Consider the following 72,089-nt stretch of genomic DNA (forward strand, 5'->3'; position numbering starts at 1 on the left):
GGGTGTTGGGGACAGAGAATTCTGAAGTGCCTACAGAGACCAGGAAAAAATTAAAAGTGTGCAAATGACAGTGATTCCTTATTCTGAATTACTGCACTTAGACCTCAGTGGGGAAGAGAGATAGAACTCCCTCACAAAACTCATGAGTCTGTTTCAGGAAAAGGGAATAACTACAATGACTGAAGCTCTCGCAAACTCATCATCAGAAGAGTGAGTGTTAAGTTGTACCTCCCAGTAAAAACTTAGTACTTAGTAACCGAAATATGCTTTGGAGAACCGTAAAGCTCTTATGGATCTGGAATGCATTTCAAAAATGTTCTCTCAGCTTTACCTATCAAAAAAAAGAATAAACACAAGTTTTATTAATCTTTCCTCATCCTGAGTACATGTAGGTCTGAAGCATCTTTGCCTGAGTGTGGTTTTATTGCCATTCCTGAACACCGTCAAAAATAAGGATGAAAAAACAACTCCTCAGACTGTGTTATCTTTCTCCATTGAGCCTCACTTAACTCATTAGGATCATGGTGGAGCTTGCTATTTCAATGTTGAAGCTCTTTTGTGAATCAAACTATCACAAACAATATTTTAGTTACATGGAGTAAAATGCATGGATCACAGTCTCTAGATCACCCTTTGCCTGTTCACAGTCTCCTTCAGCTGTGGAAAATGAGTACTTTTCAATACTTATATGGCACTTTTATGTTCAACCATGTCTGTAGAAATGTTAACTAAAACTCACTGCTTTCTAATGTTTTTCCCTTAGCAAAACAAAAAAAAAAACCAATAAGATAATATTTTTATCTCCGCAGAGCGGTTTAATTTAATACAATGGTAGATGTAGTTGAAGCACTTCAGTATACTCTCATAAATACAGCTTATTCCATTTCTGAGCCACTTCAGTCTGATATCAATGTTCTTTGCTTGCACATAAAATGTAGCCTAAAGCTTTCCAATGGGCAAGAGTTAAAAGTGAAGGAGCCCTATATGTTATTGTCAAATGTTATGTACTTTTTTCAGCTCCACAATTTCTCCCTCTGCTCCTGAACCCACTGTAAAAAGGTATTTCTAAGCAGCCATGCAAAAGGGTGTCAGGGAAGAGGCCAGCTGCTCCCCAAAAGCAGGTGAGCTGGGAGCTGTGTTTCAGCTGGTGCGAGCAGCGAGCTCACCAGCAAGGCATCAGGGTGAAGAACAGCAATCCCAGGTCAGAGTCAACGCCAGAGAGAGTATAGTCCGGAGTCCAGTCACAAGGCAGTCAGATGTCAGGCCATCCAGCCAGCACGTCTGGGTGAAGGTGAGGACTGGGTGCCCAGACATTTACTTACACAGCACAGGCAGGGACCTGCCCCAGGTTAAGAACAGCTTCCAGGGGAGAGGTGGTCTAGCATTCTGAAGAGCATAAAAACAAAATCAGAAAAGAAAGTTCAGTTTTCTTTCCACAGATCAAATTAGGTTCTTACTTAAAATCTTAATAATAAAGTTACTTTTGTGTCCATTTTCTAAAATAAAAAAATAATTTTAGAAAAATAGGCAAATTTTAAGAGAAGATAAGCTTTGCAGCGTTGGCTTAAGCTACTGCAACAAGACAGAAGTTATAGTCATCTTCTTGGATGCTGAATAATGACAGTACTGTTGCAGAGATCCAGCTAACCCAGTCTCTTCAACCAGCCAATAGCAGATGCCTATGGAAGACTGTAATAATGGGAAAGAAATGGAAGTGATGTTTCAAGTTGAAGAGTTGGAACCCTAAAGAACTTGGATAACCAAATCCCTACATATTTATTTCCAGAACTCGTATGCCTCATCCTTATTGGGTCATCACTATAATTCCTACTAACTCAGAGGTACTAACAATTTATGCGATTGTGGAGAAGAACAATGGCATAGCACCACTTGTAAACTCTGCAAACTATATTACTTCCACTCTCATTTCTGAAAGCACTAATAAAAAACAGGCTCTGATTTAGAAGCACTGCAATGCTTCATATTTTGCACATATGTCTAAAGGAGAAGGGAAATACGCAAAGTATTTCTATCTTTATCTCTACAGTTGAAATTAAGTTTTTCAATTAGTAGAAGTTGCCAACTAAGGACCCTACTCATTACCATAAAATGCCTAAAATGTGATCTTGACTATGCTGAAATATCCTTTAAATTTAGCTTTGCATATGTTATGAAGAATGAGTTACTGAATTAATAACAACTAAGATCTGGCTGATTGCTTGCAATTGATTTTTAGCCTGATAGATGCTTTTATACTTTAGTGGTTCGTAGTAAAAATAATTTCTGCCATTCACTTTTCCTCTTGTGGTCTGTGTAAGAATCTGTGGTTGTACTTTCATAAGTATTTTCAAACAGATACGTTTTGCGCTGAGTTATCAAAAAGAAAGTGTCTTTACTGATGCAAGCACATCTCCATCTGATGGCAATTAGTACTGTTAAGCAGCCTTCTCAAAGCAACCAAAAGCAAAGACTCTTACCCTGAGGACTAAACAGCAAGTAAAGCCTTTTAAATCTTCCTTCTCTATTTTCAGAAAATCGGTTTTAAAGGTAACATGAGAATTGTAAGACTGTAAGGAAAATAAACATTTAATTTCTTTAAAATTAAAATAATGGGAAATAATTTGGCAAACATAAACTGCTATGAGAAAAAAAAAAAAAACAGTTAATTCTCCCTCTTGTCTTCACCGGGAGCCATTTGCTATTTGTGCAGTGCAATGTAGGAAAGCAGGTTATTGCTAAGCTCTGGAAAGAAGAAGACCAGGCACACATCACCAGGATGTGCCAAGAGCAGTCCTGGCTTAATCACAACCAGCATGGACACAAGCCCCAGGTGGACATGGGGATTATTCAATTGTCTAGCTCTTCTGTGGAAAGGATCCTGAGGAGCTGAAGGAAACAGAGGCCAGTCATCAGCTCCATGTGTAGCTGCTTTCTCCTCTTCAGTTGAATACACGCCAATGACAATTTTTCCATTCACACTGCAGCGTTTCCAAGTTGCTCACTTTGATTCACTGGGCTGTAAATCAACGCTACTGTAATTTCAGACCCTGTTTTTAGCTCTCCATGCAATTATAGTGTCTCATTATAATAGAGATCAGGTACTGTAGCAAGATTTAGCAGTATGAAAGCAGGGAAGTCCCAACACTACACTGACATCAGCCTTCAATCTCTGAGTAATAACATAAGAAATCATTACTGTGTGGAATAGGTACACTTAATTTTGATTCCTTATCTTGTTCAATTTTAAGGGTGTTCACACTCCAAAAATGTTAATGTTTTAGTTTTATGAGCTTGATATATCATCTCTTTACTCCTTTCTCATCTGCATTTCCTATCCGTCAAGAAATCTGAATGTATAGTAGATAGTCTTATGAATGATAATCCTAAATGCCACTTGCCTTGCATTTCAATTTCTTTTCTGTCTCTCCATGCCAAACTTACATAACCCCTGAAATCAAGATGAGCTTTATCTTTCACATTTTTATGGCTTCCAAATTGTGTGGCTAATTGCCACCTCTGCTTTTATGTGAGCGGTATACTTTACGCAAGTAATAGTAGTGCTAACAGCCAAATCATTCATTACCCAAACATGCTCTAGTTTCATTTTACACTATTCCATCTTACCGTAGCAAATTAGGCAAGCAAAAAAAATAAAATAATAAAATCATTATTAAGAGTCAGTTCCTGCTTCTTTTGAAGAAGTAAAGTCTTGTCAATAACTTGTGCCCTTACACTTACTCTTTGCTTTTGCATGCTCATAAATCTAGTATATTATTTTCCTCACCCCTGAAGAGGAGCAATAGTCTCATATTCTTTCTATACAAGTCCCAATCTATTGCTGTCAGTAAACCTTCATTTTTGCATTCTCCCCTCTCCCTTCCAATATTTTATCTATAGTTTCACTCACCACAGCATTAAAAAAGTAAAAAATCAGGAATCCATAATGTATTTTCTTGTAAATGTCCACATTAAACATAGACTGTTTCTGTCAATTTATTTCTTCACTCCACAGCTCTCCTTTCTTTCATCAGCATACAGTTATCTCGCTGATGAAAATAGCCTACAAAATATAGACCATCACCTCTGCTTTCTCTTGCCACATCCTTTGAAGCATTCACTGCAAACATGAAAGAGTTTGGGGTGGGTGGGGAAAGCAGTTCTTCACAGAATTTAGCTGTGTTATTTTGAGTTTCTGTAGGAATTATTTCAGAATCTTCTACTTTGCAACAAAACTCCATTGATAGTAGAATAAAAGGCTATCCAGTTTTTATTAATACCTATATTTCATTATGACTAATACATGCAGGCATGCAAAGATGTTTTAACTGCATTATTATAACTTTTCAGTGAATGTCACCTGAGCTTCCCAGATCAAGTGGTCCTAGGCAAGAAAGCAGACAGCACCTAGCACAACAGATTTGATGAACTCCACTGGCAGATAGCTCGGTACGGACAACAAACATGACTCTTTTATCTCTGTTTCAGGTTGAAGCAGTTTGACAGTGCCTGGCCACTAGAGGTCCTCAAATTAATGTGCAGAACTCAATGTGGGCGTGGAGGCGGGCCGGTAGGAAATAGGCATTCAACAGTCAATACAAACAGGCAAAGGGAGCCTGAAAAAAACAGGAATTTGGTCTTGTGCCTCTCTGTGTAGTTTGTGTCTGGGAAAATCTGTTTGTAGTAACAGATATTTCTTCTGTTTTACATGGCAACAAGAAGTAACAGAGACCCAAAGTTTCCACTTGGAAGAAAATGCTCAAAATGCAATATATATATATCTACATGAAGAGGAACATATTTTTCTAGTGCTGCAATGACCTCAGGGAAGTGACGACAGAGGCTTTCTTGTGTTGGATGGTGCATTGCTTATATAGAAGGAGAATTACTGCAGTACTGTTGAAACTTCACCATTTTAAAAACACTTGAAAAGCTGTCCAATATTTAGTTTTGGGGGGGAGGGTGTTTTTTTTCCTCCCCCCTCATAAAACCTCAGGTCCCAAAGACATAAAATTATTACCTTACCTGTCATTGGAGAAAGAACAGATAAAACACCTTCCCAGCACTTGTAGTTCTAGAGAAGAGCTGGTGATCATGATCCATCTAGATTCCAGAGCCACAAGACAAATTAAGTTGTTTGACTTACATATCAGCCTCATTATTTTTATTTTTATTTTTAATCAGCCTGAGTTGGAAAAAGTGCTGATGGAAGCCAGAATCTGCAAGTTCCACCTCTGTTAGTCACTCCTTAGCACACAAGATAAATGAAGCATAAACTGGAAACTGCCCAACACTGTCTTAACTGTGTGTGAAGTCCTTTGATAGGATCATAAATGTGTCCAAATCAGCTACAGGTCTTGTGAAGGCAAGGGTGCTGGTGGTTGAATATCTTTTGGCTCTCTGCCCTAAGGATATATTTTCTGCTGTAGTTGTCAATTGCATGAGAAATAGGTATGGGTAGCAGGTAAACAGCTTCTAGATGATCGCTGGTTTGAGGCAAACCCCAAGCACAGTTGTATTTGGCAACAGAGGAACTGAGTGAATTCAGAGTGGAAGTTTTGATGATGCGCCATAAATTACTGTTCAAGAATTTGCAGAAAAGGATACGCAGTCTGTAAGAACTTTCTACAAACAATATGATGAGTTATAGTAATGGGGTTCTTTGAAAGGTACTATAACAACAAAAGCAACAGAGACTGATCTATTGACCAAATGTTTCTAAATTGTACTATACAACTTACACAACTTTCATCATTGCTGCCGAGTTGTAAAGAGGCAGTTACCAAATACCTAAAACAGAAACTGATGCAGAAGATACTCGTGTCAAAGCTGAGTCCTGCATATGCAAAACAATAAAGAAAAAAGACTTGGAGTAAGACACCGTTGCATCCACTTGGCCATTGGCTCATTCTGTTTAGTCAAGCATATATTACACATAAATTGAGATAGGTTTTGGTTTGGGTTTTGTTTTTTTTTTTTTTGTTGACATCTTCAGTCAGGTGGTCAGATTGTTTGACAACATTAAACAGAAATGTAAGGATGATATTTATTATATCCTCTTATGACTTTCACAGCCTTTGTACAGAAAAGTATGTGGACTTGAGCTTTTGCAATTGCTCATTCCTGTAACTGACAGCTTATTAAATATACAAATCTTGACTAGTTATGTCAATATAAAAATAGCCCTGTCAACTGCACAATACAGAATGTGAAGCATGTCATAATATATTAATTTACCATTTACAGTATTAACCACTTATTTCCTCTTTTGGAGCTCTTCGCATGTGAGCAGAGCACTTCTGAATGGATGTCATTTATTCTTACTTGCTCAGCTTTTCCTTTGGTTTCTGTCTTCTAACCCCACATTGACTTACATCACACACAACCTCCATGCTTACCTACCATTTCACTGTGACTGTAACTGTACCAGGCAGTACCTTCTTCCTTCCCAATAATAAACTCAGATTAGAACTACCAGCACCAGGCTGCAAATTTAAGTCCCTGCTCAAAAAATAGTGCTTATATGTCATCTTAAATCATCTGATGCAATATACGTATCAATATATTAGAAATTTATGTGCCTAAAAGGTAGAAATTGATCTAGCTATGTTGTTAAAGCCTAGGCCTTCAAATGGAAAGAATCAGCCTCCAGGGATCTGCATGCTGGAAGATGACCCCTATTTTTTCACAAAATAATTGACTTGGTTTGCTCCGCACCCTTCACTGTCTTCAGGTTAAAAAAAAAAGGAAAAAAAATCTGATGCTAGTTTGTGGCAGTTTTTTATAGAATTCCCTCCGTGTCTAATAGCCACAATATTATTTTTCAAATCCAGTCTAGTATTCCTAAAATGTATGCAGCTGATATCTGAAAAACTGGATTTGATTAATAAACATGAAGAAAAAAAATAATTATGACCTTGAAGGCATTAATAAGAATAACAGCTCTGGGACCATGATATTTTTTCTACCATTTAAGGACAAATTGAAGTAATTAACTGGGTCCAGTGGGTTTCTGCACAGCGTCTTATTTATCTAGGTCAATGGTGCTTGTCCGACTTCCACATTTGTGAGCCATTTACTACTGCATTCATTAGGGCATATGACCCAACTGAGAACGGTTAACGATTTGTTATTCAGGAATAAGACATAATTGAAACTACTGATTATGACAAAATAGCCATTATTTCCATTAGTGCTTCAGTTCTAGCATGTCTCAGTTGGAAACATATTTTAGAGCCGCAAAGATGATGGAAAGATGGGAGCACCTGGCACAGAAGGAGATACTGAGAGAGAGGAAAATGTTCAGCCTGGAGAAGAGATGGCTCAGGGGGGAACTTATCCAAGTGTACAAATACCTGATTGAGGCTGCTAAAGAAGATGGAGCAAGATGCTTCCCAGTGCCACCCAGTGACAGGGCCAGGGACAATGGGCACAAATTAAAATACAAGAAATTCCATTTAAACATACAAAAAAATCTTTTCTTACTGAGACCATCAGCGAATATTGAAACAGGATGCCAAGAGAGGTTGTGAAGTCTCTGTCCTCAAAGACATTAGAAACTTGACTAGACATGGTCCTGGGCAACCCACTCTAGCGAACAGTGTTTGAGCAGGTGGGTCAGTGCCTGCAAGCCTCAACCATGCTGTGACTCCATGAAAATGACTTAATTTCCAGTTATTGCCAAGGAGACAGAAGGAGAAGAAAAGGAAGGAAGGAGAGAAAGGGAGAAAGGAAAAAAAAGAGAGGAAGAATAAATGAATGAATCAAGGAAGGAAAGAAGTAAAGAAAGTTTAAAAAAAAAAAAAGGAAAAATCAAAACACAGAACAGCAGCCACTTGAATTAGAAAACACATTTGTATGAGCATCCCATAACATAAGGGTGGACTCATTTCTTACTTTATGTACCCCTTTAGCAGCTCTATATTGAATCCTACAATCCATGTGTGCAGCCAAAACATTAAAAAGTGGGAGAGGGAATCATTATGTGACTGTTGTCCTTTAAGCCCTTCCCACAGAATCATAAATGATCTATAAGAGTAGTACAACCAGAGACACCTCCTCTCCATTGGATATTGGAATGTTTGTACTTCTAGATTCTTCAAGAGGTGAGCAGTTTTAGTTAGAAGCTTGTGGTTATGCTTGCTCTCTACAGATGGGATTATTAAATGCATAAGAAGACATTGCTGGATTAAAAGCCCTTTCCTAGGTTTATTCCCAAATTTTGGTAATATGTAGTCAATACCTGGCACTTTAGGTGTTGCCTGTCACACTCCTGAGTTTTCTCAGGAGGCAAAGCAAAAGTTTTCCCATCTGGAATATTTGGGCCAGAAATTTCTGCAACAATAGCAACATTAGTGAAAATTAATTGATCTCACAGAACTGTCCATTTCATCTCTTGGCATCCTATAAATGTCACCCTTATAGTATGTTTAGAACAGAGGGATTCATAATCCTAACTGTTGTTATGAGCACTGAACAGGGAATTCTGTATATCTGGTCTTACTCTCAGCTTATAGTTATTAAACAGAACAAATAGATTTCATTTCTCTGAAGGCTTTTTATCAGCCTAATTACTAAAGCAATCTGTTTAGCTTTTCCGGCTGCAGTGAAAACAGAGCTCTCAAATAGCTCGGGGTTGGTGTTCTCCAGTTCCCCTCAGGTTAAAATACAACCCACTTACTCTCTAAAGAAGTGCTTATGCTAGCCTGAAGACACCATTTCAGTTTATACATCTGGATCAAAAAATGGGCTGGATTTAGTAGAACATGGGTCTATATACCAAACCAGGCACACAGAGTTTGCTTCCAATCCAGGCAAACAGTTGAGCCTGTCACGGTGTCAAGCCAGCACTATGAACTGGTACCAATACCCAAGTTAAATAGATGATTATGAAAAGCAAGCTCATTTGTGCCTAAATGTAACACAATCTCACCATATTAATCTGCTGTGCAGTGATATTTACAGGATTGAGACTGCAGATGTCAGGGCTTAAAGCTACAGAGGCATTTTTTTCTTTCTGCTGGCAGATTAATAAATTAACTGAAATTTTAACATGCATTTCAAGTTTTCTGCCTTCCCTGAAGTTCCTGGTCCCAGAGCTCTTGTGCAAATTTCTAGTTTGCTGTGATTTTTCTCACAGGATTTTTCTCAAGGATTTTGACAAATTCTTTCCACCCACTTTCTTATTTATGTCTATGCTCCCCCCTATAATCACAGAACAATCTCGTCAAACTTTACTTAATCTTTGTAAATGGAGATATAATCATTGGATTAATACAAAAGACAGTCCATTTGTTGATCACAAAGGCTTTTCAGCCCAACATAAAAGCAAGCATCCAGATTCCTGCAAGCCTTTAAAGCCTTCCTAAGCATATTAAAGTTTAACACATTAGATGAGAAGCATACCAATATTAGTATAGTTTAGATTGAAAGTCAATAAAAGGGAAATCCAATGGATTTTTCTTTGAAACTATGAATCACTTCTACACTGATATATTCTTCCAGACTTATCCAGTGGAGCTTATGTCTGCTCCTTTATAAAATTGATAGGCACTGTTATATTGTGCATTCCCAACAAACCAGTTTACATACTGCACCATCAGTTTTGCAGAAGCTTCCCACAGTTTTCCGTGTGAGATATGCAGCTTTGTCAAGCCACCTAGACGTAGCCTTGTCTTTACTGTAAACTTTGCAAACCAGTGTCAGTCAGGTTTTAGGCAGAGTTTCCCTGTGTCGAGCAGACCAATGGAGCCCCTGTATTGAATATCCCAATGTAGAGGGAAAAGGTTTGGCTTCCATTATTTCTTTTCGTGGAACTGCAGACACTGTTGCAAACACAGTGATTGTCTTAATCTCAAATTGCAAGTGTGCTGGTGAAAAATCAAATACGACCTTAAGCACATTAATAGAAGAAACAATTATATGACAACTTGTTACAGCAATTACCTCCCCAAAATGGACCAGAGTTGTAATAGAAAGGTCTTGGGGAAAACGTTAAGTATGATCTAAACCGAGCTGTATGGCTGTAAGAAGAACAATCTATTTTTTTCTTTATCTTCTTCTTCTTTTCTTGGAAAGAAACTGAAAAATCTGATCTCACCAAAAAGCAATTTCTCTTTTGCCTCCAGAGAAAGCACAAACTCAGGAACAGAAAGGTGTCATTTATATATGCAAATCCTGAGCAAATAAGGATTTCCTCGAGGATGTGGTTTTCAAAAACATCAGAATAATTATTTTCATTTTACTATCGTGAATGTGGGGAAAACTCACAGCCCTCACAAGATGTTGAAGTATATGAATGTTGCCTTTTCTGATGGAAAAATGCTTAGAAACTTTGCAACTTTGCTCTGTAATGGTCAAAATCAGGCTATGGATGCTATATTTTGCTTAAAGGATGGAATAACTAGGAAACAACATTGTTGCTTTAGGACTGCCTTGCCTAAGCCAGGTACGATCATGTCCTGGAGAAATTTGTTTCATCACAACTGGTTACAGCCCTGATGGTACTAGTAAGCTGTTACAGCCCTGACCAGCCTCTTCTGGGGCCTCCCCCAACTCTCCTTCATGCCCATGAGCATCCCCCGTGGTCCCAACACTGGTACAGCCAGGCTGCAGAAGTACACCTTCTCTACTTCTTCAAGTTTCTGCCTTGAAGCCTTAAGAAGTCTGCTCTTCTCTGCTTGTCTGTCTCTTCTATAATAATGCATTAAGCTAATGGCTGATTTCAGGAGAAATTTGAAAAAGAAAATAGGTTTTCTACAAGCACGGGGAAGATGAGCAGCTGTTCTGGAGAAAGGGGCAGAGAGACCGTCTGACACCCTCACGGAGGCAGAGTGATTCAGCTGGTGAAGTGTTCAACTTGGCAGCAGCCAGTTGTGCTGGCACACGTGCAGCTGATACAGTCTGTGTTGTCTCCTGCCTAGTGAACAGGCCATCCAGGAAAATCTAGATTTGTCTTGGGGGAATCACATCACACGGGTAGCGGAAAAGAAAGACATTTTGTTTTGTTTTTTTGTTTTGTTTTGTTTTGTTTTATGAGCAGTGCAACCAAACTGCTTGAATAATCAGCCAGCTTACTTAATGTACTGTATGCTTGTAATTGTCTTGAGGCACATTATAGAATGTATGTGGGAAGCCTAGAAGCTGTCTGTCAGACTTCAGTGTTTTCTCTCTCAACCTCACCTCTCCTTGCTCAAAATGCTTCAAGACCTAGCAAACTTTGCACATTGTTAGAGGCTGAAAAGAGTCAAAACTGGGTTTGGGTTTAGGCCTTCAAAAGAGTCGAATTGACTCCAAATACCACACAAGAATGAAGTCTGAGGATTGTTTCCTTACTGCCTATAGGATCTCCCCCGAAAAAGGATTTCACAGCTCCTGGGGGAAAGAATGTAACAGTGGAAGAGACCAAGAAGACAGAGCCACATATAGCTGTGGAAAGGGTGGAAAGGGTATTATACAGCAGGAAAGGGTATTACACAGCAACCTGAAAGCATCAGAAAACAGTAAATATCTCCCAAGTACATGAATAGTACAGATAATTATGGAGGAGGAGCATTCTTGCATAGACTTGAGCTTACCTATAACAAGATCGTAAAAAGTAACATGCAAAGCAGCCACTGCAATCCAACCACCTCTCAGAGAAAAACGAGGTCCAATTAGCAGCACTCATAAAGAGGACAACTATCACCGCTAAGCAGGGAGAACTGCAGTTGGGTATTTTACCCAAAGTCTGAAAGCTGGAAAATCATATTGCTTCCTCCCAGTTTTTGTTGTGCTAACGCTGTTTTATAACCCCACATCCTAGTTCCTGTGGTTTCATTGTAACAGCTCTTAGAGTATTACAGCCCCCAATACCAACTTGTTTCCTCACCTGAGCTCTTTCTCAGAACTGACTCACTGGAAACTACATTTTATATAGCTTCCTATACTGCTTGGGTAGCTAAAACTATAATTAACTTTGGTAATAAGAGTTAGAATATTGCAATAACTCTTCTCCCAGAACTACATTTACCATGAAGTTATTCATCTTTGGAGTCTATTCCTGCATGAGCCAATTAATACATTGACAACATTGTGATTCTCCATAAATAGTCTTGAAAAATTAAGCTCTCGAGCACTGCAGTTCCAAGGATTCATGAACAACATCCTGGACATCAGGTTTTAATAATGGCAGACACTGCTTTTGAAATTTTTGTATGAATATTAATGAGTTAGGGGCCAGGTTCAGTCCCCAATGGAGCAATGGAGGGAAGAATTTGGCAGTAAAATTTTTAGCTTTATTACTTGCAGTCAGGTAATAGTGAGGCTCTGCAGGTTTACAAAAGAGAAGATATGTTTTCAAAGCATCATTTCACTACCTCATGGGTTTCCACATGAACATTTCCCAGCACTAACTGCCATCTATTCAAGGCCAGGTTGGATGGGGCTTTGAGCAACCTGGTTTAGTGGGAGGTGTCCCTGCCCATGGCAGGGGGCTGGGACTAGGTGATCTTTAGGGTCCCTTCCAACCCGAACCATTCTATGATTCCAAGAGCAGCCCTACACTGCAGCTGCAAAGAAAGCCTGTTCAGAAAGTCCTCAGCAGAAGCCAAGCTCCGCTGACACTCTGGTGCCAACTGGATTGTCATCCTGAACTTCAGGAGGAGGAAAAAAAACAAAGCCAGTGCTGAGGGGTTTCAGAAGTTTCTATGAGGAACATCACAAATATGTTTGGCTGAGTTGTTTCAAAATTTAAACTAGGCTGGAATTTTGAGCCAAAATGCATTTACAGCTTTAAGAAACTCATCTTTAGAAGATAAATCCTTCCTTTGCAGAATGTTTTCATAAAAACTTTAGGCTTTGACAGGGTTTCCAAGATTCAGGACAACTAGCTTTAAACATCCAGACAGAAGACTTTCCAGCATGGTACAGAGCCATCATAATCCAGAGCACTTCCTATCTCTGACATCTTTTTTTAGTGTTTGTTTTTTTTTTTTTCTTTCTCCAGGAACACTTTTTCCCCCTACAATCAAGCTCACACAGTCAACAGGGAACAGAAAAATACCCTCTTTTTGTTTTGCTACTTACTCAAGCTTGGCATTTTCTACAGCAGATTAATTAAATTAAAGCAATTTAATAACAGAAACAAGAAGCAAGGATGATGAAAATATCAAGCAGTTAAGGAGTGGTCCGGGTAGCATGGCTCACACATTATCAAATTACATGCCAGGAATCCTCTGCTGCTTTCCTCTTCTTACCCATACTTTGTATTTTTTAGAGTCATGTGAAACTGTAAGCAAAAAGTGATACTTTTGAGCATCTAAGCAGAAACCTTCAAACTTCTGTTCAGGCTCCAGGTGGAAATGACATCCAGACTTTGGGTAGGAAGTTCGAGAAGTAGGAAAATAAAACCAATTTAAAGGTACCTTTAGCAGGAGCAGTAGAGATTTTACCTGCATAATTAAATCAGCCTTAATTCTTCAGAAAAATTCTCAGAAAATAGTTTTATTACTTTAAGAAAGTCTGTTTAAATAAAAAATAGTTGTTAAAATTAGTGGTCCACCTTTGTTCAGACAGCCCGGTCTTCATACTAAACCCATTCTTTAAAGAGTATGACCTTAGGGGTTCAAGGCTTCCTATAAGATTAGGAAGAAATACATTTGTTCTGAGGATGAACCCAAAGAAACCATGCCTGCCTGAGAGGAGAAAGCAGAGGAGAGGGTACGAGCCTGGAGAGTCCATCCTGCTCCTGGTGCCAAAGCTGCCAGGGGCATTGGAGGGGCCAGGGCAGCATCGCGGGCTGCCAGATGAACCACTGCAGTTTCAGCTCAGCACACTCCATTAGCCCCTCTCGCAGCCAGGAGGAAGCCTGACTTTGTAAGGCTTTGGCATAACAAACACAATTAGAGAACCATGGCTGTTTTGTTACCTACCTAGGAACATATGACTGCCCGTTTTACTTGTGCCTGGAGCCATCTCTGGTCTTCTGCTTCCCATGAGACAGGGAATGAAAGGAGTAAAACTTCAGAGGACAAGTGCAGCTAGCTAACAATGCCCTGGCAGCACACCATTTGTCTGGATAGTGCACATATTTGGAAAGAAAACAACCTGAAGATTCTGCATTTCACTTCTATATTTAAAAAAGGAAGCAGCACTGTTCAGCTTGAAATTGCTTTTCTAAGATGTCTCTAATGCTTGAAAAATTGTACTAAGTAGTCAAAAGAGAACTAAAATGTTTCAACATATTCAATTTTCTTTCTATCAGTGTTTCATTTCCTTAACTGAATACCTACACATAAATAAAAACACATACACACACACATACATATATTTATGTATAGTATCTCTTTTAACAACATTTCTTTTAAGAAAATTTTAAGAACATTTCTAATGTTTTGATTTTGGGAGGCTGGAAAACCTGGGGATATCCATATGTGCATATGGATAAACCATTAGTATCAGTGATGTTTTTCTGAAAGGCTGGATTAACATATCATTTACAAAAGAGGCATTGTTGCCAGACAGTTAGATTGCATTTGAATTTGTTAATTTTAGGCTTTCCCTTCCTTCTCCGTCCTTAGATGCCTGTCATAAATGATTGCCTCTTTTAATACAGGCTCTAGAATAAACAGATGTAATGGTTTTTGTAATTAGGCAAATTGTAATTTGCCTTTTTAATATAATGGAACAGACATCACCGAAAAAAAATAATAATCAGACTTATTTAAATACAAGCTTCTGGAAAATAAAACTTATAGGTTATTTTGAAAGTGAAAATACTTTTAAAAAATATTTCTGCTAAATATACCACTTCATTTTGCCCACTTAAACATCAGTCTTCTCAAAATGGTATAAAAGGCATGCAAATTAGAAACTACTTACAAAGGTACTAATAGTCTCAAACATGTATGTTTTTGCAAATAAAAGCTTTGTCCCTGAAACTCCTCCCAATGTCAAGAAATGCTGTCGTACAAGTACTATTTTCAAAATCACTTGTATGCAGCCTTATTCACCTGTACTAGAAAGTGCAAGAAATGTACAAGAAAAAGTACAAGAAAAAGCAAACACAAGAAAAACAAAATCTGGAGTGGAAGGGGCAGTGCCAAAAATGGTTCAAGTGAAATTTTATCTGTTTGCGTGACAGTAATATGAAATGGGACATCCTTTCATTTTTAGCTTAGGTTTTCAAGAGACAAGCCTTAAAGGCTAGTCAGAAATTAAGTGATCATAATAAACTCATGACTGCACAGTCCAGCCTGTGTTTTATTTGGTCAAATTTTTGTAGGCAGTTGAGGTTAATTTGAACTGAGTCTGAGAACCTCAATTTTCCACCTGAATGACACATTATTCTGATGGCACAAAACCTACAACAATTTCACGCACCCTGAACCTCTTTGGAAACTATTAACTATGTGCCACCTTATTAACAGAACTGTCCAAAAATTAACACAAGACAGGTTTGCTTCAGTTTCTTTAATTATTTTTCACATTTCCACCAAATCTGCTTAAAGCAAAGATGTTTAGAGAAAGTGATACCTTTTTCTCCACAATTAGTACCAGCAGTTTTTGCCAGACAAGGCATCAGTTTCACCAAGCAGCTGCAGGGAGATTCCAGAACACAAGGTGTTGGGACACATTATGCTACAAACCACCATTTTTGACTAAATTTGGTTCCACTAGAAAGATCCTGATAAGCTCCAGTTATCATCTGGTAACAAGAGGAGAAGATTTAGTTAGATACATATATCAGTGTCACCAGCACAGCAGAGCAGTAACCATCCTTATCATACTACCTGAGAAAAATCTTCATTTATAGTCCACACAGTTTGGCAGATTTAGGAAATAATACTATGCATATTTGGAGACTTCATTTTCAGAGCATGTAACTTTAAAGCCAACATTAAAAAACAAAACCAAAACAAAGCAAGCTCCCACATAACATCTAAGTTGTAATGGACAGCTTGGGATGCATGGAATGACTTGTCATTAAATATTTTTTTGAGTAGTGGGTTTAACTCTTTGAGCAGCGGTATCTCTGGATAGTTAAAGCATTGATATTCATGTGGTTTTTTTCAAGAGCGCATGCAATCAAAGATTATACTTCTATTTGATAATTGTTCCAGTCCTGCAAGTAGGATTGTCATAGAAAAAGCCATGTTGTGGTGCTGTGGGTACAAGCCATAAGAGTTGAGACCATGAGACTGAAAACGTTGTCATATAGAGGCCTCCAAGATCCTTTGCCACAATAATGTCAAGAAAATTAAGGGAGAGAAAGTAAAAATAACTTCCAAAATATTTCTCATGGAGAAGCTGTACCTACTGTTGGTATCTCTGTCTGTTGTTTAAAATGATCTTCTGTAAAGCTGTGCAGTAATTTGTGCTCACCCGCCACTCACATTTTTCCTAAAATCTCACATTTCAATGTCAGTTGAAGCATCATAGATAGCGGTTATCCACATCTAGAATAGTAAACCAAACTTCTATAATTCACTCTATAGATACCTTCCAAAGGTGAGCATGGATCTTCCATTTCTTTCATTACCAGGGATTAACTATTTGGATCTTCCAGGCAGCTCGGCTGTCTCATTCCAAGCTAAGGGGAAGGAAAGGGATAGGAAGGAACTATATCAAAATAAAAATGCTCAAAAGAATTCACTCTGATATTCTGCTGACATGCTAATCCAAAAACAGATTGCAGAGCCTATGTAAAGACTCAAATGCTGGGATCTTTTTGCATGCAAAGTTTTCAGCCATGCCAAGAGACCACCTCCCATGAATCACAGAAAATCACAGCTGAAATTCTGCAGTAAGGTTATTACAAAGCCATAGCTGCTATTTTGCTATTCCATTTTTAATTCTGAATAACCCGACCTGTGGATAGTCTTGCTTTTGCAGAAAAACTTCAGGCAAAGCTTCATACACACTAAATCCATTCAAAGAAGCCTTCATGGTAGGCAGGCACTACCGTAAGTCATGTGCACAAACTCTCCTTCTGTTCTAGCCTAAGGGGTTGAAAGAAAACTGGACACTGTTTAAATTATGCAAGGTTCCTTAGCATAGGAAAACCAACATTTTTCACATCTTAAAGCAGCCATGATTTCCACTGAATATTACCTGGCACACTAGCATCCCCACTAGCATCTATGCATAATTCAGACTAGCCATAAGGATGATAGATAAAGAGTGAAAGCCTTGCATAAACAAAACCCAGGGAATTTGAAGTGTGTTACCCATAGACACACACCTGCAGTTCAGACAAGGATCTTGAGTGCTGCTGCTGATCCTCTAAACACAGATCTAGCCCAATATGCCGACACATGTTAAATAATCGCACCTTCTCCACCCTTGTCCTCCATTTCCACTGCAGCTGCACTGAAATACTGCCGCCTGTCCCCAGCCTCCCGATACTTCCCTACCACCCTGACTCCGGATAAGACCCTGCCACCACCCTTAGCCTGCTCTGCAGGAGACGTGTTCTGCGGGTCAGAGCAGGGGACTGTGCTGCCACTCCAGGATGATTTCAGTGATTCTGGCAGAGAACTGTGACTCTCCTTGGGAAAAGAAAAACAAAACTGCCTGAAGACAAAGCTTTCCTCATGTTTTCTGTCCACTTTCCCTTCCTGCACACAGAAACAGGCTGGTAACTTGTATATCCCTCGCGTTTCATTGCAGTTGAACCGCCACTGTCAGAGCACAGCCTAGAGACAGGCTGTGTGACAGTGTCTCAGAGCATATGGGGAGATTTGAAAGGCAGACAATCATGTGAAGAATGAATGCGTAAGAACAGAAAACACTAGAGGAGATTTAGAAAAAAAAAAAGGTAATAAAATCCAGGAACTTCTGAGAAATCTGCTCATGACCATCAAAGAGCTGAATTCTTACATGGCAGAATGTAAAATATTATTTTTAAAAATACCAAACAAAAATAACAGTACCAGATTCCTCTCTGTCAGAAAGTTACTGAGCTGCTACCTAGAAGTAATAGGTAAAATAATCCCCTGGAAGCAGCAACATCACTGGCCAGAGCATAAATCGGCTTGAGATCAATCTCCCACCTGGCAGCCTCAGCTCAATTGCATGCAAATTCATAAAGAACAGACATAATCCAGATTTTCTGGACTCAGAGGAAAAAAAGTGGATCACCTGTGGATCATCAGCCTAGAACCAAGATACTTCCCTGTTTCTGCAAGCTGTTCGACATTGTGAAAACCAGATGCAAAGCACAGGCTCACTGATACTCCTTCTGTCCTCATCCTCAATTATGAGAAGTATATGTACATATATAAGCATATACATAAGTATATATACCTATATACATGCATACACATACTTGCAAAAAAGGACTATACACACACGTTAAAAATATGGTCCTCAGTCTTATAACACTGTCATATAGAAATGTATCAGCTTTACAGAGGTGATCAGCCATCACTTTCTTGACTTAACACAGCCACCGCTCCCATCAAAGTACTTCCTACCCATTCCTCTAGTAACTCAAAGCCATCGCTACCCAGCAACCTGTCCTCCACATCAACTCTGCATATCAGGAAAAAGTAACTTCATTTTGCAAATGAAAGGTGAGAAAGGTTAACCTTGACAGGGAGTCTGTGTCAAAAAACGTACTGCAACCAAGCATTCCTTTTCATGGAGCAAAGTCTTAATGATCAAGTCGTCATGCAGCAGAGAAGCCATCCGAATTTTAAATACCTAGGTGATAAGCAAGTTTATATATGACCGACACATACGAAAGGATGAGACAGGATTTAACAATTAAAGCCTATGTCCCTTGCAAGAAATACCTCCTCCCACTTTCTGTGTATTTCCATGCAATAGAGAAGGCTCTATGCCAAGAGTTTTTAAATGGAAATGTGAATTCATGCTTAACAACAACAGCAAAACCATCAAACCTCACATACCAGTTCATTATTTAACAAGCATCCTAGCACAGAAGTCTACCCATCTACACTAATCTCCGCCTGTCCTGAAGATTTCTCCCTCTTTTTAAGACAGGGAGCATTTCACTAGTGGTTCTACTAGAGCCATATGGACATGGGGTGATCTTAGCCATTGCTGAAAGAGCAGACAGCCCTGCAGTGTACGCAGGTGCTCACCTTTGTCAGAAGAGCTTTCAGATGTGTGCCAGCCAAAGCTAATGGGGTGAGCCAAGAAGGAAGGAGAGTCATATGGTGGCATATCTGGGCTGTTCTTTGCATCTTGTGAAAATGCTCTGGAGTTCCAGTATTTTACATGAGATCCACCACTTCTTTTCAACATTTGTTTGCTATTAGGAGTAAAAGCATGTGAAAAAATATAGGGGATTTTTTTTTTTCTTCACAACTGGCAATCAGAACTATTTGAAAAAGACATGGGAGCTTCGCTATTATTCTCTAATTCAACAGGAGTTCCTTGCATTTATGTTCTTCTTCAATGGATAGAAAAGTTATGAAAGCATTTCAAGATTAAAACCATTTGTGAAGATCAGCATTTGGCAGTCTAAAGGTCAGCTTCTGGAACTGTAGAAGCAAAAAGCAAACAGTCCTAAGCATCCTTGATAAGCAGAAAATAATACTAAAGAACAATCATTGTGACTGACAGAAGTTATAGTTATCGCTGCCTGATTTTTAAGCTCTTGTCTGTTAGTATATTTACTGTACGCTGGTAGAAACATCATGAAAGGAAACCATAGTAACACACGTATCTGAAGTAAAGTCACGAAGAAATAACCTTTTCAACAGAGACTTTTCTGCAGTCAGTCTTATTGCCTAGAGCTGACCAACTGTTGTGTTTCTTTAGCATGAAACTGATTTCATTCTTTATGTTGTAAGATATTTTAATATTAACGGTTACTTAAAATGCTTTAAAAGTTCTGACTGTTTAGCCTTGCTGCTAAAAATTTCAAGCATCAGAAACATGGATTTTAATTTAAAATTAGCAGTCTAATAAACTAAAAGGGGAAAAACGTAAGCAAACAATGTCAGCATTAAGATTCCTTAGAAGGTGAATGGAAAATGTTTCAAGCATACCACAAAACATAGCCAGCTCAAGTTTTCTCAACTGCAAAGGCAAATCCAGTTTTCTTACCATGGGGTGAAAGCTTGAGAACAGGAAAAACTTTCTAGGAAAAAAGAAAGGCTGAATTCAGATGTAAGATTTGTTCCTGTTACCATGGGAGGGACGGAGAGATCCTCTCACAAAACCATTAATATTAAAGTGAAAAATAATTGTGAATGTCTTTTAAAATGCATTCACTGGAAGACTTTCCACATACTTTGTGAGATTAGGAACATCTTAAAAGAAACAGCTTTCATGCAGAGAGAAAACAGCTCACTCAGAAGCCTGGAGAATAACTTGGAAGGTAAATATCACAGACCAGCTGAAGCATCAGCAGCTCAGACTGATGATATATGAATTTCTTAATAAAACAATCAGAATTCATATAGGCATATTATTAGAAAATACATGCATGAGTCATGCTGGACTAGTGAAAAACAAAGACAAAGTTGAGACAAGATAGAAACAGTGGTGGTAAAGGGTTCATAATACAGAGTAAAATTAATCTGCACCACCTTGCGCAGTGCAGATAAGTACTGAAGACACCTTTTTTGCCAAAATGGCCCAAAGGGGCAATCTTTCTTCCCTAAAAAGTAAAATTCTAGAGTCAGTAGAAGCACAATGAGAACACGGATACTTGAAATTCTAGTCCTATGTACACCAACAATCAGCTGCAGGCATCCTTAGTGCAACCAGTTTGCTCAGAAGTACCTCCTGGCATTTTTTCAAGGTCTTCAGGCAAAATTCCAGTTCACTGAGGTGTTCGCATTGCACTGAAAACTATTTTTCCCAGTTTCAGTTGAGGCCCCTTGGCACTGTTTAATGAAATCAAATATGCTTGAGTTCACATTTGCTGTAAACTACCAAACTACCAAAAAAACCCCAACAAACAAACAAACAAACAAACCAAAAAAAACAAACAAAACCCAAAACCGAAACACCACCAGTGCTACACCTATTTTATGTGAACTGTTGGGACAGAAGTTATTGCAGTTCTGGAGACAAATGTAGAAAGTGAGCAGTATAGTAATGTCAATTTCTCTGCCCATTCCTTACACAAAAACTCAGTGGAGGTAAGAAGTCATTTTCAAATGCCATTTTAGTGACAGCCTTTTTGGAGACACGTAGTGTCAGGACCATTTCAGAAAGATAAGCCAAAAACTGTTTTTTCAGTTATGAATATCTATTATTATTACCTCTATTATGTTAAATTAAGACCTAGGAGAGGCCTCAAAACAGAAAATGAAATAAAGGTATTACCATTACTGATTAGCATTAACTGCTTAATATTCTTCAATCCAGTAAGAACACAAAGCAAGTAGCTGTGCGGACACACACTGCTTATGTGCCTTCAGATTAGATAAGAGTTTCTCTCTGCACAAATGTGCACACGGATGCACACACACGAGAGAAACAAACAGACAAACACATACTTTCCTAATATTAATTACAGCTTGGAAAAAAAATGCAAGCAGATGACTCATAATTCTTCAGGACATATCAACTGCTGGATGGGGACATTTTACTAAAAAATAAAACAGTGCCATTGATAAATCACTTCTACTGGGAATATCTCCTCGTGAACATTTTGTTCTAGCAGTATTAGTACTCCAGGAAGCGTATACAGTCATCCTTTAATCTGGACAACGTACTAGGGTTTTTCACAAAACCCTCAAGAACTATATAAAAGCTTGCAAAACAGAGACTGCAGGAAAAAGACACATTATGTACTCGGTCAGAATAATTACTTATTGCTTAGTCCATCGAATGTGCTGTGTCGAGACTTAGGTATCAAAATCAAAGTCTCCACTTACTAATTTGAACACATTCTTGAAATCACATTGACGTTATAACAAATGGATGGCATGACAAGCAAATATATCACATTACAGTTGAAAGTTGGGGACCATTTCAATGTCACTGAATGTACTGAGGTAAAAAAAGCGCCACTTCTTCCCAAACTTATTTATGATGTAAAAGCGAAATGGCAGTATTAAACATTCAGATGAAACAAACTAGAAAAATGTACAGATTAAAAAATCAAGTTCTTGGTTTATAAAAATGGGAATATAGAATATGTTATGTAGATTGGTATCTACTTTGCCTATCCCACTCGCGACTGAACACAAGCCTGGTAAAAAGCTGCTGATAACTCCTCCCAAAAATCAGATATTATGGGCCTATAAAAGTAGAACTTGAGGAGTTTGGGGACAAAAAAGTAAGATATCAATAGGTCTGTAAATTATATCGTATCAGCACAAGCGAATCAAGATTTTCCCTTACAACAGTGTATGACTCACATGCTTATATGCCCCATCTTACTTCAGGCAGTGAGTAATGTACTATTCAGATGAGAAGATATGGGTTCGAATTCATTCAGACAAGAGAAGCTGGTTGTTACATCCTTATTTGGTGTTAGCTTTATATCTCTTCCTTGCAATGGTTTTAGCTGTGCAACATTTTGCCTCTGACCACTGTCAGGTTACATATTTCACTTCAAACATTGGCGATGAGATTGTTTCTTTTTCCAGAAAACATTTAGCTATTCTGAAAATCACCCTGTTGCAATCAGGAGGAAATATAATGCAGGGAGGAAAGGAAAGGTGATAATTGTGTCATTTTTCTTTCCTTTTTTATTTTTTCTTTGTTCACCTACTTCCAAAGTAAAAGCAACTCAGACTGAAAACGCCTCCCTTATGATTTCAGAAGGAATATAATGAAAACAGCAAACTAAAATCCAGCTATTACAAGCACTGACTAGCCTTCATTTTACTATTTCCAACAATGACTGTAAGCCCATGCATAAGTGCTTGCAGTAACTGTGGACTTCTAGTTTGCAGAAGACTCCTAAGTGTAAATATGTAGCTATAATGCACAATATGCTACTGCCAGCTGTTAAATGATATTCCTTTTGGTATTGCATTCAATCCTCCACATATTTTGTCTGGTTTGGGAAGACACGTGTTTTTGGAAAATCCCAGTCTCGTGCAATTCAAGATCACATGTAGTCACAGTGTGACTTCTTTGTCCTTACAAACTACTTCATAAATATGCACCAACAAAAGCAATAAAGCTACTTCAAAATGATATACGGACTTGTTTTAACTGAGGTATTGCCATAAACAAAGCTTCACTTACACAAATATTCTGAACCAAGAGCTTCAATGTTAATTGTAACACTGCATTCAAGAATAGTAGACAGATGAGGAGAGACAAATTAAAACAGAAGTTCAACTTGATAAACTATTCCATTAAGTTCTCTCATGAATCATGACCTTAACCTTTTTGAAAAATTTAATGCCAACTTGGGACTGAATATAAATATTTTACAACACTGTGAATCTGAACTTCAAAATGAATTAGAGTTTTCCAGAATTTCTTGAATATTTTCTTTCAATTCAGAAGTAGCAGCAAACTTCGGATGAGAATCTGGAAAAACATTTTTGTATCCAGGAGAGACATAAAAGAATCGTATTCCCTGTATGTGTGTGCATTTTCTGGCATCTCTCTTCAGCAAAGGGAGAAATGTCAACCCTGATCCCTCCAGGGCATGTTCTAAAAATTCAGGCCCAAAACTCAGGGAATGTCTATTGGATGTGACTATGTAAGAGAAAATCTGCCTGGGGATAATAGACGCATCACTAATTTGCAAAGACTGACTTAGCTGCTCTGTGCATTTGACTCCAGGACAGCAAACATAGCTGTCATTTCCCTGAGTAAAGGTACAGCTTTACCCAGATCGGAGCTAAGCACTTAAGCTCTTAGCGACATGGACCTAAAGACCCAACATATTTAGGAGGAAGAGTGTTCCATCCCTGCTTTTAATAAGCCTGTTCAAAATCATTCTTCCTTTACACATTTTAGATAGCCTTTCCTGAGGTCTGCTGATGCTCAGTGCTGTAGTGCCTCATTCTAAAGCCCCTTGGTCGTCTAATAGGTTTTTCAGTGCTTGGACACTTTGCTCCAATTAAAATCATTAGAAGCTAGTTCTTACTTTCAAATGGCCATTCTCATTGTCAACTACCCAATTAGGCTTTTGAAAACCCTACTTGACATCCTACTTCATGCTTGGAAAGCTACTTTCCTCAAAAATTTGGCTATTGGCCCTAATTTTCTTGATGTTTAGTCTTGGAAGAGAAATAAGCACAAAGTTCAAGAAAGATCAGATACAGTCAAAGCTTCTTCCCTGTATTAACATCCTTAGTCAGTTTGGTACTGCATACGACTCTTATTTCAGTATTTCAGCATTATGCCAGAAATCCAGTGTACATGAGATAAGTCATACTGTGTTCCTCTCTGTGCTGTCTGACCTCATACCCTATTAATTTTAATGATACATAGTATTTGCTAATAACATTCTTCTTTGCAAAAAAAAAAAAACAACAAACCTTTTTCATAATGTTTTCGAGGGTATTAAATCGTATCTGTGGCATTTCAGCTGAGAATTACAGGCAATTACTGGACTGAAGTGGAGTCTCAAAATGTGGCAGAGGGGAGATTTAACCTTCCAGTAACTCACATGAAGCTCTCTCTGTCAGTATAACCCTCACATCACATCACAGGGGGTGGGGGGAAAAACCAAACACCTTTTAAGTTTGCTTAATAAGAATAATTCAGTTCATAAAACTTCCAGGAACAAACCCGTGATAAGTAAAAGACAGTCCAGTTTGCCAGACTCAAAATAATAAAAAGCCATTTTATTGACAGCCCATTTTATCAATTTCCTATATGGAAACTTCTCTCCCCACCTCCATCTGTAATGCAGGCTCAGCTGTAAGGGACATTTTGTTTTCCTGCTTGAGGCATCATAGAGACTGTAGGCAAATCCCTGGCAGAGCTTCAACAGAAGTTCTTGCTTAAACATTCATTTCAGTGATGCTCTCTCCGATATCTTTCTTTGCATACCTCCTTCATTTTTCTTCTACCAAAACCAACTGAACCGAAAAGAAAAAAAAAAAAAAGCTTTAAAAAAACTCACTGGACTAGGAAATTCAAAATATCATCTAAAAGTATGCTCAAAACACATAACAAGCGGAACAAACCACAATTCTACTGTCTGCAAACCGCAACTCCTCTTTATTATTGTTGTTACTGAAGTCTCTGGTGAGAAAGCAACATCAGCACTGTAGCTCCAGATAAGGCACAAAATTAAGATGTATCCCTGATTACAGAAGTTTTACTGTGTGAAGCTGGAATCCTACCAAATTTGTAGTTGATACTTTTTCACATATATTAAAAGAAAACCTACAGTATTATACTAAACTGAGTAAATAACAGAAATTACTCCTCCCATGCTCCAAAGGCTGTCTCTGTGCTTCTTGCAAAAATAAGACAAGAGAATCATAGAATCGTTAGGGTTGGAAGGGACCTTAAAGATTATCTAGTTCCAACCCCTCTGCCTTGGGCAGGGACACCTCCCACTAGATCAGGTTGCTCAGAGCCCCACCCAGCCTGGCCTTAAAAACTTCCAGGGATGGGGCTTCCACCACCTCTCTGGGCAACCCGTTCCAGTGCCTCACCACCCTCATGGGAAAGATCTTCTTCCTAACGTCCAATCTGAATGAACCTATCTCTAGTTTTAATCCATTCCCTCTAGTCCTACCATTACCCAACATCCTAAAAAGTCCCTCACCAGCTTTCTTGTAGGCCCCCTTAAGATACTGGTAGGCCACTATAAGGTCACCTTGGAGCCTTCTTTTCTCCAGAGACTTTTTTTAGGATTCCTCATGGCAATCCCCCCTCACAACCTGTTTTTAATTCTTTACTAGCTGCATGAATAGTGTGCAAAAAATTTCAAAAATTGTTACCTAATTAGCTGATATATTTCTGAAATTTCTTCCATTTTTACTGCCCTAATCAGCTAGTCAAACAGATAGAGAAAATTTATCTTGAGACATATGTTTAATTAAAGTAACCAAGATTGTCATGGCTCATCACTAGTTGAATTCGCAATAGAAAAGACAGTTAATTGCTCTAGGATCTTTTGGAAATAATTAGATTTGTGGAGATGAAGCAAAACAATCTGTTCACCAGCAGAGTATATCCCAGTCTAAAAGGAGGTTGATCTGGAACAGGCATAATTCATAAACTCTTTTGCTCCTTATGATGTGGTAGAACCACTTAGAGTTGGAGTGACCTGGTGTTTTTCATCTGTTTTTCCATCAGATGAAATATGTTTTGATGTTTCTAATCTGGATTTAGTTTAGCTGAAACAGTTAAAAAAACTTTCCAGTTAATTGCAGCTGTGTATGATAGTAAGCATCCATCAGCCAACTCTGAATTCAATACTGCAAATTCGTGTTTAAAAATCATGAATTCGCAATTTAAGGAAGTTGGGAAAGCAGCCTAAGCAGTAGGCTGTGAGTTGCTTGGTGCACATCTGGGATGCACTTGCTTAACTTCTTTTTTCAACCTTAAATATTGAGACCATAGAAAATTCACATTTTTATTTAAAATTCAAGCGTTAGTAATCCCAGAAGCTGTGTCTTTAGCAAATATTATCAGGCTCACAATACGGTCCTGAGAAGTGGCAGCAGTGAAACTGTATACATGGATGCACCCAATACAAAAAAGTCAGGAAGCACACAGCTTCAAAGGCAGGCAGCGTACCAGGGTGTTGCATTCTCAATGCTGTTAAGAAACAAAGCAACAAAAAATTTCTGACCAGCTTTCTTTTAAAATGTTTTCTTTTTCAGCAGAATTTGCTCAATTACATACCTCAGGATTGAGGAAATTAATCAAAAACATTTCAAAAGCAAAAATATTTCAGTAACATAAATAGCTGCATTCAAAGCAGGCTTTAATGATGCCACTCAGTGGACACGAATATTGGTCTTAAACTGTTCCAGTGTATTTGCAATATGCAATTGTGAAATTCTGGTAAAATTGAAATCTTTTACAGGATTTATAAGCTGAAAGAGCTGAACATATACCCGTGCAGAAGAAGGGCAACACTCTTGAAGTGGAGCCAGGCTAAAACAACTTTTCAAAGAAAGAAGCACATGAAACCGTCTCCTGTATCTTCACAAGACTATATTACGAGCATAGAAACTAATCTCTATCCTGATCTCACTGCGAGCACTCATTTAAAAAGTAATCAGCAGGTTTTCTATTTCAGTGCAGTATTTTCATTCTAATACTTCTTTTGTTATTATTCATGGTATCACTGTCCTTTGTGACTGTAGCCTATAAAGCTGCATGGCAAAGAGTTTAATCGAAAAGTTCTGTGAAACCAGCAGACTGTCTGGCACACAAAGTATTTACACTTCAAATGAACTGTCACAAATAAGTGTTTAGTTTTAATAAAGAGGTTGCTAAAGGTTAATTGCTAGCTGATAAAAATATGTGCTTTGATGAGCAGCAAGGAAAAATGAACCCAGTCAATCTACTCTTCATCTAGGAGTTACACAGGCAATAAAATCTTTTAATCATTCTAACATTAAAACTTTATGGATTTAATGTTAGCACTTGGAAATAAATGGACAGTTATTAATTCATTGAACAGGCCTCATAATAATGCTCTCCAAGACTAAATCACACGACAGAAGTGACACCGATAGAAGTGACAGGTCCAACAGGACACTGATTGAAAGTTGCCAGAACACTTCAGCTTTTGCAGTGTTTCAGTACCAGCAGAACAAACAACTGAACTTGAAAAATTTGAAGGTTTTTGCTATGGTTTATGAAAATTGGTCCTGATAAAGTACCTACTGACTTTATCTTCTGCTGCTCTGCACTGTTATGAATATTTCAGACTGTCCACATCACGGAGTGTAATTTCCTAAGTCAGAAAATGGCACTGAGTTATAACATTTAGGATGGTACTTCTTAAGCTTCCGACTGAAGACTTAATGGTTTTACAATGACTCTTTCGTCTGTTCTCACCTCATGAGTATCAAAATGGTAATCCTTTGGGTAAGAAAACAGTGGATCTATATAGTGGATATATAATACTTTGCAGTTTTGAATACTTGAAAAAATAGCCTATCAGGCTATTGAGTTCTTTTGCAATAGCTTTTGAGCTTCATTTCAGATTTTCCTGAGGGTAGTACCACTTGTGATAACCAAGTTTCTCATTGCATATCAAACTTTTCAGTATAAATGATTCATGTTTCAGTGAATTGGTGTTCCCATATTTTTATTAGATCATGTCCGGTTATTTCACAAGGAGATGAGTCTCTGAGAGGAACCTGAAAGTTGACTTTCCTTTACTCTCTGAGATGTATAAAAATAAATAATTTCTCAAAGGAAAAATACTGTGTCTGTATTTATTTTCACTTCCAGTGCCATGGAAGGATGGACAGAAATGTTTAAATTTTGTTACTGAAATAAATAATTATGAAAAATAATGGTCTCATGTGACTTTGTGATTGAATTATTATTATCATTGTGCTATTACAGTGCATACATAGAATACACCCTGGAATACTCAAGCAGCTTCTTAAGATAGATTCTGGCACCCACAAGTAAGATCAGAGACCTGAAAATTTGAGTTTCCTTTCTCCTATTCCCCTGTTATCTGTTTTCTACAGAAAATGCCTTTCCATTAAACTAGAAGGGGAAAAAGAAAAAAAAAAAAAAAAAGAAAATAAATTGTCTCAGTATCCCAAATACATATCTTACTTTGTATTTTAGTCCCTTTTCCTCCTCTTTCTTGCAGTCTTTCCTGTAATCCAGATGCAGTCAACCTGCTCTTTTCCAACCAATTCAAGCACAAGGTGAGTGGTTACTGTAGCCAATTGTTTCATACAAAACAATTCTGTAAATTCCCTTGCATGACGAATTTGCTACCAGAAGCCTTGCAATGTCCTGATTTAAGCTGGAAGACAATTATGTCATGGCAAACTTCTTCACTGGATGTGAGCATTGATTCTTCACCAATAACTTCACCATCTGCTGGTTCTTGAAAGCTGCATTCCTTGCTGAGAAAGCTGAAACAGTAAGATGAGTATCATCTTTCTTGCAGGAAGATGGAACTGCATAAGTAGCTTGCCACTCATATAATTTAGTATTGGATGGAAATCTGGCAAAATTTATTAACTCATGCAAAATGCAATTGATATAACACAGTAACTGAGGCTGCAAAAGTTCTGCAGATGCCAGGCTTACTGGATCATAGCAAGACGTACTCCACAGGATGATATGCTGGATACGATATGATATCCGCACAGAAGTGTGAGATTAGACTTGTGACATGGGGTTGTTTTGTGACAGTGACTGGGGTTTTGGTGACAGAAGACTTCTGAAATATTCTGGTATATGCCTTCAGCTTGGACCTCTCTCACCCACACTCCCAAGAGATGCAGAGCTCTCCTGAACACTATTGCTACACACTCCTGCACTTTCCCAGGGTATATTGCCCATTGGTGGGAGTTCTGGTGTATCACTAGCTGCCCTAATAACTCCTCACGGGGAATCTCTCTACGTGGTGGTGATTCAGACCTGTGGGAAGAGTTTGGCCTTCCTTCATGTGTGACTTGTGACAAGATGGCTTATACTGTGTACTTCTCAAAGTTGCTGCGTGCCCAAATGGCGTGAAGGACTGAATGGCTGTGCTCCTTTCAGCAGGCACACAGCCAATCACTGGGTGCAGGTGGTGCACAACTTGTAGAATTTTTTGGTAGGACATGCTTTGGGGACCTATGGTTCGTCCTAGCTCTGGATAAAATTCCACCTTTGGGTTTAAATTTTTCATCTAGGGATGCTGTATCTAACAAAAAGCAGAGTGGAGACCAGTCAAAGGCATACGGTTGTTATGGAAGAGGTGTATCTGATTCGGACTTTCCTTCTTAGAGTCATGGGATAGAATGGCATGTTTTATCGTTGCAACAGTACTCCATGTATCTACCGGTTCAGAGAATACTTAACAGCCTCCCGTTCTCCCAAATGATGGCCATTCTTTAGCCAGCTACTTTGTATCCTTAGTCATGTAGTAATTTACTGCAATAGATCCTTTTGGTTTCTTCAAAGTTCATATCCTTTAGTGATAATATCAATGAGATTTTCAGAAGTGCTTGCAACGTGTTCTGCCACAAAAGTTGTAGAATTAGTCCTATAATGGGACTATTTGCAGAGCATAGACAGTTGAAATCATTTGGTCTCTCTGTGACTCGTGGATATTCACACTCAGATGGCTGAAATTTTTGCAAGTGTTAAACCTACATTAGCTTGCTTTAATAGCTTTCTAAAAACCAAGCCCTGTAAAAGCTCCTTGGTTTCGGAATTTAAACATCAAGGCACTTAAATTATTATTCTCTTCTGAAAATTTTAGCCTCTTGCTAAATAACGCAAATCAGGATGAGATGCCAGGAACTTCAAGGTAAAAAGGAAAAAGAGAGGAAAGACTATATTGCTAGGGTTTTCTCTATTAAGTGTCCTGGACATTTAGATTAAAAGCAGAACAAATACAACAGTCCCCAAACAAACAAAGGCTAACAAAGAAGAGAACCCTTCTTGTATTTTGAGTAATCTTAATTTCTTTTTCTTTCAAGCAAAAATGCAGGAAAAAAGCTCTTAGGGCTTTTTACAATGCTCTTAGAATCTCCTTTTTTACATATTAAAGTAGTCCTTTTACCAGCTAACTAACTCTGTCTCTTAGAAACTATGAAAACTACTCGATGTGCTGATTAAAAAACTATTGTTGATCAGATTCAAGCCAAGGTTACATATGGCCATCTGCAAGCAACTGCATTAAAGAGTCGATGACTAAAACCCCTGCGCATTTGTTCTATCTGTATTCTATTCAGCATCCAGTCCCTATCATTTATCCCCCTTCTCCCCTGCCGGTTGCTTTGCTACAAAGCTGACCCTTCGCGTTATGTCTTGACCTCCTGCTTCTGCAATTAACAGCCACTGCTAATTCCTCTCAGCTGCAGGTCATTTTGCTGCCACCCCATGAAGGGAGCTAGCTAGGACCTCTCTTTCAATCAGAATGCTCCGTGATTCCTCCCACACTCAAACTTTAGCCTTTACACTACTGGGGAAAAAAAAAAGTACTTCCTTCGATTTCCAATTTCCAGGCTATCAAAACCAGAGTATGTAACAAAGGTAGCAACAGAAACTCGCAATGCACAAAATCATAAAGACTCACTAACTAAAAGACTCATAATGCACAAAATCATAAAGATAGAAAGAAAATTTTTATTTCTTACTAATTATTTGAGATAAAATCTATGTTGATTTTTCAAGGCTCTCTGAAGGATATAAAAGTACCTATTCTTTTGACATAAATTAACTTCTAGACTGCCATTAAAAAAAATAATCCATGTTTAACAATGCATTAAAATCCACTTTTTTGCCAGGGCCATTCAAGTAATCCTAGGTGGAATATGTTAAAGCTCATGAAACATAAATCAGCATATAATTAATTGGTTTTGACGATGAGGAAAAGAGATTTTCAAATGCAGAAAATCTACCCTTAATCAAATATGGCTAGGTTGCTGTAATTAACAACTCTACATTTTAAGGGCTAATTCCACAGGTTTTAAGGCTTAAATTTAATGACTCATAAGTAGGACTTCATGGCAATTTCATAATCCTTTATTCCGGTCACACTAAGAGGAAGAACGTGTTCTGTAAAACTGTAAGGGTTTCAAGTTACACCTTTTTCAGTACTGGGTGCTGGGCTTGGGCAGTTTAGCCAAGAAACACTCTGTCAAATTAAACATGGGGGAAGTATAACCATGAATTAAAAGTGAAATTTAAATTCAAGAAATTTCTCACTTTGCCTCTTATACCAACCCTAAGAATGTTTGGAAAGTTTTCTATATCATTAGGATTAGGATCCATTCATAATAGTTGACAGTAAAAAAGTTAACATTTTATGTATTTTATTATTTTGATCAGTTTAAATACTTATGGTGAATTCTGCTTTCATAATATGTCTGAAGACTGTTTGTTTTTCTTAAGATTTTAAAGATGATGAAGAACTAAAGGTCACCGAGGATTACTGGATGTAAAAGCCTGAAATACATACTCGTAATACTTCCTAGCCTACAGTAATAACTTAGACAAGTAAAATAAACCACAGATTTTGTTAGGAGTTCATTCAGTGTTCGGGCACCAGTTTTGGGGAAGATTTGCTGTGCTTTCCATAGGTAAAAGCATTCGGACGGATTAAATCTGACATATTCACAAAACTCATCCCAGTCTTAACCATGTCTTCAATGTTCACGCCACCCCAATAAAACCGCATAAAAATTGGTAATAATTTCACAATATGGTAAACCTGAGTTTCTCTCCTTCTAATATTTCCCTGTTACTCTGCTCTGGGATTGCTTTCCTTCCCATCATACATCTCTCTTTCTCCTCCTCACTTGTCAAAGCCCTCCATGCCATATCCTAGACTGACAGATGTGTCGCTGTCTGTTTGCCACAGACCAAAGATGAGTTTTATTCCTCGTACGGCCAGACTGTGCAGGTTTTGACAGACACCTTTCCCAGCTCACACCTTTTTTAGCCCTTTGGGGACCGTAGGATGGGGAAGAAAAAGATGTGCTTAGTTCTGGCTGTGCTTATGCTTTGCATACCTAGACACAACCTCCTGCCTAATTTCAAGGTTGAAAAGAGAGTGTGCATTGTTTGTGATCCATATGAATAAAAGGTCCAAGTTTTTATATTTTAGAGGGGAACTCATTTGTGTTGATCCTGCTGTAAATACAAAACACAGCTCACACTCCCTATTTTCTTTTGGTAGTGGGGAAGGCACTTGGATGAAAGGCAGGAGGTGAAAGGTATAACTTGCTTTTGGACTTCTTTCTTTCCCAGGCTCCACCTAAGGAAATAGAACTCCTTCAAACCATTTATCAATCCCTCCAGCCCCGCTCCCCAGAAAAACCCAAATAAACAACCCCTCCCACCCCAAAAAAACCAAACCCAAAACAACAAAAAAAAACCACAAACAACCTCAAAATACTTTTCTCACCAAACTTAAAGAATGGAAAATTGCCCATAAACTGCTTCCTGTCTGGGCTGACACAGATTTTCCCAAGAGAGCTGCTCACTAACATCAAGGTACCTGGGGAAGCATCTACCCCACAATGAGATCTTTTTCTCAACAGCACAGATGACAGGGGAGGGTTTCCAAAAAGCAGAGGCAGGTCATCATGGTGCCTGAATCAGAAGTTCCCCGCAGTGAATCCCAGAGGAAGTGGTACCATGGATGGGCATTGCTGTCCTGCTGCCAGCAGGTATTACTAGATGGTTTCAAATAGGCATAGTTCTTCCTCTGGTCCATAATTTTTTTCCTGTCTTGCCCCACCAGCCAGGTTATGGCGTAAACTAGATTATTGCGATGACTTCCTCTTTTTCTGTCTCTTCTGTAGGTGATACAAGAGAGACCTACAGCCCTACTTCCCTGACCAAGACAGGATTAATCCCACTTAACAGAAATAAAACTTTTTCGCACAAATTTAAGTACTGTATATATACATTACTTACTTACATATACCCCTTACTCTTTGGATACAGAGTTCTAGTATTTATTGTAGTTTGAATTATTTCCGCCTTCAGAGATTGCATTTTTGAAGGAAGAATCCAAAAGGCTGCTTGCGTGCTTTCAAGATACGAAGGAAAAGAAGTTGGTTTGCATTTCTTTTTTTTTTTTTTTTAAAATAACAACAGCAACAACAAAACCAGCAACAGCGTAACACACAAATCCACCTACCACAGAGTAGTTGAACCCCTCTACAGCCGTACATACTGAGCAAAACAGTTCTCAGCCACAATGACTGGTGTCATCTCCCAGAGAAAAGTCTTGTCTTGGACAGTTTAAGCTGAAGGAGGTTCCTGAGCAGGAAATTTAGGATACCAAGAGGCTCATCATGTAAAGTGTTTTGCAGTCCTAAAGGCACAGCTGCTGTTGTGCCATCTGGAGAAAAGAACATATCTTCAGTGACGATTAGTAACAGCTTTGCTTACGATGCGCTCGGAGCACAGGGAGGACTTCATCAGGTTCTGAACACAAGTTTTATCTGCATCTGAAGGCTCCGGTGCTCTCATGCCATCAGGGAAATGGTAATAGTTCTACATACATATGTTTTCAGTGTAATTAGAATAAATCTTCTTTTTATTCTAGCCATTCATGCCATATTAAAAGGAGTAATTTTTAAAAGGAAAGGAAATATGCAAGGTGGAGGACGAACAGCTCCTCCTGTCTTCCTGCCTCTCCTGAGCAGGAGGCATGCTATGCTCTTCTTCCTTGTGCGCACAGACCACTGCCACGTTTCAGATGGAAACACGGCCGTGGTAGGTCACAGGGCACTGGACATGGATCCAGCAGGCATGTCTCATCCCAGTTCTTCACAAGAGCAGGAGAAACCACATCAGACTGCTCTAAGGGCACCTTAGCCATCACAGAACAGAAAAACATTAGCAGTTCCCTGGCTCAATTGAGTCATTGGCCTGCATTGCAACCTCCAGCAAGTTTTATTCCCTTTTTATTATTTTTTTCTTTTCCTTCTATAGAGGGAGCTTCTGGTCCCAGTGGAGGCAATAACTCAATAGAAGCGATAAACCAAGTTTTGTCCAAGATAGCTCCTTAGTAGGCAGGAAGTGAATGGGAATTTTCAAAAAAAACCCCTGATGGTCATTTGAGCTCCCATGAATACAATTATTTGCCATGCTACAGCAATCTGAGACTCCTTACACCAGCAACTGGAAAGCCAATATTCTTTAGGAGTTTACTATTCAGCTGAGACTTCAGCAACATAATGCTTTGTTTTTCAACTTTAGAGGTATTTATACTCTGAAAAGTAAAAAGAGAATTTTAAAATTTGTGGGAAAAACTATTCAGATCTAGGGCAGCAGACAAATTGGGAGATAGGTTTCTTTTCTTCTAAACAGTGATTAAAAAAAAATCTAAAAAAAAGCCAAAAAAAAATCTCTAATGCCTAGCCTGTCAAATAGGTAGGGAGAAGCTTCTGTGTACTTGTCAGCAGCTTTCTACATCAGTCATAAGGGATACAACAAAATCATATGCTTCAGCTTTGTGTGGCAGTCTATCCACACTGGTTAAAAGAATAATGTTACGGAATCACAAGCTCTTTTGTTTCTGTATCTTTCAAACTTTCTCTTGCTCTCCTGACATCCACTTTTTTTCCTTCACCAACAATTAAGAGTGCACATTTGGTATGGGAATCAACCTAGTAATTCTCCTGACCTGGGAAGGGATCATTAGGAGTTGCCAACCTCAGCGTGGGGACCTGTGAAACAACACAAGCTACTGAGGGACGTCTCTTCCATAACTTACTGAAATGTATAAGGAAGGATAAGCATTCTACCCCACTGGTACTATTTATGTAGCATGAAAAAAACATATATACATTTTTAAAACTTTAGGAAAACCTATACTCCACGTCCTGATTTCAACTCTGATATTTTGTCTTCTTTTCAAGGCAAAAAATTTACCAAAGTGACTCTTTTTACACCAATTTACAAAGGAAAACAAAAAAAAAGAACAGGACAGGGGAAGCTGGTTCTTAAACCAGCTTTGCTTCACTCATACAAGATCTTTATCACAATACAGTTAAAATATAAACATATTCATAATATATTCCTTTCTCATCATTATATTCCTGCACTCCAGCACAGAAGACTGGTAACACCCTGTTACTTTGGTAGTGAAACTTCATCTCTGAAGGGCGGAAAACAAAATTTCTCAGATCTTACCCTATAAAGATCGCAATTAATTAGCTATTCAACTGAAGTCTATAGGCAGATTAGTTTTAAATAGCTGAGCACCAGAAGGAGCAGTATATGACAGCTGCGGCAGCTGGGAAGCAAAGGATTGACTATAAAATGGAAAGGCACTGAATTTTCTTTCCCCTTGGCAAAAGAGAAAAAAAGCCTCTGCTTTAGAGAGAGGCCCACAGCTTGTCGAGCAGGAGCAAGAGCATGGGGCTGCGTGAGAGAGTGGCAATGGCCTCCCCTGATTCACTGCTGACTTTTCACACCCCGGATGTCGGCAGTTTCTTTAAATGTCAAGCTTATATGGCATCGGTTATAAGCTGTAAATAATACATCGTTATTGCATCCTGCCCACTCGAGCAGCTTATGCTACACAACAGGATTTAGTTCTGCTTTGCCATCAGTTAAAGAACGCTCTGCTTCCTCTCATATTGGGGCAGGAACTGGTCTGTAGTGAGGTCACCACTTACCACATATTTGGCTGTGTTTGCTGAGAAGTTTGTTAAGGTTTAAGTAAAAAAATCTTAACCTCTAAGTGAAACAGAAACAGTATGCCCACATATAACTTTTAAAAGCTGCCCCCGGTAAAGGAACACAAACCCCTTCAATCCTGTCCTTAATGCTTGGAACATGCTACTCTAGGTCACATTAAAAAGTAAGTAATCTGAATTTTCATTCCACTCTTACCTAAATGGACAGATTTACCTAGATACACTTCCAAATGAAAGGCAGGCTGGTCACCATCACAGCACAGTAGTTGCTTTTTGAAGGTACCTGTTTGCTGCTAGCACTCTTTGTCTTTTTGTAAATTAAGGTGAAGAAAACAACATTAAAGATTCTCCAAAATACTGCTGGAAGAACGCTTACTCTTCTCATTTTATGCATGCTCATGCGGAGGACCTCCTGCTATGCTGTAATTTCACCAGTCAGGTGTAAGTAAAAAGAACAGAGAGGAAGATCTGCCAATCTTCTGAAAGCACATAAAACCAAACTGGGTGAACACAGCTGACTGGGAATTCTGCTCAGAGAATTGCTGATCTTCAGGTCATACCAACCCCTCTATATGACTGTGGTGGATGGTGCTTGTTGCAGCTTACAACCTCATTACACTTAAAACAATCTCTCTTCTTGTACTCTGACATTTTTAACTCCTTTGGGAAACAGCCATCAAGTTATGCTGATAGGTACAGAGTGAAAAAAAAAAACAAAAAACAAAATGCATAGTATTTGTCATACTTGTTCAGTATATGAACAACTTCTTCAAAATAAGCATGCATTACATTTGAGTTACATCTTATTTATTTACTAGGATTGTAACAAAGTCTGTACTGGTGTCTAGCTCAGAAAATTGATTTAGTACATTATTATGATTGCTAACTACTTAACTAAGCTAAATTGCTTATCATCTCAGGATAGAGGGTTGTTAAGTGACCAAGGCAAGAACTTGGGACCTCAAACCTGAATTCAGATTGAAACCTACAATGTCCTCAGCTAAATTGTTGAACCTCAGGTCATCAATTGTAAAAATGCAGCTTATTACCTTAAGGTGAGATGTCAGGTGACATATATTAAGAACTGCAAAACACTCATATACTAGAATATTGAAGACAAATAAATACTGCTATGTCTGTAGCTTCATTAAAATAGTCAAGTTCTTGAAACGGTTCAGCTTCTAAAATGTCCTGAGCAGACACTGAAAATAAGACAGGTTTTCACCATTTTTTAATGCTGAATGTCTAATGCAAGGCATTTAACATTTTCAAACGCAGTCATTTTAACTTAGGATAGAGCTTTTAGGGTCGAGTAAACATCTTTGTGGACAGAGTAATATCGTCAAAGCACAGAAATGTCCAAATCCCACTAATGGTTCAGAGTCCTAATTTCAAAACATTTCAAGTCATCCATAAAGTTTTTCTCAATGTAACAGCAGCGCAACCTGGCAATAACCATGGTATTATCGCAGCATCACTGCAATTGGAGGGGAGATCCTGTCGAAATCCCCCTTCCCAAAGCAGGGTCAGCCATTGGGTCAGTTAAGGATGCTCAGGGTTTTGCCTGATTGGGGCTTGAAACCCTCCAAGCATGGAGATGGCACAATTTCTGAGATTACTCTGAGATGCCTCACTTTTTATTACACATTGTATACAAAGCTTAGAGACCTAACCTGTGGCTGAGAAATCCACTGTTAGACCTTGTGATTAGGTGGTTACTTAAGTATCTTTGAGGCCATTAACCTGACAGTAGTTCAGAGCAGTGCTGCCTTGTACTGGTTTAGGATCCAAGACAAGACTCAAAGCTCATGTGAATTTTCACGGCTATCTATCTCCCACAGAGGAGGTATCTTAAGATACGTGAGTCCCAAAGAAGTGTGTTATTCCTCTGTCATTTCTGACAGCTCCTCACATTTTTTTTATTTTAATAAAGTAAATGTTAAGATTTTTTTCATTCATAGTAATAATCCAGAAAAACAGAGAAATCTCAAAAATTAGCACATGCAAAAAGTTATGCCAAGTAACCTGAGGAATAGTACTAGGAAAGCCTCAGGAGGTTTTCTTAGTTTTGAGTTCGTTTGTTGGTTTTTTCCCTGATGATATTCCATTTAAATTCATGTTAGCTGACCCATGCCCTGGCCCATTACTGTCCCCTCTAGAGAGGACTCTGGTGCAGAACTTCAAACATATGGGAAATTTGGTTATTTCAGGTATTGCAAAAGTTAAAAAAGCAGAAGGTGTAGAATCTTTTTATACAAATATTTTTTATACTCATATTTTGACTTTAACTCAGCCTACACTAAGTATTAATACGTATTCAAGGCCAGGGGACTTACCTGCAGTTACATATGTGTGTGTTTATTCACACACTCCATTTTCTGGAGGGAGCTTCTTGGCAGTGATGAGAATGAGGTGGGAATTGTGAGGGCAAACACAGGCACCAGCCTCCTGGCAAGAAGTAGAGGAAAAAGGAACTAAATAATCCTGTCTGATACTCCATGAGCTAATCCTTTCTGCTTCCAAACAATGAATCAAATAGCTAAACACTCCATACTACAACAATAAGGAAAAGCAAAAACTATAAGAGAATAAACATGTACAATAACTAATGACTGCTTTCTCAAGTGTGAAATACAGCTTTTCCAGGTTTCCCTCTGACTTCCTTGAGGATCATGCAAGGGTTGTTGGTAGCTTCCTACTTCCTTAACAAGATGTCATTCACAGTTACGATTTATTGTGTCCCAAGGCTCTGTTACACATCCTGCAAGTGGAGAGTTCTCATCCAAGCTGAAGATGGGCTGACCTACTCGCCATCTGCTCCTGCATCTGTCACTGTCACTGAGCTCCACTTCCCACCTCCCAAGAACACTGTTCTGACAAGTGGCCCAGCCAGTTCTCTACAGTGGGGAGTTTTATTTTCCAAGTTATATCTGTTCTTTAGGAATAATACATGCATACAACATCCAGAACCTATGTACCACTTTTTTATCTTGTTGGAAATCAAGACAACCACTGTTGCCAAACTACTGGCTATAATGAGGTCGCCCTTGCCCCATGCAAAACTGGCGAGTCAGTTGCACATATTAAAGATGTGTGAAAGGAATGCACACAAATATGATTGATGTAGAAATTGATTATGTTTGAGTCACGAGTCTCTTTCATTGTATCTCCATGAGATACTAACAGAGAGCGCTTATCCTCCTGGGCTCTTCTCTCCTCTGGTGTGCATAAAACCTTTATATACAACACGTGGAAAGAGCAAGTATAAAACAAGAATACTAAAATACACTTCAATTTCCTCCAAAAAAAATGCAATGAAGTAAGTATATTCCTTTGAAATTGTTCCATTAGAGTTTCCACTGGAAAGCAGTATAAGTCATTTGTAGCTGTCTTCATAAGCATATCTATGTATGAAGCTTTACTCGAAGTACCATGGCAATTAGAGGTGTGATCTTTATTTTGTGGACAATTTCAACTCCAAAAGACTTCCTCCAAACCAAATTGACTCGGGGGTAGGGTGCTTCCCCAATCTGAACCCACTGCACCTGCTGCACAGTTCTTAAAGGCTGTGAAATGCGAAAAAAAGCTATTATAAGTCTTGAAGCAGCAGAATATTTTCTATGTTGCTTGAATAGCTTAACTTGAATAAGCGGAACGACCAATAGAGTTGCACTGAAGTAAAAGTAGATAGTGTATATAAATGAATAGACCACTGGATTGGGATGCCAGAGAGCCACTTTCTATTCTGAACTACTCCATTGTCCTGGTCCAGGTCTCCACAGCCTCCTCCTACTTTTTCTATGTGTAGTTTTAACAGTAGAAAGAAAACATTTTTCTGTTAAAGTCTCACAGTCATACCACCGGAAATTGAAGAAAACTTCAAGTTATTTAGGTATTTTCTATGCAATTCTCCCAGCCTGATTCTTGGCTGCATTCAGAAAACAATAGCCCAAACAGAGGGCTGCATTCAGAAAACAATAATAATTCCATGTTTTCCAGTAAATACAAATAGCAATATGCAAGATGGGTCCCATTGGTTTTATTGGTTGTTAGCCCAGGCTATCAGTTCATTCACAAACAATTTAAAATTAATCCAAGTCTGTATTATTTATGCATTGCTCTTTGTGTTTTATTTTTTATAATTAAAAGATAAAAACATTGCTTTGCCTAAGGCCTCTTGGATTATTTATTTCAGAAAAACAACTAAGACACATAACCTGCTTCATTTATATAATGGTAAATGTATAATTAACTCTTCTGTTCTGAAGGGAGGCCTGAATTCTTTATTCATTACAAGAAATACCTAAAGATAATAATATTTTCATGAGACTAAGTTTATGGAGGATAATTATCATTTAAAATAGCCCACCTGAAAATCTGTTTTGAGCACTTTATTTGGCAAAGCATGTAAATTACTGGAGAACCTAGATGGAACATAGAAAACATTTTAAGAATTGCAAAACAAAGGATCTAATTTTCATCTGCATTATTTTGGGGGTTTGCCTAACACAGAGGTAGTCTAAATGCATTTTGAAAGCTGTTTATGGGTTAAAATCATCCCTCTGCTTACATACAAATTTTTCCTACAGAATTTCGGGATAGGCAGTTGCAAAACTATTTTGTTTTAACATAATTGATTTTAAGAGTACAAGATCCAGCAAAGAGATTGTCGTCCCCAACAGTAGTCAGCAGCAGATGTATAATAGAGACATATCTTCCCTTTTCCTATATAATACCTTGATTTCTTAATTGGTCATGATTCAAGAAATACAACTGCATATATATCTACCTGCGGTGGTTAACCTTACCCAGCCGGTCACTCACTCCCCATGCTCAGCAGGACAGGGGGACAAAATAGGGAAAAAAATGGGAATGATAACACTCATGCGTCAAGGGAAGAACAGGAAGATTGTTCACCAGTTGCCGTGTGAACAAAGCAGACGCAGCTTAGGGAGCACTGATTTAATTTGCTGCCAGATAAAACAGATTTGGGCAGTGAGAAATAGAGACAAACCACCTCACCTTTCCCTTCTCCCAAGGTCAACTTCACTCCTTCCCTACAGACTCCTCTTCCCTGTGAGGGGGGCCTGGGGCAGCCCCTGCCATTTACAGACTACTGTCTGTAAGAGAAGTCCATTTTCAGCTGCCTTCCCCAAGCTGGATGGTCCTAGTCTATTTAACTGCTCTATACTTTTGATCATGATTGTTGCCATTCTCTTAATCTTTTTCTGTTATAATATATCATTTTTGAGATGAGAGGGACTGGAGTGGCTTCAAGGATTCGAGATCTGGGCTTATGGTAGATTTAAACAGGAGCATGATTTCATTTTCTCTCTCCTTATAACTTTCAATTCACTTTTTTTAAAGTTTCTGAGCACAGTCATTTTTGTGTCAGCAGCTGTCACACCTCCAAAATCTCATTCTGCAGCAATAACAACCTATCACTCTGTAGGTGACATTAGGATTGTTCTTTTCACACTTATGTTGTTTTATTTTTGTCTACAATAAATTTTATCTAACATGTTTTTTCCTGCAAATACTTCATGTAGCTCATTGAAGATGGTCTTTGTTGCCACTGGCAGTAAAATATTGCAAGATCATCCATGACTGTGTTGACTAGAAGAGATTGGGCACAAATTTCACTTCTCAGGATCTACCGTGGTACAGTCAAGTGTCAACGTCAGAGACAGTAACAGCTTTTTATTATCCCATTGCCTTTGCATCTGTTTATAGGAGAATACACTGAAAAACTCCTGCAGACAAAGAAAACTCATGGAAACCACTGACAACTGTATGAGCTTGAACATGAGAACGTTGTTTTGAGGCCTAACACAAAACAATTCCGTAAATGCAGTGCAAAGGTGGTACGATCTGAGCAAAAAGTGTTCTTCATTTTTAGAAATACCACATTTACACATCTTCCTGGGTGGGGCAAACATGATTACACAGCATACATTTAACACCTTACAGAAAGGCCACCAGCACCATAACTTCTATCCCCATGGGTGAGCCCTTTATCATTAAACTCCCCTCACTAAGGTCAAAATAAATTTTTCCTCTATTTTTTTAGAATTCTACCCTGACATTTTACTCTTACCTTCTCTGCCCTCAGGTAACCATGAGACACAACCCCTTATATGCTCAAAAGACTGTTATTAGAGCTTCCACTTTTTATAAAGCATCATTCTTGTTAATGTTTGGCTGGCAGGCAACACTTCACCTTTACAGCTGCATCAGGCTTTTAACTCAAGTTAGAAGGAACGAAAGCAATTTCATTATTTTTAGGGTCAAAGTAGAGAAATTATGTTGGCTTTCCATTCAAAGAAAAACCTAACATAAAAACAGACGGCATAAAGTTTCTGCAGACAACTATTTCCCAATGGCTGTTCTACAGGGCTGGATTTCTCTAGCATGCTCTGCTGGAGAAAACGTTGAATTTTAGACAAAAGCTGTGCAACAGCATGGCACTTCAAAACCTGAGTAAAAGTAATTCTGAGTAGCAGACAAGCAAAATGAGACTTCAACATCCTGACTGTTTCCAAACCTCTACATGAAAAGTCAGCCCTGAAGTCGTTCATCAAAGGGAAGTGCAAAGTCTTGCACTTGAGGAAGAACAACCCCAGACACCAATAAATGTTGGGAGCCACTCAGCTTTGCTGAAAAGGACCTGGGGGTCCTGTTAGGCACCAAGCTGAACACAAGCCAGCAACATGCCCTTGCCACAAAGAAGGTTAACAGTATCCCAAGCTGCATTAGGGCTGTTCAGCCTATAGAAGAGAAGGCAAAAGGAGGATCTCATCAACAGCTGAAAGAAGGGTATAAGGAACTCTTTTCAGTCGTGCTCAGTGACAGAACAAGAAGCAATGGGCACAAACTGAAACACAGGAAGTTCCATCTGAACAGCAGGAAATACTTTTTTACTATGAGGGTGACTGAGCACTGGAACAGGTTGCCTAGAGAGGATGTGGAGTCTTCATCCTTGGAGATATTCAAAAGCCATCTGGAGGCAACAGGCTCTAGGTGAACCTGCCTAAGCGGGAGGGTTGGAGCAGATGGCCTCCACATGTCCTTTTTAACTTCAGCCATTCTGTGATTTTGTGGCTCTGGGTGATCATTGGCTGGAAGAGCTGTTAGGAAATTTATGGATAGGATAAAAGAATGAAAGAAAGAGAGAAAGAGAGAAAGAAAGAGAGAAAGAGAAAAAGAAAGGAAAGAAAGGAAAGAAAGAAAGTAAAGAAAGGAAGAAAGAAAGAAAGTAAAGAAAGGAAGAAAGAAAGAAAGAAAGGAACAAAAAAGGGAGAAAGAAAGAAAGGAAGGGAGGAAGGAAGGAAGGAAGGAAGGAAGGAAGGAAGGAAGGAAGGAAGGAAGGAAGAAAGAAAGAAAGAAAGAAAGAAAGAAAGAAAGAAAGAAAGAAAGAAAGAAAGAAAGAAAGAAAGAAAGAAAGAAAGAAAGAAAGAAAGAAAGAAAGAAAGAAAGAAAGAAAGAAAGAAAGAAAGAAAGAAAGAAAGAAAGAAAGAAAGAAAGAAAGAAAGAAAGAAAGAAAGAAAGAAAGAAAGAAAGAAAGAAAGAAAGAAAAGAAAACAAACTTACTGTTCCTTCCCCAGCCCTCTTCAGTAAGTAAACAGGTGTCTGAAACGAATAGCATTCCACCGAGGAAATAACTGTCTTTTATGATCCATTTATGCTCAGGCACACAACTCATCTAGACACCAGATACAGGTCAACTTGTACATCAAAGATTAACACTTTGAGACCTCAGCCAAAATACAGAGTACGATGTGAAAACAGGTTCTCAGGTATGAAAATATGAGAGAAAACCACATTTTTTGTGCTGGACAGTTGCCAAACATACATTTGATACCATAAAAACAGATTAAATGCAAAACATTCTTCTGTACTTATCCACAGACAAAACAAATACAAAGCAAATCAGATAGATTGTCTTTTCTGAGTTACCTAATCCTTAATGTTAGAAAACAGCCTCTGAAGACAACTTTATCTGTCAATCTTACAGAATATTTCACAATTTATCTGTTCACAATATTCAATTTTCTTCTGAGGAATGACTTCAATCTACTAAAGGCTCACTGATTTTGTACAAAACATAGTACATAATAGCTAGAGAAAAATAACTCTTCTCATGATCTTGACAATGATGGACTCTGATTTCAGATTTCAAGTCAGGCATTGGATGAGTAAAAACCAGCAGAATTCAAAACATATTTTAATTGCTCTCCCTGTGTGATTCATTACAAAAAGCTTACAATTGTTTCTACTTCATTAGGACTTTGATAATCGACTGAATGAGTAAAAGCAAAGGGATGTAGAAAGAAGTAAGCAAAGAAAAGAAAGTATTATGAAAGATTCCAGTACACCAGCAGAAATCTTAAAACTTGCACTCCAGCTCACACAGTTAGGTTTTGGATAATGAAAGGTCTAATTATTTTAATTAGTAACTGCTGGTACTGAGCTGGCTTAAGGATATTTGTGGTTTTTTAGATTAGACTTTTTGCCTTGAATAATTTGCTTGTAAGTTCTAATGCCAGCCACACTGTGAAAAAGGAGATACTCAACACTTTGGTCCAACTGATAACATGAGGCTTTCTGTCCAAGGGACTGGGTGTTCTTAATTAACTTGCTGCAAGAGTCACATATGACCATTTGGAGGATATGAAAGCAGAGGGAGAAAGAATAAAACTGAAGGGTGGCAGCTTTTTATCCTCTTTTAATGAGATTTCTGCTCAAATCTTTTGAAAACCTTTCTTTTTCATGGAATCAGGGTTCCAGCATAACGTATTTTGAACAGTTGACTTAAATGAAATCTGATTCACCCCATTTCCTATAACATGAACCAGCACAGATAGACAAAGATGGAAGCATAGCTGGAAATCTATGATCCTACTGCAAAATTTCCTTTAATACCATGGCCTGGGACTGTACTTGCTCACTGATTCAAAGAATTTGGGTAGTTACAGTTTGGTAGCCAAAGGTGGTTTGTCCTTAACCATAAGGCACAGATGAAAGGAAATACAATGTGTAAGAGACAAAAATACTCTCCCAGCTCTTCTGACTGTGCAGACTACAGGCTTTTCTTCTTATATTAGTCTTAAAATAAAAGATTGCATTTAAGACTGTCCAGTTACAGATAGAAAGAAAAAGAACAATAGCTGTGAAAATGGCATTTGTTTCTCCCTGCCTGGTTACTGTAGCTGAATATTTTCTACTGAAAAGTACTACTCAACTGGGAAAGGCTAAACTGAATTGTAATGTAATCGGAAAACATAGATTCAGATAAGGTCCATGTAACTCACCTCTTGGCAAAAGGACTGTCAGTTCAACAAAGTTCACATTCTTGCAACAATGCTGCAAATCCTGCCCAAGCTATAGCAGACCTCGACCTTCTCTGGATTGCACTATCAGCCAAATTAATCAAAGAAACAATGATCTGCCCCTGACCTTTAAAAAATTAATACCTGTTGATCCATTGACCCATGAGAAAAAAAAAAGCTTAGATGAGGGGTTCTTCTATTGGGTAAAGATTTTTAAGAAGGAAAATAGAGTAAGTCTGAGTGATAAGAAAAACATCTAGCATTCATGGAAAAAGAATTAAAAAGTCATCTGAAGGCATGAAGTTTACACAAATTTTTGTAAAACTTGCGCTGGTGAAGGTAAAGATGACCCTCCATTTGTCTGCAGGCATTTTACCTTGAGGACTTGGGAATTTTTTGCTTTCTTAAATATCACGAGCAATTTCTCTAGCCTTTGCTCAACAGTCACATACAATCATATCTTTCTTCACACCAGTATATAGCCATATGTACTGAAAGAGGGAAGGAAATTGGTGCATCTGAGGCGGACTGTTCTTTCCCTCTGCAACACAGAAATACTAAGCAATAACATTGCACAGGTTTACTATGAAGAATCACCTACAAAAGACAGTGAGGTGCCCCTCCCCTCTCAACTGTTACATCACTTTCAAACCCACCTACCCCAAACTATCAGGCAGACTTTCTATATGTAAACTGCATCCTAATGATACTGGAAGAGAAAAGAGAGACCAAGATGAGTTGCAGATGATTAATCCATTTCCATACATACTTATTCTAAACAAGAACCCAAGATGAACATATTCCAAGTCAGGAAACAATGCCTTCTTCAAGCTTATATTAAAGCCCAAATGGAGCATGGATTTCACCATTAATAGGAAAGTCTAAGTGCTTTCCTACTAGAAACCCTTCCAACTCCTTTGATCTGAATGACCAGACTTTGGAAGAGGGAAAGCAATTCAGAAAGGAAACAGTTCACCAACCCTTTCAGGTTTAGACTTCTACTACCATGACAGACACTTGGATATCTCAAAGGTTTCAGCCACACTATATGAAGTGATGTGTAAGTAAAAGCAATAGCCTGGCTTTAAGAAGTTGCAGTTTGCCAAGGAAAGCTACCTGTTTTTGTGGTGTGAATCAGAGCAGACCTGAAAGCAATTTTCAGTCAACTGCTCAGGATCGAACTCCACCCTGACCAAGTCAAAGACATGTATCTAGTCCTACCTTTTTTTCTATTGCAGTTGTAATGACAGCTCTTCAGAAACAGGCCTTACAGAGTTGTCTGACTGGCAAAAGTTGGCCTAATAACTCTATTTTCTGCACTTTTAAGGATTTTTTTCCACCACATTTTCCTTTTAGTGAGGAAACCACAGATACACTTAGCATTCAGCTCCACTCCTTTCACCTTCGGGTGAAAGGCTGTCCTAGTGCATATGTCTATTTATTTCAGCTTTCTTCATCTTGGTGACCTCTGGAAGAAAAGGCTCACTGTGCAGAATAGCATGTACCAGAATGTAAAAAAGTACACAGCTTTGTTCATGCAAAGATCTTCGTTCCCATGAGTATTACTCAAGTGCACAGAACTGAATATTGCTTGAAGCTGGCCTCAAAATGAGAGCAAAAAGAACTTTGATAAATGGACTGGAAAAGGCTGTCCAGTTACACTGCCACTTTACAAGCACAACAGCATAATTTTCTCAAGTGTCTGAGTGAGAAATAAGAACATTTCAAAGTCAAGCAAGAAAATGTCTGTCATATGATCTGCTGGCCATCCAGAGGTCAGGGTTTAATGATTAGGATGGAACAGGGACAATTATATGTGTTCACCTTTGAGAGAGAAGGAAAACCTGTGCTAGTCCCTTTCATGTACCCAGTTCTTGTTGGGTTTTGGTTTTTGTTTTTCACTTTTCTCAAAGCCTTGAGACTGAAAAAGCAGATGAAGTAAACCTCCAAAACCTCTTTGTGGCATTCCACAGTACAACTTTGGGTTTTATTGTTCTTGATTATTTAGAAATACAAGGTCTCAGAAAACATAGAGCACAGCCACTGAACTTGCCTCAAAACGCATGTTTTGTGTCCCTAAATACTGAAGAAGAAAAAAAGAAAAACCGATCAATTTAACTATTGTCCACTGATGCGAACAGGGGGAGCACAGAGAAATGCTATTAATTGCTCATGCACTCATACGTACTCATATTTCCCATATCCATTGTTTTTAAGTTTCTCAGGATCTCTGAATGAAAAGGATTCTCACTTTTCCAGGTTTTAGCCTCACTGGAAAGAGTTGGATGAGTTTGTAGCATCCAGAAACAGAGAAGGTAAGCCAGTATCTGGTTTGGATTTGGATGTGCATACACAGGGACAAGGACCAGAGCAGAAAAAAAGCCAAATCAGCAGTAACATTAGTATTTCTCCTTTTACTCTGTTGTAGGGCAGTGTTCAAACCCAAGTTTTCGTATTGTGTTTCAGGCAATAGTTCCCTGTTCTGATGGAGGACTGTAGGAAAGCAGATGTGAATGAAACATCTGTGCACAAACTGAAATACAGGAGGTTCCATCTGAACGTTAAGAAACACTTTTTTACTGTGAGTGTGACCACACACTGGCACAGGTTGCCCAGAGAGGTTATGGAGTTCCCATCCTTGGAGATATTCAACAGTTGTCTGGCCATGGTCCTGTGCAGCTTACTGTAAGTTACTTTGCTTGAGCAGGGGAGGTGGACCAGGTGGTTCTTCCAAGAGGTTCCTTCCAACCTCAACCATTCTGTGATTTTGTGGTTCTATGACTCTGTGATCTGAGCTTCATAACAAACAAGTAAATTAAGGTAAATATGAGCAGTTCTATGAGTAGTTTCCAGCACTATCTTTGATTTAGGTGCTGTGAACCAGATACTAAGGGACAAAATTGTGTAAAAAATGTGTTAATGAAGACCTGTTTCATTACGCTGATGGGTTGTCAGTGGTTTTTTTATTAACTGTAACTTTTGAAGTATGTACCATTTTGTCCTAGTGGGAAAACCATGTCAGATACCACAAAAAATAGTGATCTTTCTAAGTGGGCTAGTTTTCTTGTGATAACACAGTCCAGAGCTAGAACCAGATGCACCTTCTGATGAACAGCAATATTATTTAAAAACCTGCAAAGTTTTGCAACACATGTAATTTAGAGGATTTATCTTAATTGTTTAAGCATTTGCTGATAAAATACAAATGAGGCTTCATACATCAAATACAGCAAAAGAGAAGTATGCATAATTTGTTACTAACGTTACAGGAGCTGGAAAGACAACAATCCCTTATAATGCAAGACATGAATTAGTTGTTCTTTCAACAGTGTACAGTAAGAATTCAAAATTGGAACTTAAAATATGATGAATTTCAGGTGCAAATTATTTTTTTGTTTTAAAGAAATGTTTTAAAGAAAAAACCTGCAAAGAAACAAAATATGCTATGTCCTTCAGTACCTCACACTGCTAATAAATGTGCTCAAAAACCAAGCAGTTTGAACAAGACTATTTCAAGTCATGATATATTTACAGTCTGAGATTCTTATACACTTTCTCTGGACAACTGGGATCAAAGCCGGCCTCTAATTATATTGGTTTTTGTACAGGCACATTGCAAATGGTAGGGTTGAGGAGTAATGTGCTCTGTTGACACACGAGTAATGATACAGAGCCAGAAAAAAAGAAGGCTAAGAATAAAGACATAGATTAAGCAGATAAGAAGGAAGTCATAGTAAAAATGAGAATGAAATGCTTCTTTAAGAAGCATCAGTGTCTAGTTCTGAAATTACAAGCTCTCAGCACAAAACAAGAAGGTAATGTGAAAAACCTCCCTGGATCAAATTTTCATCTTACAGAAAGAGTGCATCTAGGACTTATGTGCTGAAACCTATTTTCCTTTCTGAAATGTCCTGTTGCTCCTGTTAGCTTGTTTTCCTAAAGCTACTGTGAACTCCTTTCCCCAGAAATGGATCTTAACCAATAGCAGGATCGTATCGGATATATTACTGTACAGCCATTTGAATGTCTTTGCACAGCAGTTGCAGGTATCATCCCTGATGACTGCCTTGACTATTCCTACCTTAACTACTCAGCAGCTGTAGTATTGCAGCCTTGCTTATTATAGAAGAGATATGATATCATATGATGCTAATATATTACAGCATCTTTGCATACCGATGATAATTAGTGAGAGAGAAAAGAAAAAAAAGTTGTGGGGTTTTTTTTTATGTCTGTTCAGAGCATATACTCAGGAGCAGTCTCCAAGAAATTTGATATTTTGCAGATTTTGGACCACAAAGGAACACCTGACAAACAGTTTGGTATTCCACATCTAGATCTTCTCCAAGAGGAATGAAGAACAAAGCACTCTTTAATAGCAGGTGCTGTACTGTGAGCTCAGAAGGGTCTCAAATCTACTGCTATTAAAATTAGCCCATTGTTCCATCAATCAAGTGCAACTTTCCCATTCATTTCCACAGAAGATAATTTGTTGCTTACACTATGGGCCACAGGTGAAGTTGCAATCCACAGGGAATGTAAGAAAGAGAGGTGTCCATCAGCAGTCTATCTACCAACCACCATCTAGGCTCAAACACATGGGCAATTTATACACTGATTATTTCTTAAGGAAAGTGAATAACTGCCTTGTTTGTATGAGGTTAGTGTAAATAAATGAAAATCTCTGCTACTTATAAGTAATCAGTAGGAAGAGATTTGAACAGAGCTCACATTATAATAGAGGGTTTATACTCAGATGCTATCAGCAGATACCTCACAAACACTTAGAAATCAAGTAATTAAAAAACTGCAGAAAACCTCTGTCAAGTTAATGAAGACCTGAGTGTTTTGGGGGGTGTTTTTTTCCCCCTTTTTATTATTGTTTTGCTGTTATCACTTGAGATTTTGTGGTGGAGTTTCACAGCACAAATGTAAAACACTGTATTTATCAGACTGAGTAGTACTCGTGACGCATTAACAGGATTATACTATCTTTCACAAGACAGTAAACATACGAACAAACAAAGAGGAAATTCTGATCAACCTGCCATTACACTACAAGATTTAATTTTGTTTCTGAGTCAGACTGTTGTTAGTTGAGGATCTGAAATTGTTTCTGTTGCAGGTTAAGAAATAAAAATAACAATGTAGAATAGACACAGAGGCCAGTTCCAATCCGCATTGTGGGTGCCCATGTCCCTACTCCTTTTGAGATTTAATGTAGCACTAATGCTAGAAAGGGAGTAATCCCTTTGGAGCTGATGGGTCTATTTCAAAAGTACTCTAATATTATGCTAGATTGAGGTTTATGCTTTCCTTCAAAATGCCTGTGAATCTGCTAAACTTCTGTGTAGTAGAATCTTTGTGATTAATCCATCACTTTAATGCTCATTTCTTTCTTAATGATAATGTATGTTGAAATGGAATTATAGGCAGCTAGGTTTAATTATCTAATCTAGGTTTAATTATCTAGTGACCTAATTACTGTATGTACAATTGCAGTGATCAGTAAACAGTTACCAAAAATTCATTACCATTTGCAAAATTACATCTAAGTGCCTACATTTCATAAACACTTTCACCATCTCAGACCTCAACCATTTGTACAATTCAGAAGTTTTCTTAGTGCAAATTACCAAAGAATCCAATGTATTTGCATCTGCTCATCATATTCTTTCTGTAGGTGACAGAGGCATGGTACTATAAGACACTGATTTGGTTATCAAGTCTGGTCTCCTCCAAGGTAACTTGTCTTACAAGTCCCTTCTTAAGGTGGAGTTTAGGGCTTTTATACTAGAAATGTTTTCACCCTTCTTGCTTTGAAGGGAAAGCTGTTGCAGAACCTGGTTGCCCTAAGGCAGTTTAGGAACTTCTGCCTAATCTCCAGCCTTCATTTACTGACAGTCAACTTTTACATATGTGTTTTTGGGCCAACTCTACTTAGCAAATATTCCCTCCTTAATATTTACCATGCTGACAGAAGTCAAATGAGCACCAGGCATCCCTGAACCTTCATTTTGCTAGGGCAAGCAAGACAAGATCTTGTGTCACTTCTAAGATGATGCTCACGGTCCTGCCCTGCAGCTACCCTGTCATTCTATCTCGTTAACACTGCCCAGATTGTACTGCCAGTAGAGAACCTCTTCACTAATCAGAAATCATTAGATCTTAGATCTCTACAGTATTCCGCAGTATTTAATGTTGCTTACTGTTTCCTAAAACAGGACATGAAACCATCCAGCCTCATTGGGGAAGAACATGAACGTGCATCTTAAAGCAATCTGGGCTTACCACTTACTCAAAATTCTGTCACATTACTGCTGTGTGTTCAAGCTGCATATATTGATAATGTTGTGGATTCATTCAGCGCTAAAAACCAGAGGCTGCATCCTGCCTACAGGAAGGAACAGACCTTTGATGTTACCAAGAAAATAGCACTAGGGTACACCTCCTTTCCAAGTAAATTAATATTTCTTTTTATTGAAATCCTCTTGTAACAGCCTAGCAATTAAATTATCCCAGGCACCACCTTTCCCTGTAGGGCACTGAAAGATTTAATGGGCTTAGGAAAAAAAAAAAAAAAAAAAGGCAAGCAAGAAAAGAGGAAGAAGAACCCACAGACAAGACATTTCTAGATAATCTTTTCCTATTTTTTAAGGTTTTATTGTTACTGGAAAGGTTTTGCCACTAAAAAAAAAAAAGCCCATAGCTTCAGGACAGTATTTCATTTTGAGCTTCAAACTAAACAGAGAGGAAAAACAAACATCCAAAACCTGAACAATGACCAAACTGTTTATAGGTAATTCAGATATTTGAACCTACAGGTTTTGGGAATAACTTAGTCAGTGATTCAATTCAGTAGGTGATTCTAAGTGTTCTTCGTCCCTCTGAACTTGCCTTAGAACCTTTCTTGGTTGCAGTAATATTTGAAAACAATTTTTGAGCAATATTTGAAAAAAGGGATGCTGCTTGTCCTTTCCCAGTTAAAAAAAAAACCAAGCAAACAAAACAAACAAACAAACAAAAAAAAACCACAAGGAAAAAAGAAATTAAGCTTTCTGTGGACCATATCTACACTACTCTGGATACTATTAGCTAACAAAACACTGCAGGACATTTCCTGTGATTTATTTAAATCCCATCAGCATACACTGCTCAGATTCATGCAAACTGTGATCAAGTTTAAAGTAGAAGGGAAATGAGAAACTTTACATTATGTAGGTATTATAAGCCACACTTCTGACAATTGTGAAGAAAGACTCCAGACAGCTTGGAAGAAGCTGATCATTACAGTGAATTAAGAAACTCAAATATTTCTGTGAAAGAAGTGTCCTTCCCTACAATCAGAGCTATTTCATGTGTGGTTTCATTCCACTCTAAATATTAGCGTTTGGACAGTTGGCTTCCTAAGGATTTGAAAATGTGGTTGTACAAAAGAGAGGTGGAATTTATGTGATCTTCATTTTCATCTAAAAGTTAAATCTATTCTGTAGGCTCCATCACCTTCTATTACTGCTATTTATATCAGTAAGTGTAAGTTGACTTATGGAAGCAGAGCCCAGTTAAAGTACTCAAGTTGCTTCAAAGTACTTAATCACAATGCAGATGGAAGAGCTACTGCTTTGATGTGTACAAGACATATCAAAAATATCAATGTATTTGTTGGCTGTGAGAAGTTCTTTGAAGTGAAACATGGGCCACAAAAGTTGATCAGCGTATTTAAGACATTTCTAAATCTTTCCTATGATGCATACTGGCATTGCGGTAGGAGCACAACATGCTCTCTTGTAGACCTTTACTGTTTTCCCTTGAGAAATACAGACTTAAAGAATGTCGCTTGCACCGATTTCATTGATATTGCAGTGCTTTCTTAACCAGGTAAATCTGGAGTTTGTCTTCCAGTAGTTATTTTACATGCCTTCTGCCAGTCAGAACAGGACTATATTGAGCAGAACAAGCATTTGAAAATAAATATGTTCTCCAAAAAAATCATAAACACAGTTCTGCTTCAAATCAGAACAGAATAAAGCACAGTCCAATCTGTGTTTTATCCAGGATGAGTCTCTGTGTATGTAGCTGTTAGATGTCATTAGGTTATTAGAGAAATCACAAGATCTGAAATTTATTATTGCAAACAGTACTCTACAATATTTCAGAAGAATAGTTGGAGGAGGAAAATCCTCAGAGAAATACTTTAACTTCTACTATCCTTCAGACTGTTAATTAGGAACAATTCCTGCAGCAGAAATGTATTTTTAGAAATGCTGAAGACAGCAGGCACTTGTTACTTAAACTATTTCTGTCATTTTTTCAAAACTAAAAGCAGCTACAGAAGTAGACATTTCCCTAGAGATATCCTTGGAGAACAAATGCTTAAACTCATCATCTTCATTTGGTGCATACATGCTACTCCCAATGTTAACAGGAGCTATAGGCAGTTCAAATGCATGGCCTTAGTCAAACTGGCCACATGAAATTACTTTAAAACTCTTGGCTTCCCCAATAGTGTTGGTCACTATACCACCATTAATGTGGTGTATCAGGAGAAACAATGCCTTTATAATAATTTGACATCTGCAGAGTCTGCAACTCTACACTGGAAATCATTAAAGGCAGAACGTCATAAAGAAGTGGCATATCCCAGACTCCTGCTTGCTTGGATTGTGAATTGTCTTTGTGGTTTCCATTATTTCCAAAGTTACTCATCCATTATAAATAATTTTTTATCACCTTAAAGTAAATGCATTGCTGAATCAACCTGCCTTTCCTATGTTACTCAGTGTGGTGTCCTTAGAACCTTCCGAATGAACTGCAACCCTGTTGTTATTGCCCATCCCTCACATTAAGAAGATGATTCTTCAAGATGAGTGTCAGAAAAGCATCTTTTACATGTGCATGTATTTCTACAAGCAGCAATATGGTCTGCGCTTACCTGATCTTGCTCTGGACAAATGATTGTCTTTACTAAACTCTCCTTTCTACTAGTTTTGGAAGAAGTAGTTTTCCATTAGGAGTAACTGAGCTGTACAATGAGAGTGGGATGGTGGCGTTGGCACAGTGTCCACTTCTCCAACACCTTGCAGCTTGTCATCTGCAACATTCTCAACATCAGCTAGCATTCTCAATGATCATGCCCCTGTAACAAAATACAACTGATATTAACCAAATTACTATTTTAAGGGAGAGAGAGGAAAATGAAAAAAAAAAATAAAATCACTGTAACTAAGCCAGAAAAAAACCATAAATTTATTACGAATTTCAGTGAAAATGAAGTCTTAACACAGAGTCTCCAGGGTCTTGCTGATCAAATGACAGCTTCTCCTTTTAAAGTTCTCCCATTGCCAAAATTTCTCCCTGTCTCTTTTTCCTACTTTTAGGAGAAGACTGTTAAAAATAGCTAACTCTTACAGTGCTGACTGAATTATGCAGGAAATCTGAAGGAGATCTGTTTTACAGAGTCTCATTTAATCATTACAATCAACAAGTGTAATTTCCCTTCTGTCATCTATCTTTCACTTTAGTAAATTATTTGTAACCACGCAGGGAAAGGTGTCAGTTATTCCTCATTCTTGGTTGGATAGCATTTTTTTTTCCATGGGCCAACTCATCAGATAATTAATGGATCATAACTTTTTTCTGCAGTAAATGTTTTTACATCAACCTTACTCTCTATATTTCTTGAATTTGTTAGATTTCCTGCAGGCTCCCATAAGCAAAAAACCACCACCAAATGTTGATTACACTCATAAGGGTTCACTACCTCTACTTTACCTTCCCCAAAGTGATCTTTGTTGTTGGGCAAAGCTATACAACTCAATTAAAAAGCCTAGCCTTAAGCTGAGATGAAAGACAAATTCAAAGTCCTTTTACTTCCAAGGCCTTTCTGAGCAGATAGCTTAGAAGAGATGCAAAGCTCAGCTAACCTATGAACAGGCTCATTTGGAAAGAAGCATTAGGATACATTTGACAAATACTTTATTTTTCCTCTGGCCTCTTCACAAAAAAATTATTACACCAGCCCAAGGAAACCAAATGGGAAGGAAGCATAGTTTGTATGAGAAGGCTGTAAGAAATGTTACTGAAGCTATCAAACGCTGTTGCTAAAGCAGTCACTTGGCCCTGAAGAATAGCAGCATTTTAATTTCAGCTATACCGTTTTCCCTTCTTCCCATGTGTTTTCTAGGTAAGGTCTTCCATGCAATTATGCGAGGCACTAATTGCTGGGCCTTGAAATACTTCTGTGAACTTGAAAGCATACTTCAGAGTCTTATCCCACTGATAGCAGCATCAAATCCATCTAGAGTAAGACCTGTACCCGTGCTTGTACCCAGCAAATGCTACCATCACGCAGAAGATAAAAACAAGTGAGGCTGGAGCCCACCATGTCACCTGGATCCTGACAATGCAGATTAAAAGCCTAGGGCAAGTGGATTTCCTTTACTCATAACAAACCTCTACAGACATGTCCCCTCACAACGCTGGACTAACACATCATTCAGGAAGTAGGACCATTCGCTTCTGCTCTGTTTCATGATTTTGACTGCTTCAGCAGGAACAACGGATTCTGCTTACACCAGATTCCCTGTCCGGAGTCTGATATCACAAGTGCCTTTGCCTGTAAGACTCCGTTAACCCTGATTTATCATACTGAATGGAAGCCAGAAAACATATTCATTTTTTACATGTATTGCTCCATGCTTTGAGTGGAAGTGCGGTGTAAAGCTTTACTTGTTGCAGCATAAAACCTTTTCACTCTATGCAACTACTGTCCGTGCTTCCACAGGGCTGAAGTTGTAACCCTAAAGCTCCAGTTCACAGCAGGAAACCAAGGATAACCAGTGGGCAATTTGAGGAGAACCTCCACACGTTGCATGGAAGCGGCAGAAAAGCACCTTTTCATTAGTTAAATGTGATATCTTACAGTGCCACAATCATTTGCTAGGTAAATCCATCCCCACAGTGGGCCGTCATTGTCAGTGAAGAAAGAGTATTCTGATTAGTTTGGTTTTATCTTTAAAGATATATGACTAGTTCCTTATCAAAATAATCCAATAAGCAAAGAACCAATCCCCGTTTCCACCAGTCCCCCCCTCGCCCCGCCAAAAAAAGAAAAAACACCAACAAAACCAAACTCCAATCCTCAAAAAACCAAACTCCATCTTGGAAAGAATGAAAAAAAACTGTAAAGTTACTTTGTTCCTCAAATTATCAGGGCTGTTGAGGAATATAGTCTGTAGAAATGTGGTATAACAGCTATACTCACTATCCTTTCAACACCACCCAAAATGCATTGTGTGCCTAATATTCTGCTCAGATTTTCTGTAGGAGCCATGGGTGGCCCAGCGACCTCAGCACTCCAACTCCTCTTTACTCCATATATTAAAAAACAAGGCGGGCTTTAAGGCACGTGCAATAAAACTGGGCTCACAACTCTCATCAAATCAGATCTGACTCGCAAGGCAACAAGCCTCAAATTTATGTGTACAAAATCAGAAATATCTAGGACTTGAGTCTCACCCCACGATGAATACATCATAACACCAGGGTGGAAAGACAGAATACAATGAGGGTTTATATTATTTCATATAACGTTCACAACCCTAGCAATTGTGCTGTAAAATGTTATCACTTTTCTGATACTGGAAGAAATGTCATTAGCAAGGCTATTTAGCAGATAGCGTTGCAAAGCTAGGAAATGCTCTGACCATATTTCACAGATTAGGAGCTTGTCTTGTAGGCACAAAGTAATTTGCAGTATGTAAAGCTATCACATGTGTGAAAGCCATCCTGATATCCAGTGAGGAAGACGTTCAGGCAGCTATGAAAAAGATGTAAAGCAGCCATGTTATTTTCCTTCAGCCAGGTATTTGCTATGAATGTTAATATGAAGCAGGGACATGTATTCACGTATAAAGCTGCAAGAAAGTTTCAATAGCTTTGTTTGAACAGCGAGCAGGGAGGGTGGAGGGATATATATTTTTGTACTGACCCAAAAAAACCAAACACAGAGTTCAAATCTGGATGCATGTTTAAAACATATTTATAATATTCACACAGCAAATCCCCAAGCTCCATACTAAGCACCAAAATTTTAATCCAGATCTCTTCTTGTGGAAATTTGTCTATCAGGGAGATTATTTTATTCTAAGCCACATGAAGTGAATATGGCAAGTAAATTACTGCAAGTCCACAGTTACGAGTTATATTAAGATTAAACTTTACAAGTGAAACCTACCCCTTTAGCTCTGGAAGCTAATACCATCTTCCAGAAGACAGGTTGTATCAAGCTCCACGATTTTCTGCACAAGAGAAAGCTTCTATGATCAGCTTTCATTTACAGCTAGGTACCTAGTTGGTTTGAGAGTAGAGTTTAGCCCAGTAGTTTCAACATACTTTTTACAGAGTCACCCTCAAGAGCACAAGGGAGAGCACATATTGTATATCTTCTAGGATTTCTGCATACCCATCTGAGATTTTTAAGTTTATTTAGAAATTCAGATGTTTTTATCTTGCTGGCAAGTTTTGTGTGTGTGTATGGGAAGACGGATGAGCTGGAATTCAGTATAAAACATAGCATGGCTTTAACACTGATGCTTTTATCTAGATTACTTTGTCTCTTCTATTCATAAACAATGCAATAAAAAGACACTGCTCTGTCAATATAACATAATTACGTTTTTTATAGCATCTTTTTTTTTGTGTTTGCAGTTTTCACCGTAATCCCAGGATCTTAATTTATTATCCACCTCAAAGCAATTCGATTCCCATCCGAATGCACTTTTCTTCATACTACTGCCCGCTCACAGCAAAGTTTTAGGGCTGAACATCAGTCACAGATGAGTTGCCTCAGCATTAGACTAGACCCAGTACCAGACCTCAAGCTTAACTATAACACGCAAAATTCAGAATAAAAAAGAGGAAAAAAAAAAAAAAAAAGTAGACAAATCCCAAATTAATGCTCATTTTGTCAATACATCCAAAGGTTAGGAAAATAGACTTCCCACCTACCTCATAGACTTCATAGTAAATTTCAAGTGTTTTTTAGAAAAAGTTTACAAACCTAATCTGTTGTTGGTCAATAAATAACATAATTCACTTCTGCTATTAATATAGCCACTCACAAAGATGTGATTTTGTTACTTCTCCATCACTTTCCAGTTATTTTCCACAGTCCTTCACTGATACAGGAGATACCATTCACACCTTTTTTTGCTAAAGCTCAGCCTCAAGACGGCATGTAAGGAGAAGACTGTGACCTGAATACAGCACAGGAGTTTTCAAGTCAGACAGTGCCTGTGGATTCCCTCATCTAGCTGGAAACTGTCTCTGTTGCAGTTGACAATCCAGTGACCAACCTTCCCTGCAGCACAGGAGGGCCAGGCAGTCCCTTGGGGATTCCCTCACCATTATCAGCACATCCAGTCTGAGACACAGGCCATTCTATAAAAGCATTCCTGTTTCCAAGTCAGCTGCTTCTGAAAAAAGACCTGTGTAAATTTAAGCTATCATTTACTCATGGTCTATAAGGACTGAACAGCTCCAACGCAGATGATGTCTCATACCCTGAAATAAAAAAAGTAGCCTTCATCTAAAAAATCTTCCTCCCTGTTCTCTACTTATTACCATTTATGATACATCAGCACCCAGAAAACACAGACAAGTCGAAATACTTTACAAAAGTAAAAAAAAAAAAAAAGGTAGTTTTTACACTGAGAACTCAAACTTTTTACAATGAGGACTTCAAACACATAAAAGATCATACCAGTTACCTTTTTCAGCTCAGAAGGACACAGAAAGCGATCAGCCTGCCAGAAGTCACACACAAAACCTTGATCAAGAGAGATATAAACACAAGCCTCCACTCTGGTGTGCAAGATATAGTGTCTCACACATACATGAGCAAACATGCATTTGTCACATAGCGGTTAATGAATGGGCATCCTCTGTATTAAGGAGAAGCCCCAGATCTGCTCATTATTTGCAGTGATGGATTTTCACCCTTAAAAATCTGTCTTGAAAAGGGGTCAGAAAATGAGGAAGTTCCCAAACTCAATACAGCATTTCAGGTGCTATTCCTGAATTATTTGTAAGTGAGGGTTAGAAGCCCAGAAGGAGCTTAAGCAACTTGTGTTTCCTTACAGAGAAACCTCATCACAGCAGCAGCTCTGCAGGATTCAGCAGCTGTTTTCAGAGGTCACAGCTGCACGCAGAGCACACATTCTTCCCGCAAACTGTGTTCCTAGTCTGTGGAGTCAGAAATCACTTGTGTGATTTATAATCTTCATCTGTTTCCCTCATCTGATATTGTTAAAAGAAGGATGCATTTCCCTTCTAGCATTTTCATTCCCATAGACACCTTCATAAAAGATATCATTATGGCCTCAACAAATACACAAAAAGTTTAAGAGTGAAAGAAAAAGCCTCCTGAGAACATAAAATCAAAGAGAGACAGGGAGATTGGGTTTCTTGTTTAATTTAAAAACCAGAAGTAGTTTTACAGAGCAAGTGAGATTAAAATCCTCAATAAAGGTAATGTTCTGTGGGCTAGAATGTATCTTCCTAATATAGAGATTGATTCAACCCAGCTGAATGAAGGGGAGAAAAGGGAAAAAGAGAGGAAGTGGGCAAAAACCCCAGACTTTTTAACTGTTATATTTCATAGGTACATTTGGTCATGTTTTGCTTGATTTGATACTTGCAGGAACTGCCAGTGATGAGCTAGCTGCTCAGTGCTTGGTTCTCTGAGGAGGGCTGCAGCTGTAGTGACACTGACAGGTCCTGTGGTGGCCCTCAGGGCTGGGGAGGAAAGAGTCTTGTCCTTTGAGTTGTCCTGGAAAACAACAGACTACTTTTCACTGGTTTGCTTTTACAACGGTGTATGTTTCCATGGTGCTGGGCAAGCCGTGATGCAGGTCTGCAGAGAGAGCAAGCACCTCTGTGCCTCACCACCAGCCTGCGCTGCTCCGGGGTCTGTGCTGCGCAGTCAGGTCCCCACGCAGAGGAAGGAACTGGGGTGACACTCACACTCGGCACAGGCTCTCCAAATGCCCGAGCTCTACACTCTGGAGGTGTCAGACCTGTTTTTGTTTTGCTCTTAGCTCTGATAACACATGGATTCAGTGGAGCAGGACTTGTTCCTTTGGATGAAGCACAAGATAATAGCTATTCAAGGCTGGAAAAAAATCAGCGCTGTGGAGTGGGCTCCTTTTGCTAACACACAGGCTCGGGTCCTGGAGTTACTCTGACTGCAGGGTCTGATGGACCCAGCATAAGAGATTAGCTGAAACCAAGATATCAGCAGTCTTTTCCACAATTTTCTCCACACAGCAAGCTGCATGAACTCTGTCTGCTGGTGACTGGATAAGTGCAGCAGGCAGATCCCAAGGGTGGTGACCCTGGAAGGAGGTCTGCGAATGGCTGAGCAATTTAATTATGAGAGTAAGATATGAAAGTAATTTCTCTTCCTTAATGTTGCTGATGCTTATACTTATCAGCTTCTACAGAGGAGAAAGCCCATTTGCTCATCCTCTTATCCTTCGTTTGCTTCAGGGACCTTCTAATTTCGAAAAGGCCAGCCCATTCAGGGTAGTGGCAGAGGACCACAGACATACAGATACATCTGCCATAACTGCTTTATGAAACTATTTTGCTTTCCTCATTCAGATATCAAGCAGACAAAGTGCAGGGATAATAAAGGCTGGTTGGATGATATGAAATCTTACAGCTCATAAATCAACATCATAAAGCAATGGCAAAAGTTTTTCTCTTTCCAGCTAAGTTGCTTTGTATGCCTCTGGCACCTGGTGTTTCTGGAAGGGATGGATGATAAAAATCCTAGAGCATGTGAACTTGAGAATATCTCGTGTTTTTGCATAAAGAAGCAATACAGAAGGGTAAAAACGGTGGAGGAAAGAGGGATAACAAGCTCTACTCTGCTTTCATTCCAAAGTAAGGAGAAAGCATGACCTGCAATAGCTTGAAAGGACAAATCATTGAGAGCAGCAGGAAAGGAAACAACCAGGTCAACTTTGTTTATGCTGCATAGAATACAACCATGTGAAACTCCAGCCTTCTGAATGAGGCAGCCCACAAGAGTGCTACAGCAGAGGAAAATTAGGTATTGCAATGAGGAAGATGGAGAAAACTGTAGGAGATAGAAAATCATGGGCTTTTTCTTTTAGCCTCTTGAATCATATATTCCCCTAAACCAGCTAGGGCAATACATAGGACCACAATGGCAAATACATTTTGCTTGATGCTGCTGGTCTCAGAAGAAGTGATTCTAGCACTCCCTGGAGCCACATAAATGTATTTCGTCCTTCTCTGTCTCTAAGTGAGTAAATTCTATGTGGCAGGTATATTTGCGTGACACTGTAGTAAGTGAAAGCCAAGCTTTTATGCACAGATATATTTTTGTAAACCCCTGGGCCTGATTCAAATTGATTCACAGGTCACACACTTTTCCCTTTGAAAAGCAGCTGTGAGAAACTCACCATTTTAAATAGAGAGATAGAAATATCTCCAACAGACGTGTACAGCAGAAAGGAATTATTCCTCTCTCCTACCGGTCACCGGCCCATTTGAAGCAGTAAATATTAAACACATCAGCATACTTCTGCAACTCGGATTAAAAATCAAGTCAGGTCACAATATAATGAGTTCTCTGGTTATGCCTGGACTTTCTGACTAATAACACTTAGAGCAGCTGAAAACAGAAATCATGCTATGATGTGATCCTATAACAATAACCCACTGTATTCATTTACTGTCATTTAACCTATGCTTCACAATTCAAATGAACCAGCCAAGAGACTTTCTTCACTGAGAATTATCAGTTGTGTACTTATAATCTCTGCAGCAAAGTGATGGTTGCCTTTGCAGTAACTTGGCCTGTCCTTCCCATTCTTTCTCCTCAGTGTATTGTCTTGTGGATTCTCACAGCAGCCTCTGTTTGCAGGTCTGATAGATTGACTGCTGGTTCATTTCTATAAAAAACAATTAAAAAAAAAATAACATTGTTTTCATATGTTCTTGCTCTTTGAAAAAATAGATACCTTGGGCAGAGGAGGAGACAGTGAGGACCAAAATGGGACTGCTAATCCATACCAGAAACTCTTTACTAGTAGCAAAAGCTACTTTTTTTCAAGTGCTAACAGAATTAGCAATCATCAGTGTATAAAGCACTGAGCAGATACAATCAGTTGCACAGGCATTCTGTTAAGCACACAGGAACAGCCACACATTTTTAGAGCCCCTGTCAGTCCTCCACTGTCTCCTGTTTCTTCCCCTTGACCTACATAAATTACTGAAAGAAACATCTGAGAGGCAGTGTGGACCACTACAGTGTGGACATCCTAAGGATGAAGATCAGTCTCCTGTTGCAGATTTCGTTTATGGTCTTTTTTTTTTTTTTTTTAACCTTAGAAAAGTTGTGTTATTTCTTTGGCTAGTTACCTTCATCTCAAACCTGGGAATGCAGAAGCCAAGAGGCTCTTCAGCTTCTTTCACTGACCTGAAATTGGATGACGTTTCTGGAACACAAACTGGAGTAAAATGGAATATGTAGCTTTCACAATGTTTGTCTTCCTGTTTGCCCATAGGGCTCCTGCCAAAGAAGGGTTTTTTTGGCAGAGGTAATGGTAACAGGAAGCCTTCTACAGAGTATTAAGTAAACCATGAAGTGCTTCTTAAGATGGAATTTATTTGAATATATTCAGTTGAGCATCTTCTCCATATAGATGAATCTATGCTGGTTGTTCTTCACCTGTTGCCAAGGTCAACACAACCATCTTCATGCACTGGCTATCCACAAGGGAAAGTTACGTTTACAGAGCACAGAAGGACAGAAATTGCCATCTTCTTTCACACATAAGCAAAAACTGGTAAAACACCAAGGGCTGGACTCTCCACTAGTAGATGCAGTGTGTCCTGAAGTCAAGATGGTCTTGCGCTGCTTCAAGCTACATTACCATCATGTGCCACCCCTTCCTGCAAACACCCCCAGTGCAAAAAGAACTGTGTAGCTGTTTGTGTGAGTAGCAGCTCAGACTGAATGGATGTCAATGTTTTGGACAAAACTTGGCAACACCAAATTCCAATCATTTAGTAGAAAACTATTTTATGAAAAGCATTTAAAAAAAAAAACCCAAACCAAAACAAAAAACAACTGCTAAGGACCCAGTAATGACCCAGTAGCTTGTAAGTACTTCCCAGGCTGAAACAGAGTTTATATTTGTGACATGATTGAGTATTAGCTACTGGGGCTTGTTTCGGCTAGGGGAAAGAATGCTGCTACTGTCCTGCTTCTTCACTGAAAAGAAAAGCTGGTATTTCATTTAATATGGAGCATAAATCAGGTTATGTATGAAGTATGCAAGTTTTTTATATGTGCATTTGTGCCTTTTAACACCTGGTTGCTGGCTCAATGGGAATACTCTGCAGAAGGTGTAAACCAAAACCCTCTTGCTCTTCCTCTCCAAGGGGAGCAGAAACACAAGGGCCAGAAATCCAGCAACACCCGTGAGATGACAAAAACATAAGATCTGTGATTGAAGAACGGCAAATTACCATTAGAGTGACAGAAACCTGCCTCACATCTTCTGAGAAAAAGTGACAAACCCTTGTTGTTTGCAGGCCCAGAAAAACAGGGTACACAGCAAAACTAGAGCTAGTGCTGTAGCATATGTCATGCTGTTTCAAAGACAGAATTTCTCATTTTTTAAAGGTCATTTATATGTACTTGTAATGGAAATTACTAGATCTAGTATTATTTATGACTTGAAGTTCAGTGAATTTAGAAAATTCTAATCTGTACCCTCAGGTGAACTTTACCTATTATCAAAAACCCCATGTCATGCTTTTTTTTGCTTACAGCAAGTTCCAAGCCTGTGTTAAAACACACAATCAAGTTAGAATTCAACCTATGTCAGCTGACTGGAAGACACCATCCATGTTTGATCTCTCATAGACTAAAGCCTCTATGTGTAAACTTAAAAAGAGATTTTGCTTCAGCTTTGTGAGATCTGGAATCTGGACCCTGCAGGTCAACTCCACCTTCATGAAGTTGTTCAGCAGAAATTTGATTGAAAGAAAAATCAAAGTTGTTAAGACACATCCCACTCATTTTTTTTCACAAGCACAGGTTTATGCTGAAAGGAAAAAAAAAGATGTTCTTGGAAAACTAAACTGAAATAAAAATGTTTCTCTCTGTCATGGGAGAATATCAGAACACCAGATGGGCATAAATGCTCATTCAACCATCTCTCAGGGTTTGGGGATGGACCATTATAGAGCCGGTGTTGATGGCTCATAGGCAATGTGGAAACAATCCTACTTAGAAATAATTCTACTTATGCACATGCTTTGCATTTCTATCCCCTTGTACTTTATTACTAAGGTTGTATGAATGAAAACAGTTTTTAAACAGCTCATCTGGGCTTCTGCTGCTTATTTGTTTAAGATAGTATTACTGGCTGTAGTAGAAAAGAATGCTGTAGAAAAGAAAGACAGTTTAATTTCTTACAGGAAAAAGGAAGCATCGGAATGTCAAAATAAGGGACAGAATCCATAATAAAGAAATGCAGAAAAAATATTTTTCTTATATTGGAAAGACATATGAGAGTGACATTCAAAATTCGTCCAGAGCCCCTGCTGAGAAAAGCACTTAAGCACATGCTCAACTTCCAAGTGGCTGCTTATGTCCATCGAACTCAGCAGGGTATGAATATGTATCTGAAGCTCTTCAGCTGGTTAAATCACTGCTTAACAAGGTAAACCACTGCATCAGTGTCTAAAAGAATTATTCTCAAGCTATGCACATCTGATTTCAGACACTAACACTCTACATAAGTGCTCTGTGGGGGTATTGTTCTAAAATCTGATTACATAATATTAGCTTCAGACTTTTTTTTTTTATAAATTAATTAGGACTTCTTTAAAAACTCATTTTCTGAGTTACAATATAAATATTACCCAGAGGCCTTAGGCTTGAAATGTGCTACAGGAGGGGGGAAAAAAAACAGTTCCCACAAAGATTCACTGCTCCTATTACGTTAGCTTCACTGAGAGTCAGTAAGAATAAGATATTCTGGAGAGTGATGTCCAAGAATGTCCCAAGCCACTTGTGTCTCCTGGAAAACATGCATCAATGATTCTCACCCTTCTATACTCTTAAAATATTTTTCATGAGTTTCTCCTCCCACCTAATCATGGCAACTGAAATTTTCATTTTACTACAAGGTGGTCTTTGCAGCTGTATTAGTAGCATTTTGCACAATAGTTGGTGTCTGTCTTTTATGATGCAGCATACCTCTCTCTTCAACTATCCAGACAGAAAATCAAGCCTGATGCCCCTCATATTATGGTGGTCGTTATTTCTGCAGTAATTATCCATTAGCAAAACAGCCTATTCACTATTTCTTCTACAGGATGGATCCCAGCTTAAACCCTAAACCTAGACCTGCCTGAAATTGTTCAAAAAGAATGAGTCCTAAGAGAACTATATCTGAATTTCATAAAGCTTGTCTTCAGCTATAGGATCTTGTTATCATAATCTTTCAAACACAAGCTCACAGAATATTCAGATGAAAAGTGATTTTGAAATTATTGTTTTGCTTTATTTATTTAGATGCCATTCCTGTATAAACATTCAACTAGTTTATTTAGAAACTGCCATCACCACCATCATGATGCTGAAAGACATATCTCAATGCAAATTCCATAACAGTGAGAAACTAATTCTGTTCCATAAAAGCCTATTAGAAAATCAGCCAACTGAACTGTGTTGCTCCTAATAGCTATTTAAAAGACGAATGATCAGTTTTAAATGGGAAATCTAATTTTGGTTTAGATTAAACATTGCATTTCAGAAAGAAAACTTCATCTAAATATAATTGGATGAAATTACTCTGAACCAGTGCCAAAATCTACTAGTTGAATGCAGCTCATTATGGCTTTGCTCTTCGGCTGGAATAACCATTAAAACTCAGATTTCATGTGTGGTGGATTCTAAAGGGATTTTTAGTCACTTACAGAAGGATCATACAATTCTAGTCCTTACACACATTATCCACTGTTGTCTATGTTGGTTATTCTGTCATTAGAGAATATATATCACAAAATCACAGAATGGTTGAGGTTAGATGGGACTTCTGGACTCTGTTTGCTCCAACCTGCCTCCTTAAGCAGGAAGACCTAGAGCAGTTTCCCAGGACCATGTCCAGGTAGCTTTTGAATATCTCCAAGGTGGGAGACTCACAACCACCTTCATATACATGTACATACGAGTGTCTGTGTGTATGCGTATGTATTTACAGATGAATATGTTGACGCTCCAGAACTTTTAGCCCATAGTTTCTCACAGTAACTAAACTTTGCCAGTGAAAGATTTCTCAGAGGTAATTGCAACTAGAAATGGCTTAGCAGTAATGCATCAGGGAATGTCGTTCATTGTTGCAAGTATCCAGCAAATTTCTCCACAGTGCCTTTCCATTTTTATAAACTAAGCAAAACTGGAAATTGTTGTGGTAAAAGGACTGTAGTTTCGATATTTGTCAGTCAGAGTCCCAGGACTTTCACTGATTTACTGTCAGAGTCCCACCAAAGGACTTTCACTGAATCAGATTAACAAATAATCAAAATTGGTTATTTTATTGAGAGCGACAGTCGCGGATTCAAGACTGCTGTTGATAAATTCACTAACTACAATAGCGCTAACTACTTAAGGTTAATATTGCTAGCAAAAGTAACGATAGTACAACAACCCGGGGTAACATTCACCAGAGGGTGAAAGGTGCAGCGCTTACCCAGAAAGGCGTCCCTGACTGGGGTGGAGGAAGCGAACACAGCCTGTCGACTGGTCCGTCAGGTATCAAGTTTCTTCTCTCCCAATTTAACAGTCATTTCCTCCATCCTTTTAACCCCAAAATTGCAAGGTTTCCCTCCCCTAGGTGACGTGTAGTATGATTTGGGTGGAGAGACGAGTGCTATAGTCATATATGTTTAGCATGATCTCTAAAATCTTCATTAGCATATACAGGGGTGTCAATTTTAATATGCATTTCACAGGTAATGAGGCAAAGGTCCATCACCGGGCATGGTAGCCTCTCAAGGAAACAAAGAGCTACACAAAGTCTCTGCTGACGAAAAGCAGGGCTGTCCTGGCTCCCCAAGACTACCCCGTTATTTATGTATCCTGTGATAGCCAGACAAGCCTTCACTCCCCTGGGTCGCACAAGAGATAGCAAAGACAGTCTTAATTGCTCTTTGAGCACAGAGACTTCACCTCATTATCCAAATTCCACCGTAATGTGTTGGTAATGCTCAGAGAGCATGTTGACTGATCTGAAAGAACATGGAAGATGGGAAAATTAATTGTGCAGACAAAAGGTTTCCTCCATGCCAGCAAGTAGTAAAGAGTCTTGTCTAGACACAATTCTGACCAAAACCTCCCAAACTGATCAAAATCCTGAATTACATCTACTAAAGCCAAGAGCAAAATATGCCAGAAGTGATAAGCCCATTAAATGAAATCCTATTCAGCATTTTTGTGAAGTTCCAAAGCATTCAAAATGAGTTGTAGGAATTATTCATAGTTCATTTTTCATTATATCCTTTCACACAAACTCCTCTCTGGAAAGAAAAGGGATTGGTATCAACTGTTTGACAGGAGTGATCCCGTATCACCTTCTGAATTTGGATGGAACATTTATGGAATCATAGAACCACAGAATGGTTTGGGTTTGAAGGGACATTTAAAGGTCATCTTGTCCAATCCTCTGCAGTGAGAAGGGACATCTTCAATTAGATCAGGTTGCTCAGAGCCCTGTCCAACCCAACCTTGAGTGTTTCCAGGGATGGGGCATCAGCCACCTCTCTAGGAAACCTGTGACAGTGTTCCATCACCTTCATTGCAAATAGATTCTTCCTTGTATGTAGTCTGAATCTACTCTCTTTTAGTTTAAAACTGTTACCCCTTGTCCTATTATTACAGGCCCTACTAAAACATCTGTCTTATCATCATGTCTATCTTATAGGCCACCTTTAAGTACTGGAAGGCCACTATAAGGTCTCCTCAGAGCATTCTCTTCTCCAGGCTCAACAACCCCAACTCTCTCAGACTGTCTTCATAGGAGAGGTGATCCAGCCCCCTGATCATCTTCGTGGCCCTCCTCTGGGCCTACTCCAACAGGTCCATGTCTTTCCTCTGCTGAGGGTTCCAGAGCTGGATGCAATACTCCACGTGGGGTCTCACCAGACTGGAGTAGAGGGGCAGAATCACCTCCCTTGTCCTGCTGGTGATGCTTCTTGTGATGCAACCCAGGGTACGGCTGGGTTTCTAGGAAATGAGCACACATTGCTGGCTCACATCCAGCTTTTCATCCAACAGTACCCCCAAGTCCTTGTCAGTAGGGCGGCTCTCAATTCCTTCATCCCCCAGCCTGTATTGACACTGGGGGCTGGCTCAGCCAAGGTGCAGGACTTTGCACTTGTCCTTGTTGAACCTCATAAGGTTCACATGGGCCCACTTTTCGAGCTTGTCCAGGTCCCTCTGAATGGCATCCTGTGCCTCAGATGTGTCAACCTCACCACTCAGCTTAGTGTCATCTGCAAACTTGCTGAGGGTGCCCTTGATCCCACTGTCAGTGTTGTTGATGAAGACATTAAACAGTACTGGTCCCACTACAGACACCTGAGGGGCACCATTTGTCACCAATCTCCATCTGGACATTGAGTCGTTGACCACTACCCTCCAACCAATTCCTCATCCACCAAAGAGTCCATGCCTCAAATCCATTTCTCTCCATTTTAGAGAAAAGGATGTTGTGGGGTACTGTGTCAAAGGCCTTATAGAAGTCCAGATAGATGACATCCATAGCTCTTCCTTTGTTCACTGATGCAGTCACTCCGTCAGAGAAGGCCACTAGGTTGGTCAGGCAAGACTTGTCCTTGGTGAAGCCATACCAGCTGTCTTGAATCCCCTCCCTGTCATCCATGTGCCTTAGCACAACTTCTAGGAGAATCTGTTCTATGATGTTCCCATGCACAGAGTTGAGGCTGACAGGTCAGTAGTTTCCAGGGTCCTCCTTTATACCCTTTTTAAAAATGTGTGCAATGTTTCCCTTTTTCCAGTTACCAGGGATTTCACCTGACTGCCATGACTTCTGAAATATCATGGAGAGTGTCTTGGCAACTACGTCAGCCAATTCCCTCAGGACTCTGGGATGCATCTCATCAGGTCCCATACATTTCTATAAGTTCAGGTTCCTCAGGTGGTCACAAGCCTTATCTTCCCTTACAGTGGGAGGGACTTTGCTCCCTGTCCCTGCCTTGAGGTCCATCCACTTGAGAGGTGTGGGAAGAGACTGCCAGTGAAGACTGAGGCAAAAAAGTTATTGATAACATCAGCCTTTTCCTCATCTGTTATTACCAGTTTGCCAGACTTGCTCATTTTTGGGGGGGGGGGTATGCTTTCTTTGACCTACTTTTCTGGCTCACATACTTGTAGAAGCCCTTATCATTATATTTTGCATCCCTTGCCAAGTTCAGCTCCAGCTGTGCCTTGGCTTTTCTGACCCCACCCATCCACAACTGGGCAGTATCCATATACTCTTCCCAGGATACCTGTCCCTGCTTCCACTCCTGTGCAATTCCTTCTTGCTCTTTAGTTTGATTAGCAGGTCTCAACTCAGCCATGCCATTCTATTGCCTTCCTCATCTTATTTCTTACACCTGGGGATCAAGAACTCATGCTTTATGGAAAGCGTCCTTAAAGATCTGCCAGCTGTGTTCTGCTCCTTTACCACTGAGGGCAGTTTCCCAGGATGTCCTTATTGACTAATTCCTTGAAGAGCTGGAGGCTTACTTTCCTAAAATTCAGGGTCCTGACTTTACTCTTACCCTGGCCCATTTCCCCCAGGACTACGAATTCCACCAGTTAGTGATCAGTGCAGCCCAGGCTTCCTCCAATCTTGATGTCACTTGATTAGTTCACTTATGTTCATGACCATCAGGTCCAACATCGCATCTTCTCTGGTAGGGCTGTCTATTACCTGGCTTAAGAAGTTATCTTCTGGAGTCTCCTGGATTGCCTACAGCTTGCTATGCTGTTTTTCCAGCAGATATAGGGGTGGTTGAGGTCCCCAGCAGGACAAGAACCTACACGCATGATGCCTCCTGTAGCTAGAGTAAGAAGGCTTTGTCAGGAGGCTTCCCTTGTAGTTGAAAACAAACACAAGGTTCCATCATATACTTCTTTTCCAAATTTGATCCTTTATGCTGAGTGCAGATTTCTGCCCTGGTAATTGAAGCACAGCTTCTGTCCTGAACCGCTTCCAGTCAAGTTCTGTTAATGAGAGACCTCTGGGTTGATTGCTTAAAATGCAATCTTTTTTTAGCTGCTCTCAGAAACAAATATGCTCTAGAACTGTGTCAAATCCATTGAGCTACCTGATCTTTCATTCTAGCAGTATTCAGAAAAGCTCATTGTCTAATGAAAAAAAAAAAAAAGGCCATAGTAAAATCTAAACAAAAAGAAAGGATGGGTTTGTTATTTAACTGTCACTTCCTATGTGTGTTGGATAAATCCAATTTCGGGACACTTTAATCAGGACTAGATTGTTTTATATCTGTAAATATTTGACAGTCTGAGACTGGGTTTTTACCTCTATTGAAATATGTCAGAGTCCAACCAGCCATATTAGCAAGGGAGATCCAGGCATCAGGGGAGAACTAGTAATGAGAAAACAGAGACACCATTCCTCAGCTGACATGAATCAGTATTGCTCTGCTAGTGTCAACAGAACCAAGACAGTTCCTGGAAAATGAGTCTAAGGAGTACAAAACTGTAACCTGGCCCTATTGGTATCAGAAGGAAATCTGCTCTTCTGTTATGGTTGCAAAAACAGAGAACACAGACAAAGGTGTAACAGCTTCGCTTTTATTTGAAAAAGAAAATGGATCTTAGTGCTGATGAGAAGCCTCTTGACTCTATCCACATCTACCAGTTATCTACCTACACAGTGATGAAATATGTCCTTTTGCTTGTTTTGAACCTGCTGTTAGTTCATTTTACCTGACATCTCCTATTTTTTTGTCGTAGTGAACGGTCATTCCCACTTACCTTCTCTGTGATCCCTTTTCTCATATCCCATCTCAGCTGATCCTCCTCCAGGCTGAAGAGATAATCTACTGTTTCCTTGAACAGAAATCATCACCTGACATTCTTTACTACTGTTTTTCATAAATTTTCTAGTTTTTCCTGTAGCTTTTTCTGAGAGGGAAGACCTGAACTGGACACAGTATTAAATATGTGATTGCACAATAGGAACCAACACCACTTTTCTGTTTTATTTTCATTTTGCCCTCCTGAGGTCTTTCTTTTCACAGAACTTTGCATTTTGCCACTCTGTTTAAACTCATGCTGTTTGTGGCAGTAGGAGGGCTGGTCTTGCGCATTTGACTAACCTGGGTCTGAAGTCACCAGTGCAATGCTAAAACTTCGGCTGCAATTCTGCCTGTGAAACTGAGGCTACATCGCCATGAAGAATGGGAATAACATCCC

This window comes from Larus michahellis, chromosome Z (genome assembly GCF_964199755.1).
Source record: "Larus michahellis chromosome Z, bLarMic1.1, whole genome shotgun sequence".
In the NCBI taxonomy this organism is placed as follows: domain Eukaryota; kingdom Metazoa; phylum Chordata; class Aves; order Charadriiformes; family Laridae; genus Larus; species Larus michahellis.